This window comes from Zonotrichia leucophrys, chromosome 4, assembly GCF_028769735.1.
Source record: "Zonotrichia leucophrys gambelii isolate GWCS_2022_RI chromosome 4, RI_Zleu_2.0, whole genome shotgun sequence".
NCBI lineage: Eukaryota > Metazoa > Chordata > Aves > Passeriformes > Passerellidae > Zonotrichia > Zonotrichia leucophrys.
The window spans coordinates 52,212,632-52,284,720 of record NC_088173.1 but is presented as its reverse complement, the minus strand read 5'-3'; the positions used below and the strand labels follow the sequence as shown (position 1 = coordinate 52,284,720).

General features: G+C 43.1%; 1 protein-coding gene and 1 long non-coding RNA gene across 2 annotated transcripts; both read right to left on the bottom strand.

Annotated features, from left to right (window-relative positions):
- Nucleotides 1–4,916: 4,916 nt before the first annotated feature.
- On the bottom strand, nucleotides 4,917–17,744 carry LOC135447021 (uncharacterized). Its single transcript, XR_010439978.1, has 4 exons — nucleotides 17,616–17,744; nucleotides 17,355–17,447; nucleotides 7,628–7,747; nucleotides 4,917–6,446 (listed from the first exon to the last, which is right to left on the bottom strand). It is a non-coding gene; the product is annotated as an uncharacterized LOC135447021 (long non-coding RNA).
- Nucleotides 17,745–34,561: 16,817 nt separating this feature from the next.
- Nucleotides 34,562–68,073, bottom strand: ARSJ (arylsulfatase family member J). The gene is made up of 2 exons (XM_064711671.1): nucleotides 67,490–68,073; nucleotides 34,562–37,090 (listed from the first exon to the last, which is right to left on the bottom strand). Exons 1-2 carry the CDS (start codon nucleotides 67,855–67,857, stop codon nucleotides 35,686–35,688), a joined length of 1,773 nt encoding a protein of 590 aa, XP_064567741.1. The 5' UTR covers nucleotides 67,858–68,073; the 3' UTR covers nucleotides 34,562–35,685.
- Nucleotides 68,074–72,089: the final 4,016 nt, after the last annotated feature.

The following is a 72,089-nucleotide window of genomic DNA, read 5'->3' as shown; positions in this document are numbered from 1 at the left end:
TTCAGTGAGGTCTTTGCTTTGTATGGCTTTAGACAGCTGAAGTGAGGTTTTTGTTTTATTTCTGACCTTGCAAATACAGATTTTCCATTTTCTTATGTTTTGCAGGAGTCAAGTGAGCTTCCAAGAGGTCAGTGTGTACTGCTCACTTTGAGGGCTTTTAGGAATGATGTATTTTTAATTAGTGACCAAGTGCCACAGCCACTGACAGTAGAGGCCTGGGCAGGAAAGGCCCAGAACACCTGAGGAATCTGGGGTTTAGATAAATACTCACTTTATGAGCAGATGGTCTTTAACAGAAATCTTGGTCCTCCCCAGGGCTGCACGTATTCCTGGGGCAAAGCACTTGGGGAAACTAATGGACAGCACTGGAGCAGTCAGAGCTACATCATTGCAGTAAAGCAATGAAAAAACCAAAAATGTCTGTGAAAACCAGGAACAGGGTAAAAAAAGAGGATGAACTGGGAGAAACCACACAGAAAATGCATGGGTTTGCAGTTCACTGCAACAGCTGGAACTGGAACCTTGTCCTTGGATAAAGTATGGGAAAGCAAAGTGACAAACATGGAGGCCTCGAGAATCTTTCAAATCAGGGTGAGAACACAAATCTTGGTTTCAATAACAAACCACAGGTATTGAAAATAAAAGGAGGGGTTAATGTTTAATCTGTGACCTATGATGAGCTAGGGTTTTGCAATATGTATGAGCTTAATTAACATTGTTATAAAAGGTGCCTGGTGAATCAATAAATTGGAGTTCGATGCTGATCAGAGGATGGGTCGTCTCCCTTCCCTTCAATATGTCACGCTCTTGCTTTGCAGGAGGCCAAAGGTTCTCTCTGGCCTAAAAAAGCAGCACTCCTGACAGGCTGGGAGGCACTGCTGGCCACTTAACTCCAGCCTCTGGAAGCACCAGAGGGAGAAAGAAATGAAAAATTAATGCCTTATTTTTTATCCTGGGTGGGGCAAGGACAAAAATACAGGCCTGAGCAAAACAGATGTTTTCATTTGTTTGCACTGAAAGAAACAAGAAATGCTCTGATAGGATTCAAGTTTCATCTCAGAATTTTGAAGAATACATTTTTCTTCTCTCTTTTTTAATTTGAGGTATGCTTAATTAAGAATACTCCTTTAAAATAATGCTTTTGAAGAGAGTGATTTCTTTTTAATGCACTTGTCCTGGTTATTTTGAGTTGAGTAATTTTTAATGAATTCTTAGCAAACAAAATATTCCATTGTTTACACAGTTCTTTTTACAAGCAATTAGAGTCAGTAACACTCCATGAATAAGACCTTTTGCCACTGGCTTTCATGACATGGATTTGAAATATAAACATTACTAAAAAAAAAAATTTCAAGCTGTGAATCAAAGCTGTTTCCTGGGGCTTGGATCAATGTGGTCAATGGAAGGTGTCCCTGCCCACGGCAGGAGTTTGGAATGAGATGAGCTCTGAGATCCCCTCCAACCCAAACCATCCTATGATTCCATGATTCTATGATTTCTGGAAGTTTGAGCACCAGTCTTGAACCCTGTGTGAGTGGCTGACTCAGAAAGCATAAATGGTTCCCTTTCCAAAGTTCCCAGGGCTTTGTTACTTCTGGTTCAGTGGTGAGAGACTCTGGGAAATATGTGCATTTCTCTGGCCTGGCAGGACTCATTTTAATATTACCTTGCCATGTAAACCCAAGAGAAAGATCTGCATGTGGAAAAGCTGGCTGTGACAACCCCAATACCATCAAGGTGAGGAACTGAGTGAGATCTTGGCTGACAAACTCCATAGGGGCTGCCAGGGCTGCAAGGGAAGCAGGAAACACAGGAGCCCACATTGGCATGCCAGCACTGAAATTGTGCCCGGCCTTCCTTCTGGATGCTTTTGGTGAGTGCTTTGTAAACACTTCCAGGCATTTCCTAAAAGAAAAATGTGAGAGGTGACTGTAATTTGATCTATTTGGAGCATCCTTTCAATGAAGGAAGCTGAAGAAGGAAATGAATATCAACACCCCCTGCTTCCCATCCACAGGCATTGCCAGCACTGGAGATGAAAAGGCTTTCCAAGAGGAGGGAGCAGAGTTAACCAGAACTGATAAAGAGGTAGGCTGGAATTTTACGGGGAAATAAGTCAGTGTTGAGATTTTAGATAGGGGAACAGTGGTCAGGGAGGTGAGAAAAGGGAAATATTTTAATGACAAAAGTTTGGTCTGAAGACAAAAGACTTGGTCAGAAGAGGAAGATCTTAAAGAAACCAGTGCATATGAGACACTGTTGACTGGAAAGAAGCTGAGTTTAAAAAAAAAACACAATTGTGAGACTGTGGAGGTTTTAAACCTAAGTAGAAGAGAAATGCAGCAGCTGGTTTCATGACCCAGACAGCAGGGAGTGCTCATGGCAAGAGTAAAACAGACATAATAATAAAGATATGCACAACTTCCAAACCATGTCCCTAATCACCACACCTACCTGTCTTTTCAATTTCTACAGGGATAGTGACTCCAACACTTCCCTGGGTAACCTGTGCCAGGGATGGACAACCTTTTCCACGAAAAAAAATTTCCTAATATTTAACCTAAACCTCTTCTGGTGCAACTTGAAGCCGTTTCTTGTTGTCCTGTCTCTTGTTCCCCCTGCTTTCATGGTGCCAAGGGCTGCTGTAATGAGCTCTACCATTCTCAGTTCCATCAGTTCTCTGCCTACATCCTCTCCAGACACACATGAACATGCAAAGTCTTTGCTTCTGGTTTACATTTGGGTCAGGTGAGTGAAATAAACACCATCTTCTCCAGCTGACAGAAACCTCTTTCCCGTACTGATTTCTACCTAGAAATTTTTATTGATTCTGAACTGCAGAGAGGTCTTTCCATTTATTAAAAAGAAAAAAAAACAAACTTGGTAGAATCCAGAGGAAACAAAAATATGGTATTTCCTAGATAATATCCCTGTAGAGAAGTAGCTTCTCTGTTTCTCCATTAGAGAACCATTTGCCAGAGATCAGTTAAAGTGTGATTGGGATACAAACTGAAATATCAATCCAGCAGGAAATGGCAACAGGTATTAATAGGCAACAGACACACATTAGTTACATGCACTCACCAACAAGAAGGCTTGGGTTGCCTTATCTTGGGAAAAACAAGGATCAGCAGGATACACAGGGAATTGCAGTAGATGTACCATCACTGCAGGCAGGCAATGCAAAGGGTGCAAAAAACACTATCACAGAGGGAAAAAACTATATCAGACACAGGAAAATATTATTCCCATATTGAAATATAATTTAAAGGACATTTCAAAGTATTTTAAGGTTTTTAAAATGTAAACAACAGTTAAAGATTTCTATGGGGTTTAAAGTGTTTTAGAAGTTTTGAAGTATTGCAAAGGCACACTTTTATACCAGTATAAATTCAGAAAAACTGAGAATTAAGCAATCGTAGGACTGTGGATTAAGTTTGAACTCTGTCAAAAGTTTGTATTCTATGAAGTTTGGATTCCATGGGATCCCTTCAGCACCACCACAGCAGAAATATGGAACAGTTACCACTCCTGGGAGCTGCTGGGTGCCTCCTCCTGCTCCCACACCTGAGGTTACAGGAGAGCAGCAACAACACAAACAAGCTGTACTACCACTGAAAACATGCACTGAGGAGGAAACTCCTTTCAGCTCATGTGCAGGAGCAGGGAAGCTTGCTGATGTTATTTTAGGAGAAGATCCTTCTATTATTTGCCACATGGTAATTCCAAAATATCCTAATGAAGTAAATAGTGTCTATATGTATTTCTGCACACTGATATATATATACACACACACACATAAAATGGACAAGAGATTCTAGATCTTGATAATTAACTGGATACATGTGGGAGCCATCTGGACCACCCAATTTCCAGTCTTGTTCCCTTCAACACTTGCTGAACCCTAAATTATCACAGCTTTTTAGGCATGCTGGCTGCAATTACTGTGCTGCTGGGACATTGTGCATCCAGTCTCTGTGAGCCCTTTGGCTGCCTCCTCTGGGCACTTCAGTAATGAAGGAAATAAGTGGAGGTTTTTTATTGGAATAAAAGCTTCCTCATCTACCATGCTGGATAACCCAGGGGGTTTATTATCATCTGGACAGTGGGAAATAACTCTGCAGAGCTGAGTGTAGTATCTGTGCCCAGTTTCCTGAAATGTAAAGTGACTCAGCTGGAGGCAAACTCCACGTGCTTCTCTGCACAAAGGCGAGGATGTATGTTTGTAAACAGACAGATGAAGTGTTCTTTGGATGGCTTTGTGCTCCTTCTGGAGTGACAGCCTTGATCTCCCCCAGCACCAAAAGATTATGGGTAACACTGATCAAACAACAACCGCTGGCACAGTGTTGATTTTCACTTCACAGGAATTTTCATTTCTATGAATGTTACAACACTGTACATACAACTACGAACATCTGTAGGGACCCTTCTAGCAGGCTCTGAATGCTGCTGTGTTTGGTGCATGCAGAGAAGCACCTGACAAGCAGGGGACAGGAGCTGGGTGTCCCCAGCAGGAGCAGCTCCCAAGGCTGGGAATTGCATCAGTGATGTGCAGCCTTCAGAGGAACCAGGGACAGAGCCACTCCAGAGGGCCACCCTGGATAAAAGCTTCCCTCCTAATGCACTGCAATCTTCTCTAGAGCAGGGAACAAAATGGCATCCCCACCTGTTTCTCTCCCTTTTTTTTTTAATAAGTTACTTTAAAAATGTCAAACTCTACAGGTTATCTACTGTCACTTACAAGAGCAGAGATTCGTGCCTCATCCTTGTGCACGATTTGTACCAGAGAGTGCCAACACAGGCATTTTCTGGTCCTTCTTTCTCCTTCAAATATGTTCTGTCTGTGCTCATTCAAAGCACAACTTTTTTAAATTACAGAAATACTTTCTGAGACTTTACAAGTTGAAGAAACAGGTCGCTTGGAGGATTTTTGTCAGCATTTGCAGGGCAGGTATTAGAGAAAGTTACTTTGAAGTATCCCTTTGAACAGCAGATCTGTGGTATGATTCTCTTCCAGCTCACTTCTGCTGCAATCCAGAGAAACAAATTGATTTTTCCCCCCTTTTTAATTCTATTTGAGTTTTGAAACATTGGTAATTATTCAGCCTTTATTTCATGTCACGCACTGCTAACCCTGGGTTTGTTTGGGGGTTTTACTGTTGTTTTTAGGAAACAAGGTGTCAAACCCAAACTAGGTTTCATAACAAAGCCATTACATAACTGCCCAATTAGCAGCTCGTTCAGTGCTATTAATAGCAGCTCCACATCCAACCCGCTCTGTGCAGTGCTACAATAACTGGCAAGAGCAGGCTTCTCATTAGTTATTCATTCTCAGAGGAGAATAAATGGCCTTGGTGGAGATTTCTGAGATGCAGAGTAACGTGCTGTTTGTTGGCTGCTGCCTCTTGCCCTGCTCTGCTTTCCGTGACTCCCGGGAGATGCTCAGCCCCGAGAAGCAGCCCTTCAGGCCAGTGAGGAGATGCCGTGTGCATCCCAGACACAGACACAGCTCCCCCCAAGGTGGGTTCCAGGCCAGGAGCCCCTTGGAGTCTTTTCCTGTGGCACGGTGTCTGTAGTTTGGTGTCACCTTTCACTGACTGACAGGCTGTAATTCACTCTCCAGTGACAGTGGCGTTCCAGCCCATGGGTGCTGCCCTGCTCCTCCATCTCAGCTGCTCTGGGCTGGGTGTTGCTCACGCTGTGACCACTCAAACAAAAATACCCAGAGCAATCTGAACAGTCTTCTGAGAGATTTTTTTTTTTTTACTGGAGTTTTGATCATTTTAAGCCACTTAGGCTGCTGACCACATAATCTGATCCAGAACTTCTTGTAATTTTCTGCACAATACTTTTTTTTACTTCCTAAGAGAGATCAGATCTGATTTCTATTTTTAAAATAGGGTACTTTAAGTGTTGCAGCATGTGAGCTGGTTTGATCTTGCGTTCCTCTGTTCCTGAACTCCAACCTGGAAATAAAGAATTTGTGAAGAGATTTTCTGTGGCCTGATGACAACCTTACATTCTTTACCACAGTGACTTCCTTTTATATTGGATCTCTCACCTGATAAAAACACGGGTCAAATCTCCCTCTATATATATCTATACATGTCTCTAAAATAATTTTTTCTCCTGAGGTCCATATTCTCTTCTCCTCGGGTGCTTCCACTGCTCCTGAATTCCAGACTGGTTAAGGTTTTACCTCTCTTCACTGTATCATGATTCCCATCAGGGGCTGTCTATGGGGATACCAAAGGCTCTTGCACTCCTTTCCCCTAGGCACAAGTTGATTCAGAATTAAGGATTTACTTCCATTGGTACAAAATGAGCTGCACAATTAAAGGGTCTGACTGAATATTGACTCAGGTTTCTGTTCCTGCATTGCTTCCTTGTTGACATAATTGTCCTTCAGCCCTCTGTACTTGTCCTACAGTTGTATGTCCTCCCTGGGGAAAAAAAGAAATACCAAGAGGAGAGAGACTTCCACGATCACAAATCGTCCACCAATCACCCACCAAACTGGACGTTCCTGTAGCTTATCAAAAGCATGACACTGAAGATGTCAAGGTGGTGCCACACACCCCCAAGGACACAAGGCTTAGTCCCAGCCTTGCTGTTGGTTTTTGCTAGGTATGTACATGCAAGTGTCCGAGCTCCAGTGTAGATGCCCTGGACACCTTAACTAGGTAGATAGGAGCCGGTATTTCTGTGTGCTTGATTGCAGAACTAGGTAGAAAACAACAATTGATTTTTCTTTCTGAAAACACTTTCAAAGATATTGCCTTGATTTTGACAAATTTTATAGAAAAATGGGGGGAAAAAACCAAGTTAAAATCAATGGAAAATTTGAGTAATAGTTTTTCAAAACTCAGTAAGACATTCAGAACTGGAACAGGCTGAACATCTCTGAATCCTGTCTGAGCTTCAAAAGAGACATTGCAGGGATTGCATTAAATTAGGCTGCTATTCTCCCACTTTGCTGAAAAAATGAGTGTCCTTTCTTTGTAGAATAACTGGCTAGGATCAGCTTTAAGAATGGCTGGCAAAGGACTTGGCATAGAAAAGCAGGCTTTCCCTCCAACCCCACAAACTAGCTCACCTTTGGTGTGGGTCTGTCTAGTGAAAGCCTTACAGAAAAACGACTGTGACCTATTTTGCTGCATAGCAAACGTGGCTCTGATGCTCAGATAAAGATTCCTGTATTTCCTGAGTGCTCAAAGCTACTTACATGGGAGAAGATTGCTTGGTAAGTAAGGATTTGTAGGATCCAACGAGCCTAAGAGCATAAGGAACGTGGGGCTGTCAAATCACCGGTCCCTCCAGCCCTGGTCTCCTCTCTGGGACTCCTGACTCTGCCTTTATGTGATCTGTACACAGCACCAATACAATCCAGACACAATCAAAAAAATATCAAACCCTTCAAACAGCTTTTCATCTGACAAACCTCTAAGTGAAGGATTAATATGCCCTGAGAGATTCAGAGAGATAAAAGCTTTGTGTTTATTTCAACAGCCCTGCCAAAGGGTTCAGAAAGTTGTTTCCCAAGTGCTAAAATACAGCCCTCATCTGCATTTGTAATTCAGCATCCCTGGAACTATAAACAGCAATAGCTCATGCATAAACTCACCCTTCATCCATCATCAGCAGAAAAATGAGTTTATCCATGATGTAAGATTTCTTCTTTACTTCAGATTGTGGAGACGGGGTTCTGGTTGTATTGTTTCTCTCATCACCTTCCCAATCTCAGCTGAAAAATAAGACATCCACTTGACCTTGAAGCCTCTGATATGAGGAAAAGCTATTTTCTAAATTATTAAAGTGAAGCAGTTCTACGCAGTCCTTTGCTCTACCTGCAGTAAAGACTTTTTTGAAGAAAAAAAAAAGAAGTTAAAAATATTAAAATCATCAAGTACAAGTAACGCACCGGGGTTTTCTTAATTATGCCAATTTTGGGGAGCCCCTAGAAACATTACAAGTTTCTGGTGTGAAAAAGACATGTGGTTGAGACACTTTCTCATAGTGTGTCTTTCTTAACAAGCAGGGACTTTGAACATCAGTCCCAAACATTTTTCCTCAGTAGGGCACATTTGCTTTGCCTGTCAGACTCTTTTTTTTTTTTTAAGGTGGATGAATATGTTTAATAACTGAACTACTGGTAATGGGATGATCTCCTGTGTTGCTATAAAAGGAAAGCATATGCTTTTATACAAATTATTTATAAGCAAACGCCACAGTTGAAGTTATGAGCATTATGAATAATGCCTGTCAGCTGAAATCTTTCTCAAGTTGAAAACTGAGGTTACACTAAGCTAAGTGAATGGAGTAACAACTGCCTGGGTACCATGAAAACTGAACAGGTCACCCAGGAAAACAGGAATAGGGAATGAAAGGGCTCCACAGGAGATCCTGGACCAGTGAAGATGTCTTTGCTCGCTGTCCCATATTTAATTAGTTTACAGATGCATGTGCCTAACTGAGCATTTGCAAGCTCACTTCTTTTAAAACAGATTGATAGGAACAGAAAGGGTTCAATCTATGGAACTGCAATGTGAATGACAACATTTGAGGCAACAGAAAATCTCAGCAAGGAATTTACGAGCTACTTTGTTTTCTTTCCCATTTTTTCACTTGATTCCTTTGCAGGTCAGCCTGCTCACAGGCCTTGTCTTTTTTGTAGGCATACAGGAATTGAACACATAGGACCAGAAGGATGTTTCTGGGCCATATCACCCATCTATACTATGGGCAGCTTCCTCTCTTGCCTTGCTCTGCTAATCAGATTAAAATTCTACTCCAAGCCAATACAACATTATCAGTTAGAAAACTTTGCTTGGTAGCCAGCCCACACATACCCATTTTCAGCTTGGAGCCATTTGTTCAGCTCCACTGTTATCCTTTAATTTCCATTAGCTTGTCCCCAAATGCTGTTAATACCATTTGTGTGTTCAGAGTGCAGCTGCATCCTCTCTCAGTCCTTGGTTTCAGGCTCTGATCACAAGACAGGTTTTTCTTTTCCCTGTCATCCTTGAATGGCTGCTCAGAGCTGTTCAGATCAGGCTGTTCCATCCCCCTGGCAGCTTTTCAGATTGGACTTTCTCTTTTTAAAATATGGTAAAGCCAACTTCTACCCATTACTTAAAATTACATGTCTAAATCAGGTTATAATTGTTATTTGGGGGACATCTCATCAGCCCTTCTCTATGCTTGCTTAAAATAGAAAAAAATACTATATCTACAGTGATAAGTTCTGGCACCACAAGTCCCATTTAACCATCATCTGAGTAAGACAAAGTGAAGCCCATTTCTCAATAGTTGTTTCCAAGTGATAAGGAAACTAGATGCTCAGACACCCAACTAGAGACAGCCAAGATTTAACTGGGATTTTATCCAAAAGAGGAGACTCCCTCCCTGTCCATGAGAGAAGGGAAAGTTTGGGTTGGAACACTGGTTGAGTAGAGTACACCAGATATTTGATTTATCAACATTTTTCCTCTTACCTGTGCTCATTTGCATACAGTGACAGAAATAATTTGTTTCTGTGGGAAACAGTTGTGTTTCTGTCCCTATTGTGTTTTAAAAATGCATTCTATGTAGTGTATTTTGCATTAGCAAACTGGCAGACCACTCCACTGCACACATATTGCACATACATACAGTGATCAATATCATACTGCTCTATTTCTTAAAAACAGCCCAAGGATTCTCTGTATGGCTCATAAAGGCCCCAAATCCCATTTTTTCCCTGGCTTTAGCAGCACATTACTGTGTTTCCAGGGGAGATAGGTATGACTTACCACGTCTGATTGTGCAATAATAGCTGTCCAAGGATTTACAACCTTTGCTATCTTCTTGTTACAAAGGATCCTGCCAAACATGAGCTTTTCTTTCAGGAAAAACAATTAGCCATACACACTGAAATCAGGAATTATTGCCATTTTGGAACTTCTCCGAGGTTTTGGCAGGGTTGCTCTGGAGACCCACATAACCTCTCCTGATGGTTGGCACCCCATAAATATCAGGGGCAAGAGCAATCTCTGCTTATAATTGTCCAAAGGAATTCACTTCTGCCTCCTTTCATGATGTCATTGGCATTGTGAAAAATAATTGCTGAGGTTAAAATGTCTCTGGATGACCTGTCTTGCAATAAAATTGCTAACTCACAGTCACCACAACACCCCAGGGCTGCTATCTGTGGCCTGCCCACTGCCTGATTGCAACTATTAGTCTGGGAGGACAGACGGCTCAGATAAAGAGATTAAGATAAACTCTCTGCATTGATCTCAGATTGAGAGGAGAAATGGAACTTCTTCATTTGGAGATGGATCAGTGGAAATAATTTTCAAATACTACTGACTATTTCTGAGGTTTAAACAATTGTTAGTGCCTTGCAGCAACAGAGTTTTCTTATTTAAAATGAACATCATCGTTCAGAAATAACTCCCAAATTACCATCTCATTTCCCTTCCCCAAAAAGGCATTAAATGTGATCAGTGTGCTCACACAGGGAAACAAATAAGTGGTAGAAAATTAGTTCAGTGCACATATCAACTGACTAATGGGAGTTCTAAAGGCAGTGAAGAGATGCACAAGCCCAATTTGCTCGCCTGGCTTGGTTTCAGGATCCTAAAAGAAATCGCAGAAATAGGAAAAGAGGAAATCCAGAAGTGCCCCACTGGCTGCATAAAAAGGTTAAGGGCATCTTGGATAGCTCTCATGCTGTGGTGAGCCAAGGGTACACTGGTAAGGGGACCCTTAAACTGACACAGAAAAGTAAAAACAGGAAAGAGACGGCAAAAATAACTTAGCAGGAGTCAAGATGGCAAGAGAAACTTCAAGGAGCTGCTTAACAAAAGGAAAGATGTAATTTAAGTCTATTGCAGTGGAGAATTAATAACACAAAGAATTTTATATTGTTTAGCCTGTATCCATCTGAGCTACCAGCACTGGCATCTGGTGGTGTTTGGGGGTTGGTTTGGTTGGTTTTCTTCTTTATAAATTAAATGTTAAATCACTGCTTGGAGCCAGAAGCAAATGGGTAAAAGGGAAGTAATATCAGTAAATATAAAAAATGTGGGTAATCAGGATGACAACAAACTGGACACTCACTGTTTTGAACAAAGCTCTACAAATTGAAGCACAAAGAGGAATTGCCCCTCAGTTTCTTCAACAAGAACATCCTTGAGCACTAAGGGGAGGAACAAACTTGTAGTTTGATGGCAGCCTCAGGTCTCTACTGCTGAAACAGCCTCAGGATTTCTACAAATTACAGAGGAGTCCCCAAACACAAGAAGCCATTTCCAGCACTAAATAACAGTATATTTTAGTTGGTGTTTAAGAGACAGTTCCACAAGCCAAAACCAATTTTAAAGAACATGAGGTGTGAGAGAAAATAGAATTAAACTGAAGGAAGTGACAATTGAGAACTTAATAAAAACACTTTGAGTAGATGCCCCCAAAACCACAAGTCTGGGCTAAAAAAAGAGAATTGCAAAAAAAAAGCAGTGGCTTTGAAGGAAATGAAAGCCACAGTACAGCAAAATAAATATTGCTGTTTTCATTTCCTTGCACTGTTCAACAGCATTCCCTTCATTCCCAGGCATGGGCTAAGAGAAGAAGGAAAAGGTGACAGCAGTGACTCTAAGTGAAAACTTGCACTTTAAAGAAAGGGAAGCAAAAGGTGTGGAAAGACTCCTTTGGCAAGCAGAGCTGAAACACTGAGAGCTTTTCAAATGTACCTTTGGTCCCCATGCTGTCCGTGGCAGCTTTGGAGCAGCTTGGGGAGCAGGAGCATCACTCACACCACCCCAAAAGCACTTTGTTTCAGGAGTTTTGTGTTTGGCAAGATGTGAAGTGGTAAAATGTCAAGGGCAGGTTGTACATGAAGAAGCAAAGGACAGCTGCCTTCCTCTACTGAAAAGTAAAAATGAAAATGACATTTTGAATATAGAAAAGTATAGACAATTTCAGTAAATGCAGCTGTTGGGAAAAAAGGCCCAGAGCCTGTTTGAAGCTCATTAATGCCAATGATAGGTTTGAGAGTCTGACAGTTGGGTAAAGATGCTTCTTTTCTGGGTAAAATATTACAGTGGTGCCACAGGGTGACCTTCAATTCTGTTCTTTTCAGAAAGAGCTGTAAAGGACTTTCTGTCTGCCAGTCTCAAGGACAAGTTTAGCAAGAACACACAGCACACAGGGCATGACCCAGCCTCCTTCCCCTTGCCCGAGTCAATTACACATCAATTAAATTGTGCTGCCACGTTCCCCTGGTCTCCTCTCCAGCCTTTCATCAAGCAGGTATTTAAAGGAAGCACGCACTTCCTCCAGCACTTGCTAATGCTGTCAGCCCGAGGTGAGAGCGGGCTCAGAGCAAGAAAAGCACAGAGCAGCACCCCAAGGCTGCTCATTCCTACAGAACCTGATGCTTTATTTCAGCTGCTCCTCTGGGGCCCACTCTTTCAAAGCTTTACATTTCTTGCCAGCTCAGAGGCTCCAGTTTCTCTAACGTTTTCTTTACGGTAACTCCTGGCTGCACCAAGCCAAAAGTACATGTTTTTCAGCATAGATAAATCCCTTTCAGTCACATCTGAGAATAAGACAAATACATGAGCATTCACTACATCTTACTATGAGCATGGACAGAAACAAGGCAGCCAAGGCAATAAATTCCAGGAGAAAGGCTTCTCCCAGGTGACCAGCAGGAAGTAAATGAACAAAGGTACATATGTTAGGCGAGGCAGAGTCCACAGCAAGATGTGTAGAAGGGAGGGGGAGAATAAATCTTTCCCTTATTCTCAGTGGAACTGTATTAATCTTGCCTCAATCAGGCTTTTCTTACCTATTCCTTTTCTCCAATAGGCAAGCAAATAAAATCCATAGGAAGGATGGAAAGAGGAGAGCCACGGCTGAGGCAGAACGTTCCCTTTGGATGTCTGGAGAAAAACCCCCTTCCATTTCCACTCCTATGGGGTACAGAATGTCTCTCATGTACAGTAACAGAACGTACACACTCACCTCCTATGGCCAGGGTGCCTGCTGCGCTCCTACACAGAGAAATTTCTGTGCCCTAGGTGTGTGTGTGTAGGGGGATAGAATATAAGTAAATAAAGGTAGTATAGAAAGTAATCTTACCCCTTCAGGAGTTGCAGCTGAACCTATTATTAAAGATTAGGAGCAGGCCTGACTTTAACAGGCCAATAACAAGAAGAGTGCTATAAAAGAGTGGGTTGGTTGGTTGAGGGGACCTGGAGTCAGCTGGCTGCTGTGAGGACAAGGAAGAGGCAGTGCTTGGAGGAGCTGCCTGTGAGAAACATCAAGGAGGCATGAAATTTTAGCAATATGAAACCTTTGCAATATAATGCTAACGTGGGAAGTGGGGATTTGGAGGGGACCTTCACAGTAAAACCTTCAGATGTGACAGTGTTGAGGCATGTTAATGATCTCCTATGAGCAACTGACACAGCATGCAGAAACAGACACAGAAATTATTCACAGCTTTCTTACCCAAAGGCTGTTCCCGTTTATTGAAAGCACAATCTGCTGCAGTCAGCAAGATCTACCTCCTATATTTCTGCCCCAAAAAAGAGAACATACCTCCTCATCTGCCTAGGCATCACCTTCTGATGTACCACAGTACCACAAACCCCTAAAACCAGCCCTGGATTAACACAACATTGCCACCAGGTAGGACCCAGCAGTACTTCCCTTCCTCACCACAACACATCCCCAGGGGAAGCCCATGAGCACACTGTCCCTTCCCAGCCCTGAGTGACCAGCTATTGCCTTCTGCCTTGCTCGGCCATTCCCACAGCCCTTCCTCAGCAGAGCACTGTGATGGTCCCAGACTTCTCTTCCTCTCTCACTGCCTTCCCAGTGCATGGCAAAACCCCTTCCCAGGCACACCCCCTTGGACCCAGCATTCTGCACTTCTCCAGCTTGGGCTCAGGGCTTGGGCTCCTCTCGTGCTCTGTGTTTTCCCAGTGCCCAGCACAACAGGGAGCTCCTGGGTGACCTTCCCCTGCTCCTTCCCTGTCCTTGCTTACATAATGTCTGTGACTCATTCATATCAAGTCGCCCGTAGCATGCAACATCTGGGTCTGTTTTGGATTTTCTCCTTCCTCTGTGAAGTTGTCAAGTCAGCTTTGGGATATTTTGTCTAAACTTGATCCTTATAAAGTTGATGTAATTAGGATGGGAAATCCTTTCCAATTTCATCTTTTGGGGGATAATCCCATGTTGCTGTATGCTATTTCCTCACTGGATGTTTGTGTTAGGAGAAGCCTTTTCTTCCTAGTTGTGTCTTCCATGTAGTTTTGGAACAGATAATCCCTGGGTCATTAACCCTTTCTGTGCTCCTGTTGAGCTCCTCTTACCTTGTACTCCTCAGCATTTTTCCCCCTATGTATATTCCCTTGAAATGCTCCTCCATGTTTGGTATTTGAATGCTTGGAACAGCCTCTGTTTCTTGGGGTATGTGGCCCTTTCCACATAGGGCATTATCTGTTTTACCTTTAAAAATGTACCAGATTTGTAAATTTGAGGGTAATGATTTATAGCCCAACTGGTCCTAATTATCTCATTACTAGTCAAATAAGGACTTCTTCCAAATATCACATAACAGATGGTGAAGAGAAATTTTATTTCCAGTTCTTCCTAGACTAACATTTGAGGTAGCATGGAAAAAGAGAGGAGAGGGCAGAGCTGGACACAGATGGTAAACATATTTGGTTTTAATCAGCGTTTAAAACCTTCTCCTATTTTGGCCAAAATTTCTTACTTTCAAATCTGACTCAAAATTGATCAACTGTTTACTACTCTATAAAGTTCATCTGTTTTTGTTTTAAGATGCAGCGATGTCACAACAAATCTCTAAGTTTTAATAACAATATAAAACCCAAACAAGCTACATTGTACCAAATGTATTTATGTTTTTCTTAGCAACAAATTTCTGTTACTACAATTGTAGCAAAGTAGAGATAAACAGCTGAAAAATATCTATGGGATACTGTTCATAATCCAGGATTTGATGTAAAGTCTGGAAACTTTAATTTAAAGACTGAGTCATGTAAAAGGCAACTAGTACTTATATTACAGCTAGACTAAAAGACACATATTTTTGTCTGTATATTTTAGATTACTGCATGGCTAGTGATTCTTAACCATTGTTAAATCTTAATAACCAACTTTTGATCTTCTCAGGAATTTTATTTCAATATATACTGGGTAAATGTTAGTTATTGGCCATTTATTAATTTTCTTGACCTTGAAACTAGTTACATATTTTAAGGGGAATTAAAGTAATTAATTATGATAATACCCATAACAACCTGATCATATAATGGAAGGTATCTTAATGTACATACCCTTCTATCACAAAAAAAAAACTAAAGCAAAACTATATGTAGACAAAAAGAAGAAGAGAATTCTAAAGAAAGTCCTATGTAAGAAATGCACATTACTGCCATCTTAGGAGCCACAGGATTCCAAGAGTACCTGAAATTCCCCGGACAGCTGTAAACCAACACTGGCTTGATTATTTATCTGCCTTTTCCGATGCATCTGCTGAGTTGTTGCGTTTAGGGAATGAGGAAAATGTTTGATTTACTCTTAGAGCTAGTGCTAGAGATTGTAATGTGTGTTCTCATTTTTACAGCAAGCCTCTCTTGTGACTTTGAGGCACCCACCTTTTGCCTGTTTCCAATGCACATCCGTCAGGAGGAAAGAAAATGTTCTCTCATTTTTGGGCAAACCACGGCAGTATCTCCTTCCCATCAGTGCCAATGTCAATCCCTTCTTTGCTACCCGGATGGGAAAGATTTAAAATTTGTTACAGTAATTTAAACAGCAGCAGCAATTTTTCAGCTTTGTCAGCTGCCTCAGCCCCAGCACTTCCTGTTTTCTTGTGCTCTCCCCGCATCCCTGTCCGAGGCCGGCAGAGGCTGAGCCTGTGTGTCAGCCACGAACGTCTCCCTCAAAACCTCAGCCAGCACCATTCCCCCCAAACACCTTCCTGACTTTTCACAGGAATCCAAACACACAAGGCCCCTCGCAAAGAGCAGTTCACTCATCCTTGCCTGACTTCAGCCTCCTGAGGCATGGCAGAGCTCCTCAAAATCTACATATTCCATGGGTGGTGCTTGTGGCATCCCCCTGACACAGATGATAATACCCAACACAATGATACCCTCAGGAAAAGTCAGCCCTGAGCAGCCATTCATTTTATGTGATCACCTTCTACAGAGTACATCTGGGACCAAAAAGGGAATGATTTCCTGTTCAACTGAAGGCAGGAAAACCAGCAGGATTGAATAAAGTAAGTGAAACTGCTGTGAAATCCATGGCCTGAATGGTTGGTGCACTGCTCCAGGTGACAACAGGGAATTCAGTTTCTAGCACGTGGCACATAACTGTGGAAAAGTCCTGGAGTTATGTGTTTTGTGTTTATGGGCTGGGACAAAGCTGAAGATGTGGTACAAAGCAGTGGTAAATAGAGAGACGTGAGTTGGTTTGGTTGGTTTGGTCTGTTGGGGTTTTTCTTGCTAAAATCTCAGGTTTTAGAGCTGGTCCTGTGCTGGGTGAGAACCTGACTCAAGATTTCTGTGTTTGGTACCAACACAACGCTGCTGCAAATGCTGTTCACAGTACCCTGAGTGGTGACACAACAAAACCTATGGAATTGTGGAATCACTGGGGCTGGAAAAAACCTTCAAGGCCATCGAGTCCAACTTTGACCAAACACAGCCATGGCCAAGAACCCACTGAATCTATGGTATATTCTGAAGGCTGAAAATTTACCATGGAAATTTGACTTGAGGAAAATATATGAACATATTTTCTGCTCATTTTGGTGATACAGATACATGTAAAACTCAGGGGGGAAAAAAAGCTTGTTCTTCAAGGTTGTATACACTGCTAATAAATAAAAAATGAAATTGGATTATAAATACCAGATCCTCACACAATGAAATTCACTTTCCTTCCATTGATTTAAGCAAGTATTAAATTGATTTAAAGGCAGCTGTGTCAACTTCTATCACCAAGGGGTTTGGTTCTGAATATCTAAGAACTTGATTTCTTGAAGTCTTTTATATTTATCACTCCCAAGGTGCACAGAGAGGCTGATCATGTCTCAGCAAAGTGGAGTTTGCCAGACAAGTGAAAAAAACCCAGACCCCTCACCATGTGACCCTGGTTTAGATCATTCCATGTGGGGACACATATGGATAGGGAAGTACATTTTTTCATGTGTATATATATATATAAACATATATTTTATATGTGCGTGGAAATAAAATCATATTGATTACATAGACAACTTCTTAAATGATATATATCTAAAATATTAAAATGAAAATTACCAAATCCTCCTGGCTTGATCCCCTGCCTTGTCTTTGCTCCCTCATGTGTATTCATTCATCCCTCATGCTGGCTTGTCCCTGAAGGACCAAGGTCTGTAAGCAGAGAGAGAGTAACTTCTCTAAATCTCAAATTACAATAATCCAGGATTTAAGAAGCAAAATGGTACCATTACTGCAGATAATTGTAACCCTGGAGAAATAGGTCAGAGCTGCAGTTCATCTCACCACTGCTACCAACAAATGAGGTCACAATTTGCTTACTTTTACTGTGCTGTTGCTTTAAAAGAAAAGAGCTTATTTTTCTGTGTTGATAAAGGTAATGAATTCCCAGGCAGCAACAGAAGAAGAGATAAAAGCAGGAATTAAATCTCTGGTCTGTGTGGCCTTGGGTATCCATCCCACACAACACAGGCACGACAAGTCAAGGCTCTTTTTAACACTTCTTTTGCAATCACAACCACTGTTCCCCTTCAGCTGCATACAATGTGCATGCAGATTTAACAGTGTTTTCCAAACACCCTCAGTGGAAAGGATGAACATGCAGGCTCTTCTCACTCCTGGAACCTGCATTCTCTGGGTATTTGTTAGAGACAAGTTGTCTCTGCAGAACAACTAAAGGCAATGAAAATAAGAATCTCAGCATTTTCTGTAATAGCTCTTGTGGAATGTAGTCATTCGAGGAAGAATTTGTGCAGCTGGTAAAGGCAGTGTGACTACAAAAAAATGCAGCCTCCCTATAAATTCTCTGTGATCCCTGAGGAAACCTCAGGAAAAAGGCCATTGCAATGCAGATTTGCATGGTTCCCTGAAGGATACTGCACTTCCACAAATCCTCCCCTGAAGAGATTAAGCTTTGCAACAGTTTGCACTCAAATGCAATTAATTTTGATGGCCCCTGCATGATTACAAGTGTAATGTTTAGTTTTGCTATCAATTACCACACAAGACTCTTCCTGGGTCACTACTCTGTGAGCTTCTATGGCTTTACTTGTATTGAGCCATCTCCATTCTCTCCATAATTTACACATTTGGAGCACAATGATCTCTCTGAACCAGCTCAAGTGTAAAGGAACAGTAATAATAATAAATAGATAGTAAGTTAATGCTTTTGCTGTCAAGTATTAGAGACATGGAAGAAATTAATGGCCACCTCTCCTGTTCTACATCCTGGCATAGGAGTTCAATTTTAGTTCAAATAATAGATGTTTATGTGAATAATAAGACTTGTGTGCAGGTAAGTCACTAGCAGAGTCTTGTGTGCAACCATTTACTAATTAATGCAGTTTGTTAATGGCAAGTATTTGTATAAGTGTTGGTATTTAGGTAATTACTCACCATTTGTAAAAATCCAATCAGCTTGTGCTAGGAGAGAGCTGTTAGTTCTTTCTGATTAAGAGAGGTTACCCTAACAGGAACCCTGAAAGTTTGCAGTCAAGGTTTTTTGAAGTTTTCTGCTTCGCTATTCACCTCAATATATACATCATCTGAGAAAGATTTACAGAGGAAACCACTTAAACAATGAAATATAAATGAGTCCGATGCATTTCTCTGCCAGGTTGTACCCAGAGCGGTATTTGGGGGTTTATGCAGGGATAGCATTGCCTAATGAATCTGGCCAAGTGGAATCAATATGAGAGTAATTAATTTAACTCCATCTTTTTATTTTTCAAAGTGACAGATTTATAATTACTGTCCCAAAAGCTAGAATTTTGTTTTCTCTTTTATTTTCCCCCCAGATATCCTGCTCTTCTTTCTCTCCTTTCTTTTTAGTGTAAAAGGACTCTAACAGCCATACTAGCTGCTGAAATGGAGAAACCAAAGCAAAAAAAAAACATTTAGGCCACCACTTGTATATTTATTCTCCCTCTTTTTGCATTATTCTTGGCTATAAATATTTTTGAATGTTGTCTCTGTGGCTACACACAGAGGTTCCCTTTAGCTTTAGGCTTTAATGACTTAGTCACCAATGCAGCAAAAACCAGAAAGCATGGGAACCCCTGACAATTCACATCAACTCAAAAGCTGTTCCACTGACATTTGATAAGAGATCATTGCAGAGCAATATTTGGAACACTACAGGAATGAAACAAGGGCTTGATTCCCTTTGTATAAAATGTTCAACAATCACCCTGCTAAAAGAGTGCAAAGATAGCAGACTGAGTGTATATGTGTTACACTTGTCTTTTTTAGCATTAATTTCCCCTCTCCTTGTTTAAACTAGTGGAAGTATTAAAGCTTGTGACAACCACGGTAATTTCAATTTAGACCACTTCAGTTTGGTGAGCACTTTCAATTTGAAGTACACGCTCCAGCAATTCCAGCAATACAAAATACTTTCCTTTACAGCTGCCCAGAATAATACAGGATTTGAGCTCTCTTAACTCTTACTCTCCAAACTCCAAGGGGAAAATATTATTGCATGCCGAGAGTCCTTACAGTGATTTCTGCCAAGCCATGAAAAAACCCTGTAGTTTTCCTCATCTGTGCTGATTGTTTTTGAGCAGTAGTGGAGGTTTTGGAGGGTTTTGCAGGTGAGTGTGCATCTGTGCACCTTGTGTGCCAGTGGGTGAGTGACTGTGTCACCCTGCAGCAGGCTGTACCTGCTCCAAGGCCTGCAGATCTCATTGGGAGCTCTGTTTATTCCAAAGGCTGGTGGTGTTTGCAGTAGGTAAAATGGCTTTCCAAGCCAGCAGGAAGAGCCTGCTCCTGGGGACTACTAAGGTACTGCTGGAGGGAAGAGGAATGGAATCTTTCATAGATCTAAAACTGCATTTTGAGCACGTGTAGACACTGAACAGAAATATCATAACGTTTCAGTAAAGCAGAATCAGAGTTTACAACCCAGTGAGTGCCTCTACATCTCACCTGCCTGGAAATTTCTCAGGGTTTCAGTGGGACAGGACAACTTTTTCCAAGCATTTCTCTTGCTGAGAAGGAGAAACTGTTGAAAAAGATTGCCATTCCCAATGAACAAGTCCCATAGCTTCCCAGGAAAACAACACTGCATGCAATACATGAAAAGAATATTAGAACACACTTACCACACGTGGTGGAGGAGAATGTGGGTAACTTCTGCCTGTTCCAGCTCATTCCCTTGGCACTGCACTCCACACCACCAAATCCTGAGGAGCTGCTCAGGGGTTTTGCTGCATTAAGGTGCTGCTTTCACACGGCACCCGCATTCTTCTTGCTCCCACACTGCCAAGCCTCTGGTTTAGTCCTGGAGGGGGAAGTCAGAGCCAGCAACCAGCATCAGGAACAGGACATACAGAGTGCCCACAGCACGTACTCGTCCCACCTGCACCTTCCTATCGGTTTCCAAATCACAGCAAAGTAAATGGTACGGAGCAAACTTTTCCTGGAGCTCCAAGGGAACTGTCAGGCAATATCTCACCTGGCTGTGGTTTTGTACAATCACTGTGCACGTAAATCAAGTGTGACACTTCCATCAACGCAAAGTGACCGTAATTGGACTCAAGCAGTCTCTTAAAACAAAAGTAAATTATCTAGATACATGTAAATAAGTCCTGAGAGTACCCTTCACCTCCACACAGCTCTGCTTCCATACCTGTTGCTTGATTTAGAGTTTTCAGTCCTCACACTGTTACTTTCCATTGTCTGCATGGATTATTTATTTTACATCAGAAAAAAAAAAAAAAAAGAAAGGCAAAGGAAAAAGAATAAAAGTAATAACTTAACAAAAGATGAAACCATATGTTCCTTCTTTCTGATGTTAAATCCACTTTGGGAGCAAAAAAGGTTATTCGCTCTCTTTGATCTTGAATATGTTGGGTAAATTATATCTCTGTCTAACCAGTTCAGTGATTTTCATACTGCACTCATACTTGACAAGGAACTTCACTGAAGTCTCTGAAAAACCTGCAGCTGTGAAAAAAGCATAAGCAAGAGGCTAGGATAGAAATAAGTGAATAAATGAGTGAATAAGAGAAATAAGTGAATAAATAAGACCCAGTTGTGATTCCTGCCTGAGAAGTGAGCATGCAGCCCTCTGCAGCCAGGGTGTGCTGCCAAAGCAGGTGAATTAAGAGACCAAAAGGGATTTTTTTATATTTTGTAAGTTGACAATATGGCATAATTCAGAGATTCCACATTTACTGAATAAAAACCTGTAAGGAAGCTACTATTTACCACAAAAGCAGGCTCTTGGTCACGTGTGTGTGTGCGCATCAGGGTACAAGAAATTTTCTTAGAATGCTGACATTTATACAGGACTTTACTTACTACAAACATAGTATGTGTGTAACCTGGGTTTTTTTGGAAGATGATAAAAATGTATACTCCCTCTTCCCAGTGTTTCCCCCAGAAGCCTCCATAGCTTGCCAGGTATTATTTGCTGAACAGTGAACACTATTGCACAGCTATCTCCCAGCTGTCATCCGCTTTTGCTTTAGTCATTCTGCAAGATTTGGGAGCTGGGTTTCATTGTTTCTACACCCAATTCAACTGGGAACTCATAACATGCAGATCAGCTAAGTGACAAAAAGGAAAGGTCAGGACAATCATAAAAAATTTTAAAGAGGATTATTTAGTGCAATCAAGTATTTGTTAATACTTTGCCCTTCTACATGATTACTATTTTCTGTTTTAAAGTAATTCATTGCAAGAAAAGGGTATCTCCTATTCCTGAAACACCCTTAGAATATTAAAATATCTTAAATACCTTAACATATTAAATATAAAATACCCTCAGGTATTTCCTTAGGTTTAATATATTTGGGAAAATTGTCAGAAGCATATTAGTTGACTTTTATTCCAGCTTTAGTCCATTCTGAAATTCTACTCAGCAATTAATCTTCCTCAAGAAAGTTGTATTATTCCAATATTATATGATAGAAAATGCTAAGTCAGAGTCCTGCATAAAAATTCCTGATGAAGTCTTTCTTGTTGCACCTCACTGTTCACAGTATTCACAAACACACTGCTATAAATGGTATTTTTTTAAACTGTATGAGACCTGTTTGATGGTTTCACCTAAATCAACATCAGTGGGTTAAATAGCAAGTTCAGGGTTATGTGGTTATTGCAGTTGCCAGGATCAGAAAAAAAAATCTGTCATTTCCAGTAGAGAAATGAGAAAATTTAGTGAAACCCATGAACAAATAACACCTGTACTGCTTAAAAGCAAAATAACACTGAAAGTAACTGGCCTACAAAGTGCTGGTTCTATTGCAAACTTGAAGGCCAGGTGAGATCAAGGCCCAAGAGCAGGGCAGCAATGCCAGCACAGGTGTGAGGGTGCAGCCCTGGCTGCAGGGCCTGTGTTACCTTGCCCTTAGGGGCACACCGAGGAACCCCAAAGCTGCAGCACTGCAGACTCACATTTCTCTTCACACAGAAAAGCAAGGCACAGTTCTTCCCAAAATTATTCTTGTAATTTGCTGTGCCTGTGTTTGTGCCAAAGTAGAATGCAATATGGAGATTGTTTACCCACAGTGATGGGGTTTTGCTTCCTTGGCCTATCAGGGCCAGGTGTCTCTGTGTGTGTGTGTGTCAGGACTGTGGGCTGACAGTCATGAAATTTTGTGCAGTGTGTGCAGAGTTGAGTGCTTGGCAGATTCAGTTTAGATGTAATGTAACATAGTGTAATATGGTATAATAAAATAATTAATTAACCTTTAATAAAATGAAGTCCTCCTCATCATTCCTTCCTTCACCGGGGGTTCCCTGTGAATACTGCACAGCACGGCTTAGCCAAGGCCAGGCTGAGGCCCTGCACCATCCCAGGAACACACAGCACAGGGTGCAGGCAGCAGCGCAGCTCTGAGCTGCTCTCACTCCCTGCAGATCTTGGGGCTGTTGCAATGAAGGCCTCTCTGTTTTCAAGGCAAAGCCACCATGGCCTGCCCAGGGCAGCCTCAGGGCTCCTCCATGGCGTCTCCTCCAGAGGGATAATCTCCGGCCCAGAATGGGGTGCTGAGGGCCCCTTCCAGCTCAAGGACATTGCAGATCAGGTGATATTCAAGAGCTTGCACCAGTAACAGAAAATGTGTTTCATGCACAGATGAGGCTGCTGTACCCATGCAGAGCTGCTGAGCAGCTCAAGGGGCCCCTGCAAGTGTTTTCACAGGAGCACGGAACAGTTTGGGTTGGAAGAGACCTTACAGACCATCCAGCCACCCCTTGCCATGGGCAGGGACACCTTCCACTGCACCAGGTGGCTCCAATCCCCATCCAACCTGGCCCTGGACATTTGCAGGGATGTGTCCTGGGTAAATGTGGCTCTGCCGAAGGGAAAGCCAGTGTCTGGATTTGCTCTGAATGTCCCTGCAGCTGTGAAACGTGGATGGCAGCGCTGCTGGAACCAACTCTCTTGTGAGGTTTCCTGTACTCTCTGCTAGCAGGACTGCCAAGAATATTCCTCAGACAGCTTTTTTTGCAGTCATTTGGAATTTCACACTCTAGATGAAAGCAATTCAAAAGCAAATTGAGAAGCAGAGCTTAAAAGAAATAAGAGTATTTCAGGTTAGTTGTTTTAAGATTGAAGAAATGAGCAGGCTTAAAGGGAAAGACTCCTTCTTTTGGAATCAAGAATGCACCTTATGGATCCAGAATGCCTCTGGATCTCTGCCTATAGCTGGAAACAACTGAACTGGTACAGTAGCATAGCTGGCTTATCCATGTTTTGGAAAAGCAGTCCTCTCTTAGCCTGGGGAAATGAAGATGTGTAAGGATATTATCCTCTGCAAGAACTCCACATCTGACACTGCTTTTTGTTTTCCCCACAAACTCTAGGCAGGAGAAAGCTCAGCTCCCCAGAATCTTCAGCAAAAGTCTCTGGTCTCTGGAGAAACTCCCCAAGCAGCCTCCAGTCCCTGTGTGTGTGATCCTCACAAGAGAACTATTTCCATCTCCAGCTTCCCTGAGGACACGTGTTTCCCTTCTGAGTGTTTTTGTACTAACCACCTCTTGGTGAGCAGCTGCAAACAAGGAGACGTGCTGGAGTCAGCTCTGGAACTGCTCCTGAGTGCTTGCTTGTGCCTCATGCCAAGGAGCTCCAGTGCTTGGGTTTCATGTGGAATATTGTCTGTGCTGTCACCACGGGCACAGCTCCCAGGTCCTGCAGGTTTAATGAGCCTGAGCACACTTCTCACATCTCCAGGCATGGCAGCTGGAACCTGAAACAAATATTCCAAGCTACACTTCCCAAGGTATGTAGAGAGGGCCCAACACCAGCCATCAACACACAGAGGTCACTGATTTGGGAGGACTTTTATGGATGGAAAAGCAGAGGTGCCCAAAGTCCTGGGTCAGGACGCTTAATACAACTATTTGTGTTACTATGAGAGTAACTTTGCTAGCATTGTATCATAACAGTTACAAGTGTCTTGGATTGTCTTTCATTGCCTAAATATCTGCTTTTGTACTAAATATTCACATAGACTGTGACTGAGAATACACTGAAGTCATCTCCTCATATAAAAATCCACACAAATGCTTCCGTTGTTCGGAGTTTTTTGTTCAAAAGTGGATGAAGAATCAATGTCTTTCCTGCTCCATAAACCAATTCTACCTGTATTTTTTCATAGAGGATGAGTGTGTAAAGCCAGAGTCTTCATTTGAGGGGAACTCTGTCATTATCTTCCATCTTCTGCTTCTGTATCATTCTACATTTCACAGCCCAGAAGCTTACATGTCCAGCTGAAGGATCCTTGGATCTTCTCCCCTTATTCCAAGGGCTCCCAGAAGTGCAGAGAGTGGTACCAGACACAATCCCACCTTTTGTCTCATGCTTCTCAGATGCCTGTTCTTCACAGGAGCTGCTGCTACACTTCTCTGTGAGGAATGCTGGAGGAAGAAGTCACAGCCACAGTATTTGTAGAGAACGTGAGAAGAAATATTGTATTTTTAAAAGAAGAAGACAGCTTGAGCAGGAATGAGAACAAATCAGAGTGAATCATTTTCACTCACTGAACTTAGTACAGAAATGGGGGGAAAGGGGTGAGTATGAAGATACTTCCCTGTCTCATTCTATGAAGTAATAGCAAAACCTGCTCAGGACTGCTTTAAAACCTGCATGAAGCACTTAGTGGAGATACAGCTTCTGTACAAGAACTCAGCAGAGCAAAATCATACAGGAAGAAAATCCATGGGCTGATTTAACAGTGGCAGAAAGGCCACCACTAACTGTGTCCCCACCTAGCACATCTACACAGCTTTTAAATCCCTCCAGTGATGGTGATAAAAGTTACTCTGGTCACTCTGGAGAGAAAGCATCAAGAAGATGAAAAAGCAACCTGGCACCCTTCTAAACAGGAAATCCTTTAAAGAGAATGACGCTAAGTGATGGCAAGCACCAAGAGCTGAGGGGGAGGGATGGGAAGTGAACCCGGCAGGGGTAAAAGCTGGAGCAGAAGACGTGCACATAGGCCAGGATTTCAGTGCTGAGCGTTGAACACCTGCCCAGCTCAGTGGTTCTGGGGTGAAGAAATAAATGCAGCTGTCTCTGGAGAGGTGGGCTAACAGTGCTTACCCATGTCCATCCTGCACTGACTCATCTCCAGGCTGTGCTGCTGCAAGTTGGCCTCTGCTGGGGAGGAAAGCTTGGCAAAACAAAGTTCCTCTCTTGCTCAAGGTCTTTGTGCTGACTAGCAAAGGCCAAGTTCCCCAGCAGTGCTGGAAAAGGTGCCAGGATGTGTAACTCAGCGAGCTTGTCTTTCTTTCTTGGTCACAAAAAGGAGTTACTGCCCTGCACTGTGCAGGATGTGAATACCTCCCCCTTTATCTCCCAGGAAGAAGGGAAGGGCTCCAGTGAGGATCTTACCAAGGAGTCCCCTGACACCTCAGCCCAGAGGACCCTGTGTCCTCCTCCCTGTCCCCCATTTAATTTAAAATAAAGAGAATGACTTCACCTTTTCTTTGAAAACAAATAATAAACCACTCAGCATTTTAATGACAAATCCTTACTGAGGTAAGCAATGCTTTGCTGGAGAGCAGCACCTGGACTAGGAGTTTTTTGTGTTTGGTCTCAATCTATGCACACCTTCATACATAAAGAATTTTAAGATGATCTGAGGGCTAAACCAGGAAATTAGAATCAGAAAAACAATTACAAAGAAGGTGCACACTTCTAACAATCTGGATAATTAAACATTGGAACAATTCAGCAAGATGGGGGCGGATTTTCCATATGGTTTAACATGTTTGTACTTAGGCTGCTTCATAATGAACACGTATCTGTAGCAAATTTATGAACACAGTTTGGTAACACAGATTTTTGCTTCAACTTGCAGCAAGAGCATAAATAGACTTAAAGTCATTAACAGGAAGGCTAATAGAAAAAATGAATCACACCATGAGCCACACTGGTGATCCCACCCACCTTTCAGACAACACAGGCAGAGTCGAACCAATCTCCAAAAGGGCAGATTGGGATAGAAAAGAAAAGAAAAACAATATTCATAAGAGATTTATAATTAAAGCCCAAGACTCATTTCCGTTGGAAACAGATGGCCAGGCAAAGGCATTGGGGATAATTTAGCTAAAGCCTGTGCTTCAACTTGCTAACAAAAGCATGGATTTAATCTTCCATGCAGAGGGCAACCTGTTTATTGAGTATTACAGAGCAGGAAACACCCGCATGGCTTCAAAACTGACACACTCACAGGGCCAGTGCACAGCCAGCACTGCTGGGAAAGCACTGCCTCCAAGGAAAAGAAATTCTAACTGCAAGGGAACAGAACAAACAAGAAGACTGGTAAAATCCCAGGGAAGAGAGATTGAGGGCTGGGTGAATCGGGAGAGACCTAATGTAGTGATAATGGGTGGGCGATGCTAAAGATGGTCAATAAAACCTTTGTTTTCCTTCCTTTCTTTAAGGTAAACCAAGGTTACTGTGTTGCAGGATACATCTCAGCACCAGAAACACACTTTTAACACCTTGGGAAGTCTTCTGTCTTGGGAGACAACACAGAGAAGAGTCCCTGACATGGCTTTTCCACTGGGAATACAAGGAAAGTGTTGAGAACTTTACACCTGAACTTGCTCTCCTTCCATCCACCTTCCCCATAACGAACAATCTTGCTTTACTGCTGTCACACCCAACTCAGTGATTCCCCAAATGCCCCTTTACACCCCTGTGTGTCTCTCACCTGGACCAGTGCTCAGCAGGAACTACAAACTCTCAGACCTGCCCCACTCTCATTATCAAAGCTGTTCATGCTTCCAGCAGTACTGACTCCCTTGCACTGCAATTCTACTTCTCCTGATATGCTCTGAAAGTACTTGGTGAAAAAAAACCAGTGTAAAATAAATGATCTTTGGAGAAGTAGTATCACTGGACAATTATTGCCTGATGAATTCTGGAATTAGAAGAGAGACTGAGTGAATTTCCTCATTCAGCAGTGACAAACCAGCACGCTGCACTTGGAACCAGGAAAATCAGAACAAAGATTTCCCTGTAACTATAGAAATGGAGCAGCTATTTTATGGCACTGATTACTCACCTCTAAGATCTTCAACATGTTCTGCTGGGAAATGCAACCACTGAAACACTCCTACTATGCATGAGACCCTAAGGGCTATATCTGAACAAATATATTTTCTCTGATTTCAATTAGGGGAAATTAAACAGAGCCTACCCTCTAGAATGAGGAAATGGGGGAAAGTGACTTTTGAAAACATAATCCTCATACAAGGACAGGTGCATTTTTCCTGAATTACACATTATAGGCATGGCTGCTGTGAGCATATTATGGGATATAAAATATAATGAGAAAGTTTATTCTATATCCTTTTTCTTTTTTCTGCTTTGCACAGGCAGCTTTTATAATATGGTTGTAGGGGTTGAGACAGAGAATGGAAATGCTGTGAGAAAACATGAAATCCTTTTTCTGGGATATTTTCAAACTTGAGTGTTTGGTTTGGTTATTTCTTTTTCTTTCTGAGAATAAACAACACCTAAGGAGTAAAAGATTGTCTCACACAGAACAACAAAAATAATCACAAACTCCACAGCCAGTTCCCTGCCTGGGAGTGCCATCCCAAGCCCAGAGCAGCAGGGGATGCTCTAGGCTCAGTGCAGCCCACAGGGCTTTCTCCACAGGAGGTAATATTCCTGTACATCATTTGAAGGACACTAATATTGGAGTATTTTGTTTTGTTTACTTTTGATGACCACACTTTGTACAGTCTACTGAAAATCTGAAGAAGGGGTGTAAAAAAACTTCAGCTCCTACTTGGGAACTGGAGAAAGTGCCATAAAATGATTAGACTCTAAGGAGCCAATCTGTTCAGCTTCTAAAAAAATATTCAAGGTTGGAATACAGATGTACAATCAAGAGAGGAAAACAGCAGGTGCCAAAGGACTCTTTGTCTTGTGGATAAAAATAACAAAGCTGGAATCTGTAACCAGACCAAAAATCAAACTAGAAAGAAGGCATTTATACCTTTAACTCAGATATTAACTACTGCAAGACATTTACAGTGGGAAGCAATGGATTTTCCATATTTTTCTGATCTAAGTCAGAAGTGGATGCTTTTCTTCATGTTAGTTCAAGAAACAGCTACTTTCCAGTTAAACAGAATTTCCTGGGTTTGAGCAATGAAATGGGACTTGAAGACAATGATAAGAAATGGCAACCTGAACCCTGTGCCTTTGGGAAGACACTGTGTTCTGTGTTTCATAAGGCTACTGTGTAAGCAGACAGGCCAGTGAGAATGGTTCTTGGATGTTTATGAATTTAGCTGAATTTAGGACTCTGCTATAGGAAATGTTTCCTGGGTGCCTCTGAGGAACAAGCGCAGCTAACACAGGAAAGACATGCCTCCGCCCGGAGTTCAAGGACTGTCTCCTAGTACAGGTCCATGCTGGCCTCTGGCATGGACGAAAAAGAAACAGAATGCCACTGGGATCTCAGCCTGCTGAGACTTTTCCACAGATTTCGATATAAGCACTCCACAAGTTCAGTCAGGCTGCAGGGTAAGAGAGTGATGGGAGAGAAAGACAGGAACCATTTAATCTCAGCTTGCTCATTACCTGGGATAACTGCTGGATCTTGGCAGGCTCACAGGCCAAGGAGCTGAATGGCTGCTGGTGAGGGCTCAGTGGCTGAGGCAGGGGAAGCAGCACACTGTGTTCCTCCTCACAAAAAACAGACACTTCTTGCTCTTCTCTGCTGCCATTCCATGCAGGGGCTTTCTAAGCAGACTTTCACATCCAATGTTGAAAGCAGAATTAATCATGCAGCCTTTTTCCTTGCAAAGAGAAGAGAAAAAAAAGTCTAGCAGCAGTAAAAGCCTCAAAGAAATCACATTTAAAGACAAAAGAGGCTGAAGTCACCTGGGCTGAAGGCCAGAGCTATGTGCTCCCTCTGTACTTTTTCAAATCCTTCACTGTAGATTTCTTTCAAATTCTCCACAGCCACAGAGTAATAGGAGATCAATTCTTCAGGTCTGCCAAGAGATTGCTTAGGGGTCACTTGAGAGCCTAAACAATTTGGTGAAGATAAACACCACCAACCCAATATGCTTTTTATCAACGCTAATTATATTCCCTCCATCCAGAGTGACAAGATGTAATGGAATCTGCTGATGAAAACCAAAATAAAACTGGAACCAATTACTGTAAAAAAGTATGTCGTGAGAGAAGGACTTCAGAATGTTGCCCAAAGGTAAGACATTACTAGTTATGCCCTTCAAGTTTTGCCAATATTCAGAGCTTTGAAGCTTGTGTTTCTTTAGAAGAATATTAGATGATGATATATGAAGCATTTCTTTAATGGCATACAGTTCCCTGTCCCAAAATGCTCTTTTTAAGCAACGTGCAATTTCTTCATTCAAAGTCTGACAGCAGTCACAGCTTGGTGCTCTTCATCTTCTTACAGGGCCACACTTCCCCTCCTTCTCCAGCCATCTTAAAAACCACAAATGCAGCTTGGTTATCTAAAAGGAATTAGTTTCTAGCTTTGGATTTTGGCAAGTCCTTACAGATGTTGTCACTAGTGATGTCCATTTCCAAACTGTGCCACACACTGCTGGTGTAGAACCATTCCTACACTCAGAGTAAGGTTCTGACTTTCTCCTGCCCACTGTTGCATGCTGGCCCAGCTCAACTAGCAGAAGCAAGCTGCATTTAATGAGGAATAAATAGGTCCTTGCCAAGTAATGCTCATAAGTGATCTTTTGAAGCAAATCTAGGGAACAACAAATGTCATGGCCTGCACTGATTTCAGGTGATTAAATACTTGACTTTTACTGAGACACTGATGTTTATAAGGAATTATAAAAGAGTATTTTTCAGGCTACATCAGTATGACATTTCAGGACCCTGTTCTCTCGTTATGGAAATTCACAATAACAGTTGTTAATCAGTTCTGTAACTTCAGTCATAAGCTAAACTTCAGCAACCTTGCCCTGGTTATACCTGAAACAAATGAAATTATTGAAATAACTTTAAACCATATTATGGATTATACTTTTGTTGTACCATTAATTCAAATCCAAGTACTTAATTATACCTTCTTTCATGTGGTTATCTGTATTTATATTTTTTGTTATTAGCTTTCTTGGCAGAGATGAAAGCAGGAAGCATAACACAGGAAAAGAAAGCATTTTTGTATTTTCACATTGGCTTGCCTTTGACACAAATCCCCCACTCCATCAAGACCTTGACTTATGATCCACAGAAAAGAAATCATGTACATTACTGAGTATTCCTCTGAACAGAATGAGATGCTGAAGTGGAGCTTGTGTTATTTTGTAGTCACCTTATTGTCATTTGCAGATGACAAAAGGAACCTGCATTCATCTGGGAGTGTTACATCCTGAAAACCAACAGGTACTTCTTCCAGTACTTGGGTATAGTGCACATCAATAGTGATCAAAATAACAACCCCTTATTCATAGATCTCCTTAGCTGAAAAAAACCAAAAATCCTATCAAACATATTACAATTAATTTTCTTTCTTTTTTTCCTCAGAGATTTCCTGCACCCATTCAGAGTAGGACCTGGGACATCCAGCACCCCCATTTGCACGAAAGAATACCACTGGGAGGAATTGACTATCTCACACAACATGGTGGAGTGACCCCATGGCCTGACACAACACTGTGGAGTGACTGCACAGCTTGCCGTAAAATGGCGGAGTAATCCATGCTCTGCCACAAAATGGCGGCGTGACCCCATGGCCCAATACAAAATGGAGGAGGGAGTGACCCACAGCCTGCACAAAATGGCGGAGGGTGTGAGCCACAGCCTGACACAAAATGGCGGAGGGAGTGACCCACAGCCTGACACAAAATGGAGGAGGGAGTGACCCACAGCCTGACACAAAATGGCGGAGTGAGTGACACACAGCCTGACACAAAATGGCGGAGGGAGTGACCCACAGCCTGATACAAAATGGCGGAGTGAGTGACCCATAGCCTGACACAAAACGGCGGAGTGAGTGACACACAGCCTGACACAAAATGGTGAAGTGTCCCCACAGCCTGACACAAAACGGCTGAGTTACTCACAGTCCCACACAAAATGGCGCTCTGACCCCAGAGCCCAGCACACACCTGCAGCCCGTTTCCCTCACACACCCTCACCCACCATGGCAGACCGACACCTCCACCTTCCCCTGCCCTGCCCCAAGATGTCGGCCCGTCTCCCTCACCCCAATGGCGCCGTGTGTCTGTGTGTCTCCTCAGGGCCCATCAAAGCGCGGCCGTGCCCAGGGAGCGGCAGGGGAGCGGAGCAGAGCCCGGGACATGTCCCAAGCTCCCAGGGCTGCCCTGCCATGGATCCAGAGGCCCTCAGGGCCTCAAGGGCCCCGGGGTGTTGCCTACATAGCTTTCTCCTTTTTCTTCCTCCTTTTTCTCCTACCTTCTTCTCAAAATACATTGTACACCAAACTAAAAAATTCCAGGCAATGCCTTAGAAAGTGCCCTGTTGTGTCTGGATCAGTCAAAGTTTGGCTAAGTTAAAGTTTACCAAATTCAAGTTTGTGAAGTGCTTTACTTTGGCTGGTGTTTAAAATTTGCAGAGTATGTCACTGTGCCTTCGTGCTCCAAAGTTTGCAGGTCTGGCTGAGCACTGTGCCTTCGTGCTCCAAAGTTTGCAGGTCACACCCACACAGCCATCCCCTCCCATCTTCCCCACAGGGAAAGACTGACAGTTCTGCTTTACTCACCATTCCTGCCTGGCACAACCTTCCACTCCTCTTTACCTGTAGCTGTGCAAGAGTGTTTTGTCTCCAAATTTATGTAAAACTAAGTAACAACAACACAATAATAATAATAACAATAACAATATTATTGGTAATAAAACTTTAAAAGTCACTGATGACGTTAAAGTTATCTTACCATTAGAAGATTGTTTGTGAAGAGCTTTAAAATAAAATTGCAAAAACCCGGAAAAGACAGTATTCTTCTGAAGAACAGGCTGGCCCCCTGAAGGTGCGGTTGTCTGAGACCAGGTCAGAGTTATATCCAGCCTGCCTTTTCCTAGTGCCCACACAGAGTCTGGAGAAAGCTTATGTCTGTCCCCTACCCAGCCTTTCTCCAGGTCTCTTTTCCAGTGTCTACCCATCAAACCTTCCCCCAGAGTGGGCATGTAACATATCTGCAGAACCAAACAAGCTGTGAAATCCAGCTGGGAGCGTGTAGGAGCTACTGAGAGCTCGGCAGACAGTGGGGTTTGAGAGCTACACAGCACCCCCATGAACCAGAGCCCACGGGGCTGCTGCAATGAAACAACAAGTGTTGTGTGAGAGCAGACACATTCAGGAATGCAGCTCAATTGTGGCTGTTTCCTACCCCACTCTAAAGCCAACTTTTGCCCTCCACTAGATTAAAATATCAGATTCACTGAAAATGTACTCCCACTGAGTACTCTACGAACACTTACTCTCGTGGCACATTTATTTAACACAGAGTACTGATCCACTGCTCTGCCTTGCACTGGCTACTTTCAAGGACTCCCATTCTGCCTGAGAGAGAACAGATATTTTATAGAAATATAATTATAGAAGAAAATGTTGTCAGGGAATAATGTTCCCTGCTGCTTTGGTCCAATGAAAGCCAAAGCCACCATAAAACTTTCAGGAAAAGGGCAATAATTAATTCTATGAGGATAACACTCTATCACACTGCCTTGCGGCTATTATGACAAAATAAATTAAAGTATCGTAGTCTCTCTGTATATAGTTTAACTTATACATCTAATTTTCGTATTTTAAAAACTACCTTGGAAAATTAAATTAATCTTCTCACACATATGAGTTTTATAGATCACATTTTGAAGAATAATATCTCAATATGCTATTCTCATTTCTTTTAAGGACATCAACAGCATGCTTGTTAAAAAGTGAGAATTTAGAGAACATCAGAGTTCCTGATTACTCACTGGATGGTGTGGATGTGAAGAAAAGCTAGACAGATTTCTAAGGAATTAATTAGTCATCTTAAGGACCACACAGCATGAAAAATAACAGTGACAATATCAAGCACTTATGCAGATACACACCATCCTTTTATAATTATTATTTACATGCAATTCTCCAAGTGCATTTCTGTGTCCTCCCCAGTATATTCATTAAAGAAGTATCTCTAAGAGCTGCCTGACTTGTTTCTGTGTTTTGTTAATGGCAGCTTTATTCTTCTTTACATCTTTAAGGAGGCCATTTGCTGGGGTTTGGCAGTATGTACCTGCAGTTAGCTGCCTTTTGAAAAGGTCAGAGGTTGCTGGAGTTCTGGACAGCTGTATTTCATTCAGATTTCTGTGTGCACTGATTTAGGAATGCTCAATTTTTTAGCCATAATCCATTTATATAAATATAATTTTTGAGTTAAGTAACACACTGCTGAAAAGCAGGCTTATCTGAAATTTTACCCAAATAAATTATAGCCATTCAACAAATGAATCATCAATTTTACTTAACATAATTCATCTTGAAGCTTATATGTGTGTGTGCATTTTATCAATTACCACAGATCACCACCAATGTGCAGCCAGTCCGTGCATCCATCATCCATGCAGACACCTTGGAAAAGGGCAAACTTTGAAGCATGTCTCAAATGATATATATATAGGGAGAAGAAATTCTGTTTCAGAAGGAAAATGTCATAAAACATCCCTGTACCAAAAATAATAGTAATGAAAGACCTTACTTGAGTTTGTTTAAAACAAACTAGGCCAGAATTGCCATTCTGGATGCAAAAAAAGAGGCAGACCGCTTTTATGAATGCCATAAAAATAAACTATTTTAATAGGTACATAAATAAAAGGTTAAAATTTTTCCCCCCGAACATCAAGATGGCCTAGCTTCTGTACAGAAATGAACAATATTCGTGGGACTCCTAAATTAAATAAACCCTTTGTTACATTCAAAACCACTGAAGGCAAATACATAATGCAGTGACGCACCTGAATTGTTCTCCTTCCTCATCCTAGCAGTGTATACAGTATTTCCTTGGTTTACAGTACTCTGAGGATATGAATCTGTTAAATAAACTCTGAATGACAAGGTGGAAATAAACTTTAAAAAGTCAACATTAAAAGAACCCAAACAACCCTGGCACCCACAGGGGTACCTTACATCAGCTAGGAAATTTTAATGGAAGAGAAATAGGAATTGAAATTGCTGTAAAATAAATTATCTATTTTACATATTGTTGTATAGTTATCTTAAAGTGTTTAAATATTACATTCACTTTGGTGATGTGTTTTTGTCTATCCTGTAATAAATTACACGAGGTGTGTGCTTGTTGGTCATGTGTTTTACTGCAAATGGGGGGGCTCAGCACATCTAGGAAATGTTAAAAATATTTCAGATTTAGTTAAGATGGACAAAATCCAATTTAAAGCAGCTTTCCTCCTATCATGTCCCCCTCCCCAGCACCTCTACAAAGTTACCCTGATGGCTTCAGTTTTGCTGTGTTGTATCAAAACATGTCACAGGCTGATGACTAACACTTACTGACACACAGAGGTTCTTGGGTTTTGTTTCTCCTCTCTCCCTCTGAACCATCTGTCAGCTTGAGAACATCTGCCATTAACATCTCCATGCTCTCCAAAGATTCCAGCTAATTAAGGCAAGGAACCATCATTTGTCCATCAAAGCTAAGTTTCCTGAAACAAGATGCTATCACTGTTGTTATCTGGAATGTGTCTGGTGATGGGTGAGGACCACTCATCCTGTGGAGGAGAAAGTCCGTCACATGGTCACTCAGAGTGCTAAGGTATCTTGTGCTGGTGAAATCAGAGACAAAATTAAAAGATGACAACTTTCATTCATAGTGCAGAACTGGCATTTCTAGTCTATTCCATCAGAAGTTCAAGAAGTGGGGCCAGGCTGACTCAGGCCTTGCCAAGGACCCTGCTTAGAGTTTACCCACCAGCAAGACGCGACCGGCAGTGAAATGACTGCCCCTTTTTCCGACTGGCTTTCTTCTTCTTCTTCTTCATCTTCTTCTGCTTATTTGCACCTTTGCTTTTGTCTGATTTCTTTTTCTTTTCGTCCTCCTTAAACCACGGCCCCCAGACTCCTCCGTTGAGCTTGGGGTTGCTGCGAGGGTCCTTGGGCGGGTAGCGGACGGGCACCGCGGTCTTGTTGAACTGCGAGAGCCTCCGCAGCAGCTGCTTCACCACCTCAGGGTGCCGGGCAGACAGGTCCACGCGCTCGTAGGGGTCGGCCGTGATGTTGAAGAGCCACACGGTTTTCCCGGCCGACCAGGAGACGCGCTCGTTGTGCCAGCGGTTGGGACCCGCGTTGCTGAAGGCCTGCGGAGGCACCCAGTCGCTGTAGCCCGGGTTTCCCGTCAGCAGCTTCCAGTGATTCACTCTGATGGCAGACTGGATGGCAGTGTTCCAGATCCCGTAGCCAGCGGCCCAGGAGCCATTCTTGGCTTTGGTGTAGATGGGGTCGATGTTGTGCAGGATGTCCACCCGCGGGGAGCGCCGGCCCTCGCTGATGGTCTCCCACACATCATAGCCGTCCAGCTGGATGTCTTCATCGATCTGCCCCTCCGCCAGCGTGATCAGCGTGGGGAACCAGTCTGTGATGTGCACCAGCTCCTTGCATACAGACCCTTTGTTTTTCAGAAGGGGGCTGTGCACAAACCCTACAGCGCGGATACCTCCTTCCCAATAGGTGCCTTTGCTTCCTCGGAGTGGCCAGTTACTGCCTCCGGCCATCGGCTGCCCGCCGTTATCAGAAGAATAAATGATAATGCTGTTCTCGTAGTAGCCATACTTCCTCAGAGCGAGGGTCACATTATTTATGGCCTCATCCAAGCAGGCCAGCATGGCTGCGTACCGCCGCCTGTTGATGTTGTTTATCGAGCGGTAATGTTCAAAATACCTGCCCGGTGCCTGAAGAGGCGAATGGACAGCTTGGTAGGCAATATAGAGGAATATGGGTTTCCTAGGGTTATGAGAAGCCAGGATCTGCTGCACCTTCTGCGTGTACATCTGCGTGGAGTAGATGCCGTTGTCGTGGTCCCAGGCGGCGTTGTTGTTCTCGTACAGGTCGTAGCCGCATATCCCGGGGCTGTCGCACTTGAAGTGGGTGTAGTAGTCACCGCTGCCCAGGAGCGAGCCAAAAAAGGAGTCGAACCCCCTCTGGGTGGGCATGCACTCCCGGCGGTAGAAGCCCAGGTGCCACTTGCCCACCATGTGCGTGGAGTACCCGGCCTCCTTGAGCTTCTGAGGTAGTGTGACGTTATCCAGAGGTAAGCAGTTGGGCTGCGTCGGCCGGATGATGGAGTGCTGCAGTCCCGTGTGGATCTGGTACCTGGAGGCGGGAGGAGACAGGCATCAGGGTGGTGGAGGAAATGCTCAGGTGTATGGACACCTTAATCCTAACATAAAATGTCCCTATGCATGCCAAAGCCTTTTCTGGAAATATTTCAGAGTGCCTGTGTATGCTGCTTTCAAAAACCAGCTCGGTCACACCATCGAATCTGTCCTCGCCTCAGTGAGGAATGAAACATTTCCCTCCATGATGTGAGCTACTCAAAATACCTACATATACAGGAGCACAGGTACTTTGAGGCACCCTTCTTTCCTCCACGTCTCCATTTAACAATGGCTATAGAAAATTATGTGGATAAATACAATTTTTACAGTGCCTCGTAATTTGCTAGCAGTGAACATATCTACAGCATATAAAAATGCTGGGCTTTGAGCATGTAAGAGCAGTATGTTTAAAGGATGGGGTAATAAATTCTGCAGTGCACTACAGGCTATGTGTAAAAAATACATATGGCTTCCATACGATGAGAAAATGAATCCAGCACGGGCAGCAGTAAGTATCAAAAATCAAGGGCAAATATATTTATACCAGTTTGACACTAAAAAAGAGAATGTAACAGCAGATAGTAGACCAAAGACAAGTTCTCCCTGAGTGTAAGAAGAAGTTCAATTCTCAACCATGCATAGAACAGCCAGGTCCACCAATACTGCGCATCTCCCCCAAAACTGGTTCTTATTAATTTGTGGTAGCAGGAGTTGGGGCTTCTTGACAAATTCTGCTGGTGTTGCCAATCTGATTGGCCTCCTGAGCTGTCTAGAAAATTAAAACCATTGGGCTCTGCCTGTCCATAAATAACTTGAAGCCTGCTTTCGTATAAGGGCTTCCTGGCCAGGATCTCCAAAGGCACCATAGCTGTCTCTAATGGCTGGCAGCGTGGATGGATTGTGTAACTCCCATTTCATTCCGGAGCTCATTTCCCCGGGCCCAGAAGCTCTGCTCTCACTAAGTGCCTGCAGAAGCTCTGGCTGTTGTGCTGCTCTGGACCCAGCGTGCTGCAGGGCTGCTGCTGTGCTCTGCCCCCCGGCCCCTCTGCACAGCATTGTCTCTGCGACCAGGCTGGGGACCTGGAGCCCTGCCACCCAATTGTCCCCAAACTCACAGGCTGGCTCTGACAGCACAGGAGATGCTGCAGGAGAGAGCTACAACACACCCTGAAAATTATGAGTTTCTGGGATCTGCACTTTGCTTTTGTAAAAGAAATGTCACACACACACACAAGTCCCACATCCTTCCCATGGTTCAGCTGCAACATTCTCTTCTTAAAACAGGTAAACTACACCAGGAAAGCCATGCAGTGCTCCATACTTCAGCTCATTCCATATTTGGGACTCCTCAGGGAACCATGTCCGTAAGGCATTTCATTTCCTTCCCCTTCTTTTTCCTCTACCGTGTTAAATCCTTTCAGAAAATTCCCATTTTTTTGATCCAACTGGAAAAGTCCTTGTCCCCACTTGGCTATTTTAGTCAATAGTTTCTGCTTTCTTAACTCTGACAGGCTCCTTGAACACAAGGTGAGCCCCCAGTCCCAGCTGGGCAGTTCCTCCGTAACAAGCTGATTTTGCTGGAAGTCAGGATTTTCTCTGAAGGGACCCAGCCGGATCCTTCCACCACCCTTCTCCTCTGAAAACTGAGAAGCTGGGCCTGAGGGGAACAGGCCACAGAATCTGCAAAACACTGCAAACCAATCTTCCTCTTGTAGGCAAATGTCTACACAGAAAGCATGATAGTCACACAACATTCATTCCCATCAAGAATTCCTAAAACACCAGGCAGTTTCCCCAGCGAGGGCTTTTCAACTAGAGATCCAAGCATGAAATTCCTAAGCTGTTGATCTGACAAATATTGAACCAAAACCCAGCAAGGATTGGCCTCAGTCACAGAGGCATTCAGCAGTGCCTCTTGCTTCAGCAGGGCCCTAAGGAAGTTATTCACTATGCTGGTAATACTGCACATATAACACACACCCATCTATATGCACATATATTCCCTGCTGCTGCCTCTTTGCAGGAGACTCTGGTGTGTTTCCCAGATGTGTCTGTGTGCTATTTTTGGCATGGCTGTGCTTTGGAATATACCTATAGGCACACAGACAAAGAGACACATTTTTACACTCGTATGTGTAAAAAAGAAGTCTGCAAACCAATACATTTTAAGTTGAAATATTTCAAGTGTAGAAATGCTTCAAAGAAATATCAACCTCTGATTATCAGAAGACTGCAGTATGACAAAAAAGGTCAAGATTTGTACACTTTCTTGCACCACATGCCTTTCTAATTGATCCATTATGTGCCAACATTACTTTTTTCAGTGAAAGCATTTCATATTTTCAAAGGACTTGCAGGGCATCCATAGAAAAGCAAAGTAATCTCAGCAAAAAACCAGTGATGATATGGAAGCAAATGGCACTAATAGCAGTAGGAAAAATGTCTCAAAACAACTGTTTTGAAACTTTTTCTGGACTGTGCAAGACGAAAAAAAAACTGAACCAGGAAAAACATAAAGGGATTAGGAGGCAGATGCTGATTTTGAGGGTGTTTTCTATCAGATAAAGTCATGAGTTCACCAACTGCCATGAAATGTCTGTAAGATACATCCTATAGATTTCATGGCTTCTATTTTTTAGGATAAATTGGCTGGATTTATTCCCAAATGAATAAAGTAAGTTAGGACTGTAAATAGTCTGGAATTCATTATTAGAATTTCAGCACCAGTAACCAGTCAAATTTAAGCAAATGCTGACAGGCCACAGAATCCAATTTTACTATTTTTCAGACTTTGACCTTCATGGGCATTATTTACATATAGGCCATTAACTGCTGAGAGAGGCCATTAACTGTATAAAGAGTGGGGGTTCAAGACTTGGGAATACTTTAGATGGATGTGCTGTGCTTTCCTTCTCCCTGCTCCTCTAACATTCTGGATCATAGGTGTCTCCTTTAGAATACCTGATATTCCCAATCTGCAGAACAAGGAACTAAGTAAAATTTGTGTGAAGTGTTCAGCTAATAAGAAGCATATTGAAAATGAATTTATTCTCACTATACAGGGATGGCTCTTTGTGCATTTTCGACTCTTGTTTTTGTTTTCCTGGTGTGCTGTTCAGATGTTCACAGTAAACCCACTGTGATACGTGTTGCAGCCAAGGCAGATGCTCAGTGCTGGCTCACTGACACACTGAGCTGTTTTCTTGTTTGTAATGTGCATGTACAACACTACTGATTTCAAGCTCTCACAATTTTCAAATACTGTATTAATTGTCTTCAAACTGAGATTATTTTAAGGCTCACTGTAGATTAACAAAGAAGCTCAGTTGGAAGTTTCTAATTTCAGGAACTTTTGCTAGCAGAGCTCTAGTTAGTACATGTGGAAAATGTATTTTTATTATGCTTGCATAGCTCAGGATATGTTGAAAAAAAACCTCAATTTTAAAAATAATAAACTCTAGCCTAGGATTCAGAAAAGGATACTTTAAATAAAAACCCCATGTTTGCCAGGAGTTGCATAGAGAGTGACAGCGCTGAGGTCTGCATGCTACATAAATTAAAGAGATCACTATTAATGATTGTGACTTTCCCTGTTAAAAATAATGAGCTACAACAAGCAGATACCAGTCAAGAACATCGATTTAGGGGTTACTAAAGAACAGTCTTTGACATCTTACCTGAAACTATTTGTATAACACAACAGCTAAAACAGAGGAATTCCAGGTGAGTAAAAAAATAAGGAAATATATGATTTTGGGGGCTCTCAGTCTTCAGACATCCAAGTTATTGGGAGGAAAAAACCCCAAGATTCCATTTGTCACCAGCAAATCATCAGAGGCAGGACACCATCACCAGTGAGAGAAACCAGATACAACAAAGACATTTTTAGAGTGGACTGAGGCTTTAGCATGGAGCCCACAAGCCCTACGTGTCTGACAAGGTTGTTACTTTGGGCAGGGATGTTCACTCTGAATCATCTCAAAGTTGTTTTCAGTCTGTAAGGTGCTTGTGAGGAAAGCAGGAGCAGTTCAGGAGCTCTTCCACGCGGGCTGGTGAAGAGCAGGGCAGGGCATCCAGACCATGGGCATGCTGGGTATGGAGCAGCATGAAAGAATCACACAAAAGGACTCTGCAGCAGAAATATCCGCCATAAAAATGAAATGTTTCATGCTGCATATGCTGAGGTTTTTAAAACTAAATCAGAGTAAAGCTGGAAATGGGGTGAGTTGATCCAGGAGACCCTGGGGCAGAGGGCAGAGCTGAGCTGATTTAAATGAGATGTAAATAAAGCCACCAGAGCCTGACATGAATTGCTGCCAAGCCATCAGCAAGCCCTGGTCCCCTCAGACTGAAGACAACAAAGCCAGAGTGCGCAACCACAGTGCTTCTGTCTCATTGCTATTATGTCAATTTGCTGAGAAGCAAAATGTTCTCTAAATGTTCATGTCCTTCTTATTTCCATTCTTTCCCTAACTTAGAGACTGATGGCAAGGGTTGGCTTTGCAGACTTCCAAGTGCCAAGCTGCCATGAGAGTCCAAGCAGTGGTGGCACCTTGGCACTCCTTAGGGCAGCAGGTCTGGCATCTGTTCTGGACAAGAGCAGGTTAAGCTGAATCCCATCTATCTCATTTCTTCAGTGTTTACAGTCTATGGCAACTGTGTGTAATCCCATGGGATACACTTCTAAATGTCAGCATCAAAGTTTTCATGCTACATAGTCTGCTCAGTGCCTATCCCAAGGAGCTCCGAGCCCACACTACATTAGTGTACATTTCAGCTTTCAAAAATAGCAGAAAAATACAATTTTCTATATTGAATATATCATTCATTATCTATCATTTAACCATCTTTATCTTCTGGCTTATGACTTTGGGATTTTGGGGGAAGGTGGGTTATGAGTGGAAATGCACCAGAGAATGCAACATTAAAAACTAAATACAAACTCCAAACCTTCACAGACTTTCACTGTGTCAGCCCACACAAATCAAACCTGAAGTCTTCACTCAGACATACACACATTTATTTCATCCTCAGCTGTATTCCTAGAATTTTCATGTTCTTATAAATCAGACTGAAAAAAGCATCTACTTCTAAATGAAGTGTTTACATTAAAAGTCTAACTCACATTATTTACTCTTTTATCACTCTGGCAATGCTATTGCATATATGTAATTTGGAAGATTCTGTATCTTGCCCTACTTTCAAGTTTTTCATTGTTGTTTTTAAATCAGTTAAGGATCTTCCATCAAATTCAGGAAAAGAAAAATAAAGTAGCAATTTCCTTGCAGACTAATAATGTTATCAGTGTTGCTCCCATGACCTTTCTCCAAGGACTTAGAGGAGCTGAGACATCCTTACTTTGCCAAATGCCATTTGGATTTTGATGCATGAACTCAACCTCAGAATCATGTTGAAATTCTGGTCCCACACCAGCCCTGGCATCTGGCCATTTAAACAATGTCCTTACACCCTGATATTGTTTATACTGCAAGAAGGATTTTTATCACCTGGCACCTAGAAATGCTTGAAAACTGGGGAACCATGCCACAAAAAGCTGTTCTCCATAGCTCCCTATTCCAACAGTTTTACATCTCCAGGATATGCACCAGATCCTCTCTCTTTTATCTTCCCAACTCCTGCAGATGCAACTGGCACCCCAGGAGTGAGGCAGTGCTCAGTGAACAGCAGGAAAGCAACTGTTGTCTCCAGAGTTGTGAGCTTTAAAGGAAAAATATCTTACTATGAGACCAAGCTGGGAGGGAAAAGAACAGAAACTCTCATCTGCATTTCCTCAGGGCTTCTCTCCCTGGTTCCAGAAGCTTGAAGCTCCAAATCAAGTTGCAATTAGTATTTTCATACACTAATTACAAATTTTCTACCAAACATTATTTAACTGGCAGCTTATCTGCCACCAACCTTTCCTGTCACTGAGACCATTTATCTGTTCCAATGGGAGATGTTGGGAAGGATGAAAGTGTGACAAGAAAGTCCCACAGATATGTGTGCTCGGCAGAAAGATTTTTAAATGCAGAGTCTGATGAAGAAATAGAGATGGAAGCAAGTTTTGATATAGAAGAAAAGAATTGCTGAGCCAGCCTTACTGGCTAACCAAGGAGGCAAAGGCTGTGTTAGTCAGAAGGGGTTTTTATGGCTTAATCAAAGGATAAACCCACCTCAAACAAGAAGATGTTTATACCAAGCACAAAGAGAGCACAGGCAAACAAGTCGGCAAATGTGGCGAGTAGAAAAAAGGTCTCAGAATTTTCCACTGCCAGAAAACTGAAAAACAACTTCTAGCTTGAACTGTAATGCACTAACTTTTGGTGATTGGACAATAGTAACATGAATATGGTAATTACAGGAGTTATGACAGGCTACAGATAATAGCTAAGGTATAGATTGGTTCTACTGCATTAAGATGCTCAGCAAAGTAAAGTAAATAATGCACTGTAACCAAAACCAAAGGGTGTCAGGGCTCCCTGCAGCTGCAGCTGACAGCTGTGGGCACAGCTCTGTCACCCACAGCCCTGGGCTGCTGTGACACCTTGGATGGAATAAACTGCATTTTGGAGAGCCCTGGAGTCCCACATCCCTCATTCAGGCTCTTACAGGAGGAGAGCAAGGAGAAGGGAGAATGTGGGAGTTGGCAGCAGCTGGAATGCACATGTCTTCATGCAGCTATTGTTTTCTTTGCTCCCGGTTTGCTGCAGCTGTGGAAACAGCACAACGTTTCCAGCTTTATCACTGGAATTCATTTAGGAAAAGGGGAAATGTGTGATTGCATAATCGGTGTTGCGGTTCCATGTCTGCACGGGAGTGACATGGAAAGAAAACAATGTCACCAAATGCTCTGCATGCCAACCACAAATCCAGACCTCACCACCCAATTCCGGGCTCAGCAACAGCAGATGCCAGCGGATGTGACACCTAATCACCATGGCACAGGGGAAAGGAACCTAAAATGACTCTGCCCTTAGTTAGAGGTTGTTGTAATCTTCGCTGCCGTGTTGTTCTTGCCTCGCTGCTGGGGCTCTTCTCCATTCTCTGCCACACACTCCTTCCTTTCTTCTCAGGGGCTCCTCCTGGGCTCTTGACCCACCCCTATTTATTTCAGTTACCTTCACGAGCTACAGCTGCTGCCCAACTAAGGACCCTGCAGCTGCAGCTCGTTTGGAGCAACTGGGACCCACACAGGTCTTACAATACAACATATATTCAGGCCCCCACAAGAGATGGATTTGCCATCCCGCTTTGGTCATTTTCGCAGGAGAAAAACCAGAAGAAAAGGAGATAAACGGTGTCTAAAAGCTGTGCAGAAGAATCTCCCCCTTGGGTACTCCCAGAGTGAGGCTGGAACAGGACCAGCACGCTGGGACAGGGACACAGCACGTCCCAGTCTGTGAAGGAGAGGTGTCTCCATTCCAGCCCCTGCTCTCTGCTGAGCTGGGGAGAACAGCACCCCAGAGCCTCCTAATATCCCAGAACATCACTGCTACACACAGGGCAAACTTCAAGGTGTCTCATATTCTGTCTAAAAGAATACTTTAATTGCAAATAACACAGGAGTTTTTACATGACTTGCCATGCACATGTGTGAAATATTTTCCACCTATTTCTGTGACAGTTTAGGAAAGCTAGTTCATCTTTATGTAGGAAGAATTTATTCAATGATTGCACCTAAGGGACATGAAAGATATTCATTATATGGCTGCCTTTCATAAGAAGACATCTCTTATAAAAATGACATATTTGATGGCAGCCTTTAAGGTAGCAGCCAAACAGTTATTGTCTTATATTACTCTCTAATTAAAGTACTCATTTTGAACATTTAGTACCATTTCTGAATTAAATCTGTCCTTAGCTATTATTCACACATCCAGCACTTAGAGCCTTTATCAACCTAAATGCTATAAAATGACCTTGAATTGACAGCAAGGATGACCGAGGGCAAAAAGACAAGATGTAAAATACAAGTTAACAACTACCACATCACAGGCCTATATCGTATCATTTGAGAGAGGTAATTGCCTTATAATTAAAGAACATTATGACATGGAAAAGAAAAATAGGACTATGTGGTGCTTCAGAGACATCTCAAGTGTTTTTTGACACCTTCACAACATCTGAGCTTTGTGACAGCTGTAATTTTTTATGAACCACTGAACAACTACATAAACACACCATTTCTGAGTGTGACATTGCAGAACATCATAGTTCCACTGCTTTAGTGAGCATGAGTGTACCATAGGCCATTAAGTTCCATTTGAATCCTCGGATAAGTCTTACAGACAGTAATTTAACATTGGAGATAAATTATTATTGTGAGAGTATGATGATAAAGTGGTAACAGCCACAAGCTCTCTTTAGTATTTATAGTATTTCTATGATCCTGCTCTGTGAGATGTCTCAAGCTGAACTGTCTCCAAGATTCTATAACAGGAGAGAGAACAGACTCTGCCCCCCTTAATTAATATGTACCTATTTAAATTAAGGTGTAATTCAATTAATTTCAATTGAATAAGCTTCTAGGTAAATTTTTTCTCTGAGTCATCAAAGTATCAAAATAAGTCTATGAATTAATGCACCAAACTCTTTTTTTTTTTTATGTGGCGGTTCACCAGGAATGCCGATTAATTAAGAAACATTATTGGATGATTATTCCTGTTTCATCTCAATTTTGTTATTCTATTTGTTCTACTTAATGCATTCTATCACATAACATCATTGTAAAACATACACAGGCATCAAAAGGAAATTATTACCTTCTCCTTCATCCCCAGGGTATGGCACAGCAGTCTGAGACAGCAGGATTCCTGCTGTAGTCTTTGGAGTTTAATTATGCATTTCAGCCAGAGCTCTGGATGCTGCTGCATATGAAATGCTAAGGTGCTGCTCAGAACTGAGGGTGCCACTCCCTTCAACAAGCAAAGCTCAACTTTTCCAGAGGCTGCTGTGCCCTCCCAGACCCCTCATGTAAGGTCTGTTCTTGGCAGCAAGGGACAGCAATGCCCTCTGCTGCTCGGGCACCACCCACCACTGCTCCATGCCACCCCAGAGCACCTTCCCAGAAAAGCTACAGCCTTAATAATATGAAGAACAGCTTTATCTGGAAAAAAACCCCAAACTCTAATTTGACTTTTCAACAACATCGCTGGTTTTCTGGGCTGATGTTTACTGGCAACAGCAGTGACACTGGACCATTAGTGACAGGAATTACCTTGCCCTGAAAGGGAGGGAGGGCTGGCAGCCAAGAGATGCTCTCTTCTGGCTTCTGCACAGTTCTCAGCCTGAGCATCCCCACTGACCTCCAGTCCTTTTGTCCTTCTGACACTCTGATATCAGTTTCTGAGTCTATTGTGCTGCTCAGCCCCTGGAGCAGGGATGGAACCATGCCTGCTGCACAACACAGCTAAAGCTCAAAATGAGCTTTTTAGTCCTGATAAAAGAGGTGGCAGGATGCAAATGAGCCTCACCCTGATGCCAAATCACTTAGGAACTGTATTTGTTAAAATACAGTGCTTACAGGCACCTGCTTATTTACAGTGATTGCCAGCAGTCATGTATGAGTTCTGCCACATATTGCTGGCTGCTGGATTTTCTTTCTATCTCCTGATATTTGATTCACCTGAGAAATATAATATGAAAATCCCTTTTCCAGAACTCACCACAATATTCTCATTCAGTTTTGATCAAGACAAAGGCACTATGTGTGGTTCCCAAAGAAATAATGGATGAAGATAATGAGATACTGCATTAACCTGGGTCCCACACGACAGGTTCCTGACTGACACCACGGGGAAATGGAACATCTTTGTTTACTCACAGGAGAGATCCCACATGGAAAGGAGCTGCTTTCACTGCCAGAGTCTGAGTGGATGTAGGTGTGCTGTTGTAGCACAGGGAGAAGAGTGGGGAGCAGTGTTGCAGAGCTGTCAGTCAGTTCTGTGACAATTTTTAACTACCACATCAGACATCACACACTACATAGTACAGCATTAAAAAGAGAAGTAAAACGTCTGCATTCAAAGCACCACATGTTGGAACTCAAAAGGAGCAAAGCAACATCAGCAGGTGCATGACCAGCTCACCGTGACCCACGGCTGGAAAAGGCATTTAGGATGGAGTCCAACCAGCGACCTGGCAATGCCAATTCCTCTGCAAACCATGGCCTTAATGTCACACCTACGTGGCTTTTAAATGTCTCAGGTATGCTGACTTGAGCTTCAGGTGGCTCCGGAATTTGACAGTCCTTTGGGTGAAGGTATTTTCCCTGCTATCCAACCTAAACCTTTCCCTGGCACAACTTGAGGCCCGTCCCTCTTGTGCTGTCACTAATGGTACCTGCTGAAGCTCCGTGGTGCTCCACAGGGATTTCTCTGCTCCTGTACCAATGGATTTGAGTTGCTACCTTTGCTCCCCGCCCAAACTAGACAAGGGCTAGGAGGAATGTAAGGCTTTTCTGTGGAGCAGGAATGTGATGGAATTGGAGAACTCTCCCTGTCACACTTGATGGCTGCAAGATGCCATGGCACAGACACCGTGAAGCCCCCTCACACCACCCTGCTGCATTTCTCCCCCTCCCTCAGCCTCCCCTAGCACAGAAAGGAACAAACTGGAGTTAACAGGGGACAGAGGTTAACAGCACATCTGTTTCTAGGCCACTGTGCAATGAATAATGAAGAGATTTGGAAAAATGCTTCTTTATTTCCCTCCTAAATCCGGCTTAGCAAAACAAGCAGTGCTCTCTTGGATGTCAGTGCTGCACTCCCTAATCCCTCCTAACTCTCATTCACACTGCTCATCGCTCACATCTTGCTTTGCTGCTGCATTGAGGCAGTGTCAAAAGCCTAACAGCAACTGGGGCTGTGGTGCAACATCCCTGGAAATAAAATGGAGCATAAAATAGGTGCCTTATTGCTGTTGGTCCCACAAAAATCTAGAAACAGAGTCTCTTACATGTCTAGCAATTATGTATAAAAGCAGACAAAGCTTACATAAAGCACTTGCTATAAAATGTTAATGTATTAATGAAGCTGTGCCTTATTAAAAATGCTAGTAGGTGATTTTGATCCTGGACAAAATACCTCAAAAATGAGACTCATGCAACAGAGTGAACTGGATAAGAGTAAGTGAGGTGTAAATAAGTGAGGATGAGAGTAAGTGAGGGACACACACAAAATTTTGGAAGTTTGTATTCATCATACCCAGCAACTCAATACACTCATGGAACCTAAGCAGAGATACCATCAGCACTGTATGCTGCCTTCTGTGGGGCTTTCTCCCCCTGTCTGAAAACATTTATTTAAGTAGTGATATTAGCATCACATACCCTGTGAGAAGGGGTTTAAGGGCAAACAGCTCCTGGAAATTGAGGATCACCCATTAAAAATTGAAAATAAAAGGTATAAGTAGTGATTCTTTGAGAAACACTAGCTCAGGAGAAAGGGAAACACATTTAGCATTTATCAGTGTGTGATCACAGAAAAGCAGCTCCTGCATATTTGGTCTCCACCCCAGGGTTTCCAGTGGGAAATGTAGTTGGAAAAATACAACAGCAAGATCATAACCCATCCGTTCTTCTGAGGAACAGTTAACTCTGTGGAAAGTTACTCAATCAGTTGCAAGTAACTTGTGGCTTCTAAATCATTTACATCCTGTCCAGGTTGTGAAATTATGTATTTCAGTGGTTAATAATCCTGGCAATAACATCAAAATTTACAAAATGGTGTCATGCTGAACAAAGCATCATCAGTTAGAATCTGTTCTTGCTATTTGCAACATTCTTCTCTAAGTGGGAATAGAAATTCGCATACTGTGGGGGTTGTAAAGGGAAAAGAGGGAAGGAGAAGAGATAAGAATCAGGCGTGCTTTGCATGTGTCTTGAGTGAAAAAGCGAAATCTTTCTTTCCTCTTTGGGAGCCAGGAAGGCTGAAGGAGGAGCAGATCAGCCCCGCAGCAATTTGCTGCCACTGTGTACGGTGTCTGTAGCAGCTAAGAGTGCACCACAGCACGGAGGTGATGAGGGCTGACACCACCACAGAGCCCTGGCTGCGCTCAGGAGATGCGAACACGGCAGGAACACTGCTGGAACCACAGCATCTGCTGGGTTTTGTCTGCATCCCCAAACAAATCTGTGGGGTGCAGCTCCAGTGGGTCACACGGGAGACAGGAGCCAGAGGAAGCTGTGAGCACTGTCAGTTCACACTCTTATCTTGACTGTCCCATTAGTGACAGCAATTAGTACAGCATTACTAACTTGTCCCACCAAACACACAAACCACAGCCCTGTGTACAGCTGCACAAGTCAGAGCAGTAAGCCCCTGCTAACTTTGTATATATTGTCAGAGCACTGGGCTTGTCCAGGATCACCTCACCAGGTTTCTCACAGGACTGGGTGCACGCTATAAAACACATTTCAACTTGTTATACAAATATGCGCCTGCAGCTTAACCACACTGCCTTGGTTCTTCATGAACTCTCCCAGCTGGCTTGTTCAATATCCAGCACTTAATGTATTTTGAATTCTGGTAATCTGGCTGCATGACTGTAAAATTCCTCAGCAGTCCATTTCATACCCTGCTTTTCATGAGCAGTGCTCGACAAACTGCAGGACCAACTTCTTTGCTATTATTTGTGTTAAAGTCAAGCATCTACTTCTCAAACCCAGGCTTAAGTCTGTGTGTTCAAAATCAAAATGCAAGGGAGGTGACTAAAGAGTCAGCAGCAGCAGAATGGGAGAACAGCAAAAGGTCTGTAAAACCTCTGCCTGCATTCCTTGGGAGCCAAAAGTCTGGGCTGAATGTGCATTCTGGCTCTGACCTGAAAGTTTCTCCCACATAATCTACTCCTATAATTTCTCTTATATAACTTCGCATATAATCTACTTCCTCAAGATGGAAGCAGGGCTGATGGTCACTGGGGAAACTGCAGCCACATCTCCTGGTAAGGAGACTATGGAGAAACAAGGTAAAAGAAAGAAGGGAAAGATGAAAAATCCATTAAAACCACATTAGAATCACAGTGGAATTCAGTGATTCCAACAGGGCTTCCTCTAATGAGTAACATTACCCAAAAGCTTAAATTAAGCCTTTCATTATTTTTTTACATTTTCCTTTAGAACTTTCAGACATGGAGCCAGTATAAAATCAGTATTTTAAAACCAAATAGACACTAATCTAAAAATCCAGATAAACCCAAAAATCTGAATTACAATAGGCAACAACAGTGTCAAAGACACCATGTGTCAGCTAACAGGCAACAAAATTTCCTCTCAGATTTCTATTGCCTGGAAGTTCACATATTTTTTCCTGCTTGGGGGGGTTGTGGTGGTTTGGGGTGATTTTCTTTGAAATGTCATTCAAATTTAAACACTCCAGTATATGTTCTGATGTAGCTCTGCTGCTTCCCCCTTTCCCTTGCAATTACATTATTATACCAAAACAAACCGACAAAAGAATCTTGTGGCAAACTACTTTTCTACAGTTGGTCACTGTGAGCATAGCTTGGACATGATGCATCCATCTAGGAACAATAGAATAGGAAAGAACTGAATAATTGGATTTGAAATGGCAGACATGCTGGGATAGCTGTGGAAAAGCCATGGCTGGACACGCTTTCTCTGGAAATATGTAAGTTTAGTTCAGTTGTGGGATGGGAGAGGAAGTTTTCTGCTGGCTCTTCATTTTTTTTGGTATGTTACATAAGCTCCCTTTCCTCTTTACTTTTATAACAGCACATAAATATTTCATGAACTATGGGCCTTTGAACTGTGTTGCTCTGACCCATTGACTGATTCTCATTTGCCTCTCTGAAATTGCATCTCAAGTGCTTTGAGAAATGCATCATCCTGGGCTGTCATATAAAACCCAACATAAACCCCACAACAGTAATTCTGTTTGTTGCCAATGCTACAAGTCAGCTCCAAGGACAATAAATTTCCACTTGATGTTAATAGCAAGGTTGCTGGAGACACTGGCATTCTGATAGATTAAAGGCATAAAGTGCAAACAGCTTTTAATTCATTCTTTATATGCTTTTAGTTAGCCACCCCCAAACAAAATGTAAGAAAAGGAAAAAGGGAAGAACAGCTCCACTTTTGGTGTGGAATAATGTAAATCCTGATTTTCACCAGCAAAATGATGGCTAGGTATGTCTATGGATCTTACTGCATCTCTGGAATTATCTGTAGGTGCCAGCAATACCCACGCTGTTCCAAGGCAATCCCAGACCAACACCTGGTGCTTCACAAAGTGCACAAGACTTCCTCATATTGTGGAAGAACAAATGTCTAATGTAGGGCATTAAACATGGCCCATGGAGCTATACCAGTCCAACACTGGTAAGTAGCTCTGCATTGACTACATTTTCTAGAATCCTCCAAAATGTTCCAGTTCAAGAGAAGTGCCTTTGTTTGTTTTTTTTTTTTCCTTCCCTCTCCCTTCTTCCCATCTATCTTCATTCTCATTCCTATGGGATGAAGGATGAAACCCCATGCATGAAAATACAGCCAATTGCAGTTCCAGGATCTAAGCTGGAAGGCTTGGTTTGACAAGGAAATACCTCCTTTTCTTCTGAGATTACCTGTATTCCCTGCACAGGATCTGAAATGGTTGCTCCAACCCTTTCCCAGTTGGACTCAAAATTAAGATGTTAGATTCACCATGATGTAGAGCACTTGCTTGGGAACAAATCTCATTTTTATTTCATTTGCTCTGGAAAAACCTCTTATCAGTATTCCTCCTGAGACTATAAATATCCTTTGCATCAGACACATGTAAGGATTTGATGTGCTGGAATAAAAGCCTCTCTGGGTCACTGGGGCTCCTTACTGGGACCATGCAATCACAGAATGATTTGGCTTGGAGGGTCCTTAAAACTTGCCCTATTATCACCTATGTTATAGCTAATAATATAGCTCATACTGATACTTTGCTGGTAACAAACACAATCATGGAGCCAACAAAATAAAGAGCTGTGCGTGACGCCCATCCATTTGTTTTTCTTTTGCTTTTCTAGCCGAAAACAACAATTTTTCTTTATTCCTGCCTTTCTTTATTCCTGCCTTCTATTTTTTTCATCCCTAGGGATGAAAAAAATAGAAGAAAATTCTCATTCTCTTCTTGAATCTGCAATTTCCAAGGTGTGCTACTGAGACAAGAAAATGCAACACAACAACAATCTGACAAAGGTGAAAATTTTCAAGAGCCTGACTACTATGGAGCTCTTGATCAGCCTGTAGATGGAAGAGATAGATTCGAATTAAGCAGTTAAACAAATGGAATCACACAAAACACACATTGCCTTCTAATAAACCCCCAAAATGCACACACATTATTTCATATTCTCAGGAGATAGAATGATTTCTCCCACTCACTCCCTCAGGAATGTGCTTAAAAAATTCCATTTCTCCTGCCTTAATAACTCCTACGTCAAAATTCTTCCCAATGATGACCATGGCTTCAGCTGCTTTTCCAAAGGCATTTGATGGCCTTTCTCTACCTGCAGGTAGCTTCTTTTCTTGTGGAGAAGTGACAAAAATGAAACACTGTGCCTGCCCATTTCCATCCCAAACCACGCAAGCAGCTGAAGGAGCAAGAAGGGCTTTAGGAGCCGAGAAGTGGCCGTGTCCACGGCACAGGGACTCTCCATGGTCACGGTGACAATCACAGGTCAGAGAACCACATTTTCCTTCCCAGAAAAAGCTTTGCCATTGGCTAAGACGCAGGTTGGCCTCTTGCTTGCCTGGCATTATCATCCACCCACCCCAATTAAGCCACGGTTCCTCTGTTCCCTCATTTCCTTAGATAATGGATTGATGAGGTGTGAATTCAGCACAAGTGCTACCAGCAGCCTAGGTACGTTTGGCTTTCTCTGTACCAACACCCGAGTCCCATCAATAGGTGAAATCCTCCCTGTCAGTGCAGGGAAACAATCTGTTCTCTCCCTGTCATGTTCCTGGCACGCCAATCTCCAGTTGTACACACAGACACAATCCCAACAGGGGGCAGGAACAGGGAAGAACACACAGTTCAGCTGCATTTCAAATTTCGTGTATTGCTGTGGGTGCATTTCTGTTTTGCATGTACTTCCTGTCTTCAAGCACCTACTCCTTACCTACGGGGACTGTCGGGATTTATTTAGAGTTATTTAACTAAACAAGTTATTTAAGAAAATTCACACTTTTATTTCTAGGAGGTATATCAAATTATAGCTTCAAGGGAATGACATTTTGTGTTTAATGAATTATTTCTGGTCTAATTATGGCAAAACTGTGTGCATTAAATAAAATCTTGTGAATACAAGCTTCACTGCCTCCTAAATTTAGGTATATTGACATAACAAACTGAAAATGTATCAATGTAAAAATGGAAAATCATAGAATTGGAATAATGGAATGACAGAATGGTTTAGGCTCCAATGTCCCTGGTATGGCAGGGCCACTGAGCATATTCCATTCCTAGTCCCTGCTGCTAATGGAGCATCACTGGCTTGACAGGATAAAAGGCAGAGGAAAACAGGGAGCACACCTTCCCACACAGGTCACATACATTCACCCAGCACAGCCTGGGAGAAGAAGGACACTCACTGGCTGTCTTCAGCAAAAAAAAAATTTAAAAATAAAAATTAAAAAAAAAATTAAATTGCATTTTCTGAACCGAAAGAACACTGAAATAAGTCTTGATTTATGCTGAGTTTTGTGGGGAGACAAACTGACTGCAATTAATGTATTGCTGTGAAAGCCCAAGTTGCTGAAAGATTTCTTTAAAAAAATGTGAATGCAGAAGAACATTCTCAGTTTGGATCAGGGTACTATAGACCGAGTTTCTCTATGGCATCAGCAGCTGATAAGCCTCGAGCAGAAGGCAGAGAGGAAATATTTTAATTCCATTCCTGCGTGGCCAGAGTTGCACCAGCACCAACTGTTTCAGACACTTCTGCAGAACAACAATATTTGCAAGTGTTTCTTCACAAATGTGCAGGATTTAATTCCAAGTACACAGGACTGTTTTGACACCATTTATCAACTGCTCCCAAATAGATCAGGCTGGGAGCACGCTTATTCCATTTGCTAAATTCAAAATTTCCCTTGTGCAAGCCAAGGGAATTAGGCTAGACAAGGGTGGGGGTTTTCTTTGTACGCTTTTGCTGTGTTTTTGCAAAGCCAAATACCCTGGCCATGGACATTGGTTGCCAGAAGACTGAGTTCAAGTGAGACAGCACATTTACCTTCCATACAAGAATAGCTGAGCAACAGACCTTGCCCCCTCCAGTAATGCCATTTTATAAAAAGAAACTGGCAATTTATGCATATATATATATATCTATATATATATACACACACACACACATATATATGACATAGATAGATATAGATATATATTTTATATTTTACTCTGGCAAGGAATTACTTTTCCTCCCTTCTTCATCAAATCCATGGACTTTTGGCAAGGAAGAAACTCTCATGGCACTAATAAGAGCACGCATGGTTTATTCCCAAAACCAAAATCCAATTCACTGATAATGAGTGACTATTCCATTTTGCTGGACATGATTCAAAAGCAAATAAAGGTCATAATTCTAATAAAAAACTGTATTAGCTATAGCAGAGCAAACACCTGGAGCGTGCCTAATTGGTCATCTCCAATTTTTAAAATGTAATGAAGGCCCAGCAGTAATTTTGTAGGAAATGTCCTTGCTGTTAAACACCATATATCTACCCCACAAGAGCCAAAAGCTTCAAATGGTCTTTTAAGAAAATGTCTTTATATGTCAACGTTCATTACATCATGAAATCAGTCTTTGCTCAGCAGAGAAGTTAGATTTTTAAAGATCGCAAATGTATTTATATTTTTGAGTACCAGCGCTGTAGCTGCCTATTCTGGCCCTGTGTATGACTTACCAGCACCTTGATCTGCAACACAGACCATTTTTTGTGATGAAACACAATCCAGCAACTTCATCTGCTCACACTTGTGAAAGACAAATCCTTCCTTGCACACTGTTACAACCAAGATTGAGATGAGGACAGCCTGGATTCCCAGCTCATTGCAGCCTTGTCCTGCTGGGATTCCCAGCTCATTGCAGCCTTGTCCTGCTGGGATTCCCAGCTCATTCCAGTCTTGTCCTGCTGGGATTCCCAGCTCATTCCAGCCTTGTCCTGCTGGCCCCAGCACACCAGCACAGCTACAGAGCGGCTCTGTCTGCTCCCTGGAAAACTGCCTGCCTCGTTTCTTCAGAGAAATACCCAAGCCAATGAAGATGGAACAATCAGCCTATTCTTGTCTTTCTGTAATACCTGCAGGTGACATCCACTGGCACTCCAGCAGAGCAGGATGCATGGGCAGTGGCACAGGTCATTGGACACTGGAATGCCAGAACTTGAGATCATTATTTTGCTTGAGGAACCAGAAACACAGAGAAGGGAGAGCAGGAACACTTCAAAAACAAAACAAACCCAAAACACAAACACTCAAGGCTCCAAAAGCTCAAGGTGGAAAAAGACATCCTGAGAAAACCATTTTACTGTGAGGAGGTGAGGTGAGGGGGTGAGCCTGGCACAGGGTGCCCAGGCAGCTGTGGCACCATGACACTTCCCATGCCTGGAAGTGTCCAAGGCCAGGCTGGACAGGGCTTGCAGCAACCTGGGATAGTGGAAAGTGTCCCTGCCCATGGCAGGGGGTGGACCAAGATGAGCTTTAAGGTCCCTTTCAACCCAAACCATTTTATGATATGCCCATATGATTTCTTTAACTAACCCTGAAAACGGATTTGGCAAATTCAAGTTGCGCAATGTAAAATTTGGAATAAATATATTTAAGTTGCAGGCTTTTTCACTCCTAAAATACATCTGTGAGGAATTAGAAAAAGCAATTGGGTTAATTACATTTTGAGTGATTATTTTCATAGGGGTTATGAATATATGTTTAAGGTGAAATTTATACAGATTAAATTCCACAACCTGTTCAGACTGTAAATTTGCACTCATCAAACTGCTGCACTGCCTTTTGAAGAGCTGAAATTCAAATGGAAATTGAATTAGAGGAATAACCTGAACTGAACAGGAGGCAATTCATTTACAAGAACCACAAAGCAGTGCTTTTGGGGTCAAATAATCAACGACAGTAACTCAAGTTTCTCACAGAAAAGAAGATCTGGGGCTTGCTGCTAGCCCAGCCTGAGGGTGAGTCAGCAATGACTTGGTGCTGTAGAAAAAAGCTTTGTCTTATCAGGACCTACACCAGGGGTTAGGGAAAACATGACACCCTGCTTAGGTTCTCCAGGTCTCTAAGAGGAAAAGAAAATGCATTTGCTTTGCATCCAAGCATTGAGAAAGGGGCCAGAGCTCCCACCTGGCCATTTTCCTGTCATGGCATGGTGTGGTTTGAATGCACCTCGCCCTGTGCTGCACAGAATGTGGGAGCTGTCAAAGCAGCGAGCCCATAAGGATGATCAGCCTGGTTTAACTGGCAGATCGCAGCTGAACGGGTAAAAATAGCACAAGATCTGTTGTTCCTGTGACATTCCCTACCCATCAGCAGCGGAAAAGCCTCAAACACTCTCTGATAAACAGACGCTTTGCCCAGATTTTCTGCTGAGGTAAATTCATGCCAGTAAAGGAGTTGTTGTGCTGCCTTCCAATTACTCAACTGTGAAAATATTTCAGTAACTTTGGGATTGAGAACAAGATAGCAAGGCTGGACTGGTCAAACTTTTACTGGAACATTGTGTCCTGTTCCTGATGACACTTTGCAATAAAAAACAGGCCCAGATATAAAAAGTCCAGAGGAGTACACTAAGAGCCATCAAAGGTATATAAACCAAGGTCTGTGTGGAAAGATGGAAAGAACTGAATTTACTCAGGCCGGAGAAGGGAAGAGCAGAGATGTGATAATAGACTCAGATGTACAGATTTATCACCTTTTGTAGCAAAGTAAGTTCTTCACCTGAAAATTGCCAAGAGATCAGAGGCTTAAACTGCAGGAGGAAAGATGGAAGTTAGACAGTTTCAAAGTTATATAACCCAAATTACAGCTGAGACTGCCTAGGGAAAGTGTGGAAATCTCTGTTGAAAGTTTTTTAGGAAAAAGTTATTCCCACATGTTTAAATAGCATTTTTAATGATTTCTTGAAGGAGATACATAGTAATTTTCTAGGGTTTCTTAAAACCTTTTTTTTTTGAATTTTCTGTGGACGCAAAGCAACAAATGCCAGTCTGTTCCCTCCCTTCTGAACTGTCCAGCAGCAAGGCAGTCAGGTCAGGAGCCATAAGGGAACCACCCAGAGAGCACCATCCAGTGAGCCCAAGCATTTATTAGCAAATCTCCTTTGACAACAGGCTTTTTAACTGTTTCACAATAATTTCAGAACTGTGCAAGGAGTATTACCTTTTTTACCCCTTGAAGTGTATTTACAACTGTGATCAGCTATAACTAATCCAGCCTTAAAATACTGCTAAGGAAAGTATAAATATTATTTCTTTATGCATACAAATCTTGACACCTGCCAGTAACTGATTAACAGGAACATAAATTCTGATGGTATCTGAAAGACACATCAATGTGCTTTTCATCCAAAAAATACCTGAAGAATTAGAGAACTAAAGGACAGGGTGAGACAACTCATTCTTGTGGAGAAGACTTGGTTTGGCTCCTCCTCTGCTTGGTACCAGAGACAGGATAATGGGGAAAATGAAGAGAATGGATTTAAGCCTGGCTGCCAAACTGATTGGCCTTGGAAGCAGAGAGAAGACTCTGAAAGGACATCCTGGTGGGCTGCTGCCCAGGAAAGCCTGCAAGTGCTTTGGAAGGCTGCAAACGTTTCAAGCTAATTCTGGCAAGAGCTGAAAGGCTGAGTGTTTGCTGGGGATGGTGTGCAAAAAGGTCAGGGAGGCATCCTGAAGGACAGCAGGGAAGGGGGCACAGAGCACCAGTTTTACGGCAGGTACAATAATTTCCTGCGGTTTTCCCTTAGAAGGATGGGAGGCTGCAGAAGGAACTGCAGCCAGGTCAAGCTAATAGATAGTCCCATTTTGTAAAACACACACCTCTATTAGCAGAGAAACACAAACCAGGCCACAGCTTTCTCCAGGCTGACCGGGGAGCAAAGGGATTGCTCCCCACTTTCCCCTTGGATGATGGGCACCCTCACCCATGGGAAGGTTTCCAAACACACGAGCCTGGGTGAACAATCACAAGGGCAGGAAGTAAAATCTTGGTTTTCTGACTCACTGCTTGAGTTGTTCCTTCTGCTTCTGACCCCAAATACATTTATTAGGCAAATCAGTCATTTATTAAGGAGCAGAAATGTCCCCCAAATACCCCCAAAATCCAACTATGACATGAAATCATTTAATACAGAAATGCTCCACTCTTTTTTTCTTTTAAGATATCTCAGGCTGCATCTTGTTTATAAAGAAAAGCAAAGTAGCCCACAAATTTTATTTTGCATTACCATGACTCACCACGGTTCATGGTAACAAAATAAATGTTTTTGTTACCAAAGTGAGCAGGTATGACTCAGATATATGGAGGGTGCACGTTGAACAGTAAGAATCATCCTGATGTTACGGTTTTTCAGATTCAAAAGCACTTTAGGGGTTTGCCAGGAAAAGCGGCATTTCTATACATATGTATATTAAAAACCCCATTAACTCAGTTTACTGGTAAAGACAAGGAGGCAACAGCTGAAATTCAGGCTATCAAACCCCAGTGCACTTCCAGGGCTCATCTAGCAGGAAACATGAAAACAGAAGCTGGTGAGAATGGAGAGGGCCATAAACCAAGCAGTAAATACTTTATTTTTTGCCTAGAGTACTTGTACAGGGGGAGAAACAACACAGAATTAAGTTGCTCCTTCCTCCCCTCCACCAATTTTATTTTGACAAGTCAGAACCAAAAAATAATTCAGGACTTAAGAACTAAACAGACCACAAATCAGAACTAATGTGGAATGATGGTAGGCAAGTATGTACAATAGTAAAAAAATCTGCTCTTAAAAAAAATCAGCAAACAGGCTGAAATAGCTTCCTCTGGAGGCTCTTGAAAATGGGACCATGGAAAAATTAAGGAAGGAGCTGCCATTATGCTGTGGTCATTAACTAAGTCTCTAATTACATCAATTGGCCCTTTAAAAGAGAAAAAAATAAATATAAAGAAGTTCACAAAACACTTTACTAAAATTAACAGCATGGTAAAGTTAGGAAACTCCCTAACAGTCAAGATTGCAATTTCTTGAATACTTGGCAATATTTTTTTATGTCCAGGAGGAAACAAACAATAAAGAAGAGTTTATAAAGTCAGTGTGTCCCTGCTGCGTGATGTAATTTGGCAGGAGACCTAATTCAGCAAGCTCCAGAGGCCCCCTCAAACCCAGTTTTCTGGGACTTCATCAACTCTGATCCATGGCAACTAGATCAGAGTATATAAAATGTGATGGAAAATGGTGTTTTGACAAAGTTTATTACATTCAGAGAGGTACAATTTGTGAGGCAACAGTGGGTCTATTAGAGTATATTTAGTCTAAAGATACTACACTGCTTCCCCCTATCCTGAAACTAATTTTCTCCTTTCCCTTCAGCTTCCCATTTTCCTCAAATTATAGTGTTTCTTCAAATTTGTAATTTTCTGCCTCTTCAACACAGAAGGGAACTCATTTCTCATGAGAGCTTATTATCACAGAGATCGCCTCTAAAGCAGTACCTTGGTACCCACTTGTGTTCTATAAATGCTAAGAAAAATTACATAATGTTATCTCATAATGGGAGAAAATTCTCTTTCACGGAAGGAATGCTTTAAAACTCATAAATGGAGATAAAAGTAGACTGAATCAGAAAATGGACACAAGAGATTTGGCTAGAAAATGGCTAATAATCTGATAAGAGCATGCACTGGAATTAAAATCTATCCCAAAAAGCTGAATTAATATTTCAATTAAAAAAGGAAAAAAAAATTAAAAGCCAAAGTAATTTAGTTTGAATTCTGCACTTACAATTAGAGTGCCATGACAGTGAGAAAGCTGCCGTGGCACAAACATCCTCACTAACCACGTGTTTAAGTGTAAGAAAAATAAGGACTTGGTTTGGTTTCCAGATGTGAGATCTCTGCCCCAAGGTTGAAAATAAAGGCTCTGAGGCCATAACATACTTATGATATTAATAATGTCTACTTCAATGCTTGTTATCTAATATCTGCAGAGATGCATTTGAGAAGATAATTTTGTGTATGAAGCAGATTAAAATCTGCCTAATTATCTCCGATTTGTTTTCCAACTCCAGCAACATTCTGTCCCTCCAACCTCGAGGTTGATAATGTGCTGCTAACAGCCTGAATTAATAAGCAGGTGATAGCTGACACCACCAATTAATGTATTACAACTGCAGTTGAACTAGGATGATGAAACATACTGAACTGCTTTCTTATTAGAAACCAATAAAGTTCCCCTTTTAAAATTCTGCAATTTCATCACAGGCCACAGAGCTATTTCAGTCAATGTTTAAAACACCTTTTGTATTAATCCTTTGCATTTGTTACCCATTAGGATTGTCTTGGGTTTTCTCTGAACTCTTGCTATTGCGTTCCAGCCTCTCAATTAACATGTACAGAGAGAAGCTGAGGTCAGCAGCCAGGTCTTCTGGTTTTTAAGTGAGAAAACCAATCAATTGGGTAGCTTTGATGAAATGCTTACTGATACAGAGAAACCTAACACATCCTACACAAGATCACTCACACAGGCCCAGTCTTCTTTGCCTTGTGCTATTTATATTAATTGAAAAATGGCTGGTGAATTACCTCCTTCATTCTGGAACAAACATTCCAGAATGGAGCAAACAGCACAGAAAATCTGACTGTGAATCAATACAAAGCCAAGCAAAAAATATGGGGGGAAAAGGAAATATCAAAGATTGACTTTAAACCCAAAGTGCAACAAAAATTCAAACCCTGAATTAAGATACACGCAATTGTCAAGACCAAGCCCTGGGTGTGGTATTATCACCCATAAAAGTGTCACAGAGCCAGAAAGAATGTGGACAGATTCTTCCCTTCTTCTGACCTTCAGCTCACTAATCTGGAAAATCTTTCTATGAAATGTAAAGTGTCTTAATGAAAACATTAATTTAATTTGTCCCATTTCATTTGGTCTAAATTCTCTGACGGAAAAGCAGACCTCATATTCTAATTTCCAGTTTTATTTTCAGACAGCCATCTCAGGTTCCCATCTTGATTCACTGGAAGGGTGTCATGAAGGAAGAGTAACAGTGAAAAGGGAGAACTGCACTCCATGGCCCCTGCTCATCCAGTTTCTTGTGTCACCAATGCCAAAGCATGTATCAGCAGCAATGCTAAAAGGGCTAAATTCCTCAATTACTTTCAGCTTAACTTTTCCATGGGATTTAATTTCTTTTTTACAGCTGGGACACCCAACAAACCAAACTGCAGGATAAAAGCCTATAACAAGCTCTTTGGAGTACTGATAATTTACAATTACAGATTTTCTAAATTTATTTCCAACTCTATTTCTTTAGCCTACTGTACTTTGGAAAAGTACATAACTTGGAAAATGAAAAACAAAAATCAATTTCCACTACATAGTTACAAATGTCAGGCAATGCTGTTTGTTCCATGCAACAGACTTTGCCTATCAAACAATATTCTTAGAGGCTGCCAGAAAGTGATGCAAGAAAAAGTTATCACAACCTGTCCTACACTTTGCTACTTCCTGCATGTGCCACTTTTTATCTTGATTGCTTGTATGTAGTTTCCCTTCCTGCCCTGTTCTCCACATGTTCCTTTGTGCAGTCAATTAATAATTACAATGATATGGACAGACCTCTTGTAGCTTAATACCCCAGAGCAGCTCAATACCTGGATCTAATTTTCCATAGAATAGAGAAGAGCAAACAGAGGAAGAAGAAAATAAAGAAAAATAAGTCCTTGCATTTAATTATTTACTTGTTCTCTGTGCGTGCTTCATATATATGCATGTATGGACAATGTCATGCTAAGTGAAAGACATAAGAACATGGAAAAAGATACCTCAACATCTTTGGCAGCCGTCCCACAAACGGTCCTGAAAGAAGTCAGCAGAAATAAACAATGACATACTCCAAGAGTTATGAGGCCTAGGGGGAAAAATCTTGAAAATTTCCAGAGAAAACTAGGATGAAGAAAACAGGAATTTCTAGGAGAAAACTGAAATTCAACTTTCACACAGCATTTTCTCTCAGAGTGAACGCTGAAATAGTTTCTGGCATTTAGCAGTGTTTTATTCACACCATGCCTCAGAAGGCCTTGTGTATTAATCCATACTTCAAATGAGGCACAGATGAATCCAAGCTGGAAGAGACCCCATCCAACTCAACCCTTTTCCCCAAGACAGTCTCAGCTATGTTATGTCATTCCTGACATATCCTTCCTAATGACTGCTGCTGGAGAAACCCAGCAATTTCTCAAAGCCAGCTATTTCAGGCTTTCACAATCTCTGCATTGCAGGTTCTCCCTCTGATCTGACCTGAAGTTTTCCTGCTCCAGAAAGCTCCTCATTTCTTGTACCACCCAGCATGACACTGAACACACACGATGCCCCTTCTGAACACAGCTCTTAAAACACCAGAGGCCTACCATGTCCCTTGCCATTTTTCTCTCCTTTAGACTAAACAGCTCCATCTCCTCTGATCCTTCCCCCCAAGTTATCTCCCTGAGATATCAGATCACCCTTCTCTGGACACTCTCCAATGATACAGATGTTGCTCTTGGGGAATGATGTCCAAGTTTGGGCAAAAGTGCTCCAGCCATGGAGAAGGGCTCCTCACAGACCTACCAGGCCCCACATTCTCTCAAACTCATGTGATGTTCACCTTTTTTGTAACAGCATGACATTGCTGACCGCACACCCAGTGCATGATGCACTGTAATTCAGCTGCTTTTCTAAAGGAATGCTGTCTAAGGAACTGATCACCATTCTCAGCACATTACATTTCTTCCTGCTTCAGGAATTCAGCAGAGTATCTTCTATTTATCACTGCTGGCTTTAATTTTGTTTTATTTCAGACTATGTCTCTAATTTGTCAAGATGATTTTCAGTATCACTACAGTCCCTCAATGCTGGCAGGCCCTCCTCTCTCACCAGCCCATTTAATCACAACGTTTTATTTCATCATCTCAGTTCTTAATAGAAACCCTGATCAGAATGAAGCTTGGGAGCACTGACTGCCAAGTCCCTTTACCCCAGAGCAGATGAAGTATCAGGTCACCTCTTGCTACTTCAGGCTAATATTCTGCAGCCCTGATGTTTTGTTTCTAATGGAGTGTTGGATATGCTTCCCAGGACCCCGTCAAGGCTCCAGGACCCTTCCCTGCACTCAGAGCACAGCAGGTAATTCCCAGTCCCACACTGCTGCACTGGCTCCTTCCCAGAGCAGCACCCTGCTGGAACTGCAGTCTGCGTCAGGATACACCCAGGAGCAGGGAGGGAGGAGGATGACCAACAACTCACAGCCTCAGAGTAAAGGATCTCTGCTTGCCTTGAATCAGCTACGCTGCCTGCAACTCAAAGTACTGAGCCCACTCCTGTTTGCCAAAATAAGTCTTAGTTTGCTCAAAGATTGTCATTTTTTATGCTGAACTAGGTATCACTACACAGGGATGCCTAGAGCCATATGCCTAACACACATAGCTATATATACATATGTTTATAAATGTAAATTATATAAGAGATATAATTACTTGTATTACAATAACACTCAGATTATGCTTACTGATTACAGAGTCTATTTCTGTCTGCTTTGGATGAGCAAATTCTCAATATTCCATTTTATCCCAGGGAAAAAAAAAGATTTATTTCCCCAGACTTTCAGCATTTCCCAACATCTTTCCTCTCTGCATTCCATCCACAGTGCAAAGCTCATTCTGGAGATTAGTGCAGGGCTTCCATGACTCAGAAAAGGATTTCAGATTCTCACTGATCTGTAACCCCAGCTGTGCATCAGATTTACAAAGAGAGATCCCTATTCCTGAATAGATGAGGAACCTTCCTGTGGCCCAGATGGATTCCAGTGCACACCACGTTCCCCAGGCTACCAGTCTGATGGTCAGCAGAAAACCAGGAGCCTAGAGAAGGAAGCAGGTATCTAAATCATGCCAAAAGCATTTACAGCATATTATGTCTAGATTCCTCCTTATCAGTCAGTATTAATTGTCAGATTCCTTTGCTAAATTAGATACTGTTCCAGCAAATACCCCTGCATTGCATAATGCCTGCTGCACAGAACTGGGACAGCTACCCGAAGACATGTTTCTCTAAGCTTATAGGCTTTCAGCCAGGTACCCCATTCTGCTCAAATTATTTAGGTTTTGAGGCATGCCTGATACTTTCAAGAAGGAAACAAGCACAAAAAATACTGTACCACACAAAACAACTCATCTGGAGACAATTTATGTCGCACACAGCCAAGGCCATGGACAGCCACAGGTTCAGTCCAGCTGCAGGAGGTGGGAGAGGCCGGGCAGGGCCCAGAGCGGCCCAGGGCAGAGCACACCCTGTCACCCAGTCCCTGCTGCCACCCCAGCTGTGCAGAGCTGCTCCCTCACGGCCCCTCACAGCCCCTGCACATCACCCTGGCCCTCAGCCCACTGCTCACGCCCTTCTTCATTCCTGAGGCTCGGCTCAGCTGCAACCCCTCCACACACCCACAAGTACAGCCCAAAATAATCACCTGTGGAAGCCAGCCCCACTAATGGCCTAAAAGCAATAGTTCTGGATGGAGTGAATGGGGAAAGTGACAATACTGTGGGAAAGCAAGGAATGAAAGTAGCCAAAGGCTCACACACAGGGTGTGAGAGAGCAGACAGACTCAGAAGTGGTCAGGATGACAAACTCACCCGCTGCCACTCTGTGGTACAGCACAGGGGGAAAAATAATTCTGCCTCTTCCTTCTAACAGGTCATCTCCAGCCTCCTGCCCTGCACTAGCTCACACATAGGACAGCCACCCAAAGAAGGGTCTCTTTACTAACACAGGCCATGGAGGGGCTGCCTGGAGACCCGTGAAGAACTTGGGCTGTTCAAAGTCTTCTCCACAATTTAACTTCCACTTGGCAACCTGAGTCAGTCATGACTCTGATTTACACAAGTCCCTCTGGATTTGACTGATCCAACAGGTTATGTTTGGAACATGCTCTAGTTCAAGATGTCCATGTCCATGGCATGGGCCTGGACTTTTAAAGGTCCCTTCAGACCTAAACTTCTTTGGTACTATGTTAAGCACTGGATGTGTATTGGGAGGCATGGAGCATCCAGGTGATCCTCCAGAAGATGAGCAGGTCTTTAGCCTGGAACTAACACATTTAACAACTCAGGAAATACCAGCAGCTGTCCTGGATTAGGAGTGCCCAAATCCTGGCATTTTAATTAAGACACCTCTTCTAAGAAGGCATTACAAGCAGTCATCAAAGCATTTACCTGCAACAAGAATGGAAACAGTATTCTCTGAAACTGCCTTGTGAGTACTCTACCCAGCCTATCAACCCCGCACCAATCCCTCCCCGATTCCTCACTTCCTCACTCATGAGAAACAGTTCTCTCTCTACAGCTCCTTTTTCCCTAACAGAAATAAGATCAAAACAAGATCAAGATAAAAAAAAAATACTATAAGGGCTTCAGACCAGCAGACTAAGAAAATAAAGACAAAGTATAAGCAAATTTCTTTTTTCCTGTAAAAGTTTCCAAAACCAAAGCAGGCAGATTTGCAGAACCACTTCTGCCTGGCAAGCCAGTGAAAGAGCAGGGCTCCTCAGAACATGCCTACCTTTTACTGTATTTAAAGAAGGATCAAAATAGTTAAGCTGAGTAACAGTTATCCTGAACTTGTACTTTTCTCACGTTTAGACAATCTCTGCAGCCTCCAGGAGCCAGAGCAGCACCCTGGTTCCACTGGAACCCGGTCATCCCACTCCTGCAGCTGCTGCATGAGTCATTGCTGTGCGGCATGACGCTGCCTTTGTGAAGCGCTGCTTCCCCAGGCATCGTGCTCAGAAAGCTCAGAAAGCTCAGAAAGCTCAGAAAGCTGGCTGCCTACGTGCTGCTGGCAGAGCTCCTGGCCTCCAAGGGCTGCGTGCCTCTAAAGAGAGCCGAGGTGCACTGATGGCTGCCCTGGCACCCGTTTCCCTTGAGAGCTGCTACTTTAGCGGCCTCAGGGCAACTCTGTTCTTGTGAATGAGCGAGGAGGCGCCTCCAAATAACTTCCGAGACACAGTCTGCACAAAGAAGTAAAAATAAAACCCAAACAAAGACCTGTGTGGAATCCTTGCTCTAGATAATGTGTCAGCTCTCCATGCAAATCTCCCTGGTCCAGCAAGGCTGGGAAATAGACCGAGACTGGGAATTATCTCCAGCTCTACCATATGGAGATGCGAGACACCAGGCCAGTTGCTTGTTTTATTTAACATGTGTTTCTTTTACCAGCAGTATTAACACGGCCTTGTTCCTGTTTATACTTCGGGAAAGGAGAAAATAAACTTTTTTCCTCTCGTTTTGTTTTGCTCTTTTAGGAGTTCCCTGTTCCTGTCAAAGGGAGTTAAGCTAAACAGAGACAAGGAAGTTTTGTTCCACAGTAAATGCGTCCACACTTGGAGATTTAGAAATTGTTCCTACAGTTCAAATGCATAAACTCCCGTCCTTAATCCTCATTAACCTTCTGATATAAGAAGGCCCTGAGGCTGGGTAATTATTTTGTTAGCAGACCACAGTATAACACAACTTTAAGGCAAAGCACATGATACCCACCCAGACCCCTCACCAGTTAGGAGAGGCACCTATTTTAGTGGCTTAGGAGTAAAGTTTGTAATTGTCTGCAAAGTGACAAGAGCCATGCTGCAGCTAAGAGGGTGCTGAACTCCCCGTGCCCATCCACATGTGACTCACTGGGACACCAGCTCAGAAACGCAGGATAACCCTTGGAAAATACCACAAGAAGACAATGCCAGTGAGACCCGTGACTCAGCTGCAATGAACACAGGAGAACAAAACGAAAGGCTGGCATTTCCTCCTCCTCTGAGTGCCCTGGAAATCACGGAGCAAAGCGGAGCTGCTCGCTCCCAGCAATAGCAACGCTACTTGACAACCAGCACGTCTGTCAGTGATGCTGTAAGCACCAACGTGCTCCAGCAGTGTGCAGGGCAGCTCGCAGTGCTGAACCCTCCTGCCTCCCACGGTGACAGCTTCATCTCGCTGTTTCAAACCTATCACAAGCCCGTTCCATTCAAGGGTTTTAAGGGAACCACAGAGGCACCTTCTGCCCATAGGATAACCCAGACGTGAACCTGCCGGGTTCACCCCTGCTCTTTCCAACAGGGACAGCGTATAGGCTGGAGAGGTGAATGATGAAGCAGTAGCAAACTTACTTGCCAGTGATCAATTGGCTTCTGGATGGTGTACACATGGGCTGGACATAGTAGTTCTCCAGCTTGACCCCTTCGGCAGCCAGCTTGTCCAGCGTGGGCGTGCGGATCTCGGACCCGTGGTACCCCACGTCCCTGAAGCCCTGATCGTCGGCCAGGATGAAGATGATGTGCGGCTGCGAGCGGGAGGCGCCGGCCGCGGGCTCCTCTCCCAGCAGGTTCTCCGGGGCCTCCCCGGCACCTCCCCGGCGGCTGCCCCAGGCCAGGTAGCCGCAGGTGAGGAGGCTGAGCAGGGACAGCCCGGCCAGCACGGCCGCCACCATCCTCCCCGGGCTGGGGCCGCGCGGCCAGCGGCGCCCACCGCGGGCCATCCACCGCGGCGGGAGGGCAGAAAAACAGGAACCAAAAGGAAATAAATCGACAAAAACCCAACAAAGCCAGAAGGCCTCGGGACGGGCGGCGCCCGTCAGGGCTCCCTCCGGGCGAGGGACATCGCAGCCACCCCAACTTCGGCAACTTCAGCCGCTGGAGCCGGTGCCGGAGCCGGGCGGGTGGGCAGGGCCCCGCCGGGGGTCACAGCACCCTCGGCCCGCCCCCGGCCCCGCGCCGGGGCGCCGCTGCCAGCCCGTCCCGGGGCCGCTGCCCATGGCGGGGCGAGCCGGGGCGCCCCGGGACGGGACGGGACGGGCCGGGCCGGGACGGGCCGCCCCCCGCCCGCCTCCGCCGGCGCTGCCGCTCCCTCCCCGCTCCCTCCGCCCACCCTCGCCACCGCCCCCGGCGGCTCCCGGTGCTCGGACCCGCCGAAGGACGGGGGCAGCCCGGCCCGGCAGAGCCCGCAGCCCCGCTCCTCCCTGCCGGCCCCTCCGCAAGCCCGGTTCCTGCCCCGGCCCGACCCGTCCGCAACTCTGTTCTTCCTTTCCCTCTCCTCCCCTCCCTCGCCCGCCCCCCGCATCCCAGAGGAAAATCCCCCACCCCGTTCGGCCGCCAGCCCCAGCCTCCCCCCCACAGCGAGGTGGTCCTGCTCCTTCCGCCCCCTCGAAATACTGATTGTTTTAAGGGTTTCTGACTTGGCCACAAACATCTGGAAGGTATGAACGTACCGGATTTGTTCCCAGCCACAAAACAGCCCAAAATCCCAAACCCTCCAATTCTGGCGAGGTTGTGGCAAACGCCAGGAATGCGCTTTTGCAGAATACAATCACTTTTAAGAATTTGGGTTAAAGTACGAATGTGCTGCAGTTGCAAAATACAACTTCGCCCTGTCCTGGCAGACACCGAGTCGAGCAGAAACTGATATTAACACACGATTAGGCTGAAGTAAATCTGCAGGTCTGACCTGTCTAACGTGAGTCAGCATGAAGGACTTTTAGTCACACCAGGTTTTATAAAGCATTAACTCTTAAACAGGAACTTGGACCAAGCCCTCTAGTTCCTGCACCTCTGCGCTAAGCTCCAGCTGGTCCCTGCCAAGGGACTTTTTACATCCCTCTGGGATCCCTCCTGGATTAAAAATAAAGTAGGGCTGACATGAGAGAACTTCAATTCGGGTCACATCAGGTTGTACAAAACTGTCCCCACTCTCAAATTTCCATTGAAAAAGACCCATTCAGAAATAACTGTTATGCTGAAGTTTTCAATGCTACAGCAGGAAAACGTGGAAGTAAAAGCAGATTTAAGGATTTCAGTGTGCTAAGTAAAGGCCTGTTCACACTGAAAAGTGATACAATAAAGTAACAACTGCACCGCAAAACCTGCAGAGTTTAACTTCTGAGGTAGAACATCTTCTGAAATCACAGCATATTAACACAACCTCTTGAAAAAAAAAAAAAAAAACCAAAATCTTAAACTTAAGAAACTGTGACATTTTCATCTACCGTTCCAACCAGGGGGGGTTGGAACTAGAGGTTCCTTCCAACTCAAACCATTCTACGATTCCTTGAAGTTACACTTCCTTTAAAAGAATTTTCTATTCCAATTTTTACTCTTGCCTTTTCCCCATGCTTACAAGACCAAAAGAATGTATGTAGACACTAAATCCATAAATGGTCAAGTGCAAATCAGATTAGTGATGCCGTTTGCCTTTAACACAAACAAGATATGATGACTCCCTTTTAATATAAGCTGTAGTAGCACCACGGACCCAGGCAAACATCAGAGCATCATAATAAGTATCTGATCAAATGTATACATACCTATTTTCTAGCAGTAAAGTAGGAAAACTATATTATTAAGAAGATGCCATAGAACAGCTCTAAGAGGACAGGAGGAGAGCAGAGCCTGTGACTTTCCAGTGCCCCATTAACCATACCAAGCCCTGTTAGTCCCACCCAGCTGCAAATGAAAATATTCCAGGGCAATCTCTGCCAGACATCTATAAACTTGACCTTCTCTCTTTTTAGGCCTGACAAAGCTTCCTTTTTTTCTTTTTTTTTCTCCCACTTTTGCAAAAACAAAAGTAGGCTTATGTCAGCAAAATACTCAACTGACCTTCAAGTAGAGAGGCCTTAGAAGATAATGTGCTATTAATATTTTACTTAAGGAAATATTTGTAGATGCTGAGAAATTGTAGCCAAGGTTTATAGAGCCCATTCAGGATGCTCAGTGAAAGGAACAGAAGAGTTGTGAAAGCTGAAGGAAGTATTTTTTCCCTGAGGTGAAAGAAATCCTGAACATCCATAGGTATTTAAACTTGAGTGCAGTGAATACATTAATTCAAACTTACACCAGTTAAAACTGAATTTAGCACACCATTAGGAAGGGATATATTTTTAGTTCTTGCTCTGCAGTCTCTTGTGTGTATTGAGGCCATCAAATTAAATTTGTGCAGAGAGGATGGCTGCAGTTGGAGGCTCATCTGCAGTTACCTGCAGGTGGGTGGGGGCTCTTAGAGCTGCCCTTTGCTGGCTCTTTCAGGTCAGGCTGCCACTGACCTGCTCTTCCCAAGGCAGATGTGTATGACACACAAAGATAGCCCAAAACCCACGTGCTCTGTCTCCTTTCTCTGCCCTGACTGCCCTTTGTGCCCGCTGCCTCCCAAAGGTGACAGCCCTGTGGTGCAGGAGACTGGAGGGAGCTCCAGCGTGAAGGCTGGACATGCAAACTCCCACTCCCTGTGCCAGCACTCTTCCTGAGAGAGAGCTTCACTCCAAGTTACAGAGAAACAGGAACAATACTGGTAAGTGAGGTCTTGGGAAGACAGTTTATAGAAAAAATAGATTCAAGGGCTAAGGCTCCTACGGTAGCTGTTTTTCTAACCTTTAGGTCAGTCTTGAAAAGGTAATTCTTCCTAGCTGGACAAAGGTAATTCCTCCTAGCTGGAGCCTATATGTTTCTCTTACCTGTGACTCACAGCTGTCAGTAACAAGGAAGGATGCAATTTGGGATGTGCAGTTCAGTACTCTTCCTAATCATGCCTGAGGCCAGGAAACTTTGCCTGAAGAACAGCTTTGTGAACTGCTATTTTTAGCTGAATTGCTGCAGCTAGAGGAAGAATGAAGCAGGCTTTGGCCTACACACAGAGTCAATATTCTACATCTTTCCAAGAACAGTAATTTCTGTGCATTTCCTTTCACCTTGCTCATTTCTGCACACCCCTGTCCTGAGCATACCTTCCACACAGGGGAAGGAAAGGCAGGACATCCCTGCACTCTGCTGTCCAGGTGGGTGCTGTGCTTTTGCCAGGCACTCATCACTGGAAACAGCAAACTACAACATGAATAGAAGTCTGGTGAGTCACAAGCTTGACATCATTCCCTTTGCCTCCTTTGGTGGACCCTGGTAATTAATTTTCAGATGTGCTGCTTGGGAATGCTCAGATTCCACCCATGGCTTATTCCCTGCTTTATGATGACATAAACAGAGCTTTGCTCTTAGCTTATTCTATATTTAACACAGACTTTCCTCAGCTCCCCACCGTATTTCGTAGGCAAAGGTCCAGATTCTGACCTCAGCTGCCTGCACTGATGTAAATGTGCACTCACTCAACCGATGCCAGTAAAGTCACTCTGGAAATCTGGGATGTGACCTTAGATATCCCTCTTGTGTCAGTCCCTGCAATCACTGAAACAACACAACTTGGGAGCTGGTGCTGGCCTTCCTGGAGGAGTCTCCCATTTCCCAGTTACATAAGGTTTATGGTCCCAAGTGAAACAGAACCAAGTCTTTAAAGTCCTACAGTCCTACTGAAATGGCTGCTTCTGGAAACAGCAACTGCTGCGCTTCTGTAGCAAAAGGGGACATTTTGGTAGCAGATGCCAGGAGAAGTCACAGAATCACAGAATGGTTGGTTTGAAAGGGACCTTAAAGACCATCCAGCTCCCTTGCCGTGCCATGGGCAGGGACACCTCCCACTGGCCCAGGTCCCTGAGCACAGGTCACAGCTCTCTGGCTGTCAGAGCAAGGGGTGTGGACACTTTTCTGGCTTTGCTGAGTCTCTGAAGAGCCAAATAATTGAAGAGGTTACAGCACACATTCAGAGGCTGCCACAGCCATCTGCATGTTCGTGCTTTGAAGCTTTGGCATGTTGGCTGAATCTCTTTCTCAGCTACAGTCTCCAGCACGGTTTCCTTGCCACTAACAGTACAGAGGGAACAGCCTCATCTGT

What these genes read in the sequence shown, in the direction of transcription:
- ARSJ (XM_064711671.1), bottom strand. Translation starts at nt 67,857, where the DNA reads ATGGCCCGCGGTGGGCGCCGCTGGCCGCGCGGCCCCAGCCCGGGGAGG. An exon ending in AGCCAATTGATCACTGGCAA is followed by an intron (nt 37,091 to 67,489) that starts GTAAGTTTGCTA and finishes TCCCGCCTCCAG; the next exon opens with GTACCAGATCCACACGGGAC.